We start from the raw sequence: 72089 nt of genomic DNA on the forward strand, positions 1-72089 counted from the left end.
TGGAGGGGCCTATTTATCAAACTGTGTAAAAAACCAAGATCAAATACACCACACGCTGTGTAAAAATGGTATGTAGTCATATTTGGCATAAAACAGCTTTTTCAGCATCTGAATTTACTATTTGTTGCATTGTTTAAATGGATTAGGCTATAAAAATAGGCCCTTCGTTTCACACAAAGTTTAATTTTGGGTTTACGTTTTTTTTGTCACGATAGAGGTTCAGATTTCATATATATAAAATTATATTCTATATACGGAATAATGTCATACAGAAAAAGTGATGGTTTAGGAACTATAGTGTGTCCCTCTCTCTGGATCATACAAGGCACTATGCTCACAAACAGACCAAGGGCACACAGAGTACATGCCAATGAATAGGCAGAGATCCGTCTTTTACTCCCAGATTTTCTTCCTGCTACAATGAGTGGTCAGGTGATCAAAACCCCCCATATTACTGCTAAAAATTACACGTGTTGGTTGAGGACGGGTGGAATGAATTATTTGTAATGTAAACAGTGTAATTTAGAAATAAATCTGCATCTGCCTATAAGATAGGGATGCACCAAATACACTATTTTAGGATTAGTTCAAACCCTGAATCCTTTGTGATTCGGTGGAATACCGAACGCTAATTTGCATACGCAAATTAGAAAGACAAGGGGGGAAAAAAGAACAGTGCGCAGTGCTGAATCCTGAACCAAATCCTGGATTCGGCGCATCAGGTATGGCTTTTGCACAGTGCAGACAAAATATACCATGTAAAGATAGCTAGCTGCTGGGGGAAAAACCTGTTGGGATGATAGGCCTCCCTAGTTATGTGCAAGGCATGCAGATCATTTCAATTCCAGCTTTAAAGGAGAAGGAAAGCCCCAGGGCGCAAAACCCCTCCCCCCTCCCCTGTGTTGCCCCCCCTCCCTCCTCCCCCCTGGCCTACCTGTCCCCCTGGGCAAATGCCCCTAACTTGTTACTCACCCCTCTGCGCAGGTCCTGTCCACGGAGTTCACAGTCGCCATCTTCTCCCACGCGCGTCTTCTTCCTGCTCTGACCGGCGTCTTCTGGCGCATGCGCAGTAGGAACAGGTACCGGTACAGCTCTACTGCGCATGCGCCGAATGTCACGAAGTTTTCCGATTTCACTTCGTGACATTCGGCGCATGCGCAATAGAGCTGTACCGGTACCTGTTCCTACTGCGCATGCGCCAGAAGACGCCGGTCAGAGCAGGAAGAAGACGCGCGTGGGAGAAGATGGCGACTGTGAACTCCGTGGACAGGACCTGCGCAGAGGGGTGAGTAACAAGTTAGGGGCATTTGCCCAGGGGGACAGGTAGGCCAGGGGGGAGGAGGGAGGGGGGGCAACACAGGGGAGGGGGGAGGGGTTTTGCGCCCTGGGGCTTTCCTTCTCCTTTAAGAAATTCTGTAAGGGTCTGGCCACACAAGCAGATTTGGGGAGATTAGTCGTCCCAGCAACAAAGCTCCTCTTCTTCAGGGAGACAATTTCCCAGATCTGCCTTCGCCCAGCCCTCCGCCGGCTACAATAAAAATCGCCTGCAGACGCTTCATTTTCTGAAGTAGGGCAGGGGGAAGGCAGTTCGGGGAGATTGTATCCCCGAAGAAGAGGAGATTTGTTGATGGGGCGACTAATCTCCCCGAATCTGCTCGTGTGGCCTGACCATTAAAATAAAAGTTATAGAAATGACATGATCCACTAACTTCTTTTCCCAAATCAGTTTCACGCTCACATCTTATGAAGTCCTTTAAATAAATAGTTGCTTCTCAGCTTTTGTATTCTGATTTTATTTGGAACACAGTGAAACAGAAATTGAATATATACAAATATACAGTGAAAACTGCTGGTCAATGTTTACAGGAACTGTAAAAAGTCAATGAAAAATTGACCAGATTAGTTATTCCCTAAGGAAATCGAACTATTACTGTGAACAGTGTATAAAAAGGAGGCAGTCTGACGATTCCATCCATCCTGGCGGACAGCTGTCTTCCAGTTTTGACACAGACTTCTGGTGGTAACTCACATGTGAACAGGTCTCATTAAGAGTCTTTGCGCATGTTCTTGGAGGCGGCAAGCATTGCCCTCACTTTAGCCATGAGATCCTGCAAAGCATTAAGAAAAATGTTTGCTTAACTGCATGCAGCTATGTAAAGGACAACTAGACATTTATGCCAAGGCATACAAGACAGTTTCAAAAATGTTTTTTTAGCCCACATTAACCCTGTGCCAAAGTGCCCAAAATCTCTCCTTGCCACTATCATGATGGAAGAGGCATCCACATTCTTTGGATAATTTGAGGCTGCTTGGTTGGCAAAATCCTTAAAATGCATCCACTCATGTGAGAGCAAGCACGAGTGAAGGTTCCCATCACATTCAGACATGCTAAGATTAATTTCTTCAGAGGTCAATTATCCTGTCTGTATGTCTCTTGCTTAAAGGCAGAGGTCTCTATCCATCTATACTATCCATGTATTCTATCTATGTATCTATCTATCTATCCATCCTAAGTTAGTCCTGAATAAACTGCTTTGGGATTGTGATCAGCTACAAATACTGAGATGAAAGATGTGTCTTCGCTGTCCCAGGCTATGGCCTATATGAAAATTCATTGCTCACAGTGCCCCCCCCCCCCATACTGAATTGTGAAATAACGAGCATTCTGTTGTTTCATTTAAATACACTAAATCAAAAATGTTTTAAAGTATCCTGCACAGAGGGGACAGAAGAATAATACATTTCGTTATGAACACAAGGGCAAAGCCAAATCACATGCATTAAAAGATGCTAAATTGTGGCTGGTTTGATAAAGTGTGTGTGTGGTGTGTGGTGTGTGTGTGTGTGTGTAAAGCAGCATTCTAATTCCCAGTTATGAAGATTTCTAAAGCATTAATGTCACTAGCGAAATGCCAGACTGTTGTCCTGTATTTTCATTATTGCCTTTATTAACCAATTATAAATATTCAACATTAAGCATGCACCTTATGGAAGTAAAAGTAATGCAGAAAATTATAATTTCAGACACTATGGCATAATGCTATGATAATGCCTTTCCTTATAAAATCTCTATGCAAATAAACCCCTGATCTGCCAAAGCTTAGTAGTGGCTAGTTCAGATCTAGACTGGCATCATGAGCCAAAACACAGCATTCACACATCTCTCACTAATAAAACACAAGCAATAGCGGTGTATAGATTTCCAGAGATTACAATTTTATTTACTGTATGTATTCCCTTTGTGTGTGGTTACTGCTTTGTGCTGTTTTGGGCAAACATAATGGCTATGGGCTAATACATGCAATATCACTTTGCTGGCGCACTTATGACAATTAATGCAGTTGTGTATAAGCCATCTCAGATGTCAATAATCAGTTTTTCCACACACACACTTACCTGAGTTATTTTGCTCTGCACTGAAGAAACTATTTCTGACTCTATGCGACCATCCTGAGATCCACCCCTGAAAGTACAAGTTCAGGATTTGGTTACACACACAATAGTTGGGTAAAACCGAACGCAAATTTACTACCAAACATAACAGCCTTGTGGGTAAATGTAACAAGCTGCAAATTGTAAATGCAGGTTAATAATCAAGAGCAGGTTAATAATCAAATCTCATATCCTTCTACAAGCCTGTGTGCCCTTAGTATACTTATATCTTTTACCATCTAAAGAAATTGCTGAATATTCATGCCATTATAACGCAATGGTATATACACATGAAAATGTGGGCATTCTGTATTTGGTGTTTGTCATTGATGCAGGGGTGGTTTTGTGCTATGTACACCAATTATTTTTGTAATGTGTAGCAGATAGGGTGTGTTATTATAGAGATTATAACAGGATATTAGAGAGGATTACTTGTGTGATATATGTGTGCATTACCACTGCAGCAAGGACAAACGTATAGATTCAGCATGCGAAACAATGTATAACTGAAGGATTAAGTAGACTTTTACATTCACTTTAAACAACTATAAAAGTTAATTCCAGTTTGGATGGCGCCTTATTTTCGGACTATTGGGGAGTTTTCAAAGCAGTGGGAACTGCAATAACAACTCTTCATTAACTTATTCTAAATTAAGTCCTTCAGTGGCCACATTATCAGGAAAATGGGGACAATCCATTTTGAACAAAGCACCAAAGTCATAAAACATGTACTGTTTTCAAAATCTGAGATGCGTTTGAGTGATGTGTAGTAGATCAGTGAAAGATTTGTCATCCACAGCAAAAATGTGCTAGGGCGGGAGACAAATCACACCAACATGCTTTCCCACCAGCAATGATGTAAATCGCTGGTGGAAAAAATATGTGTCACCAGAAATTTCCTTGCGAGGCAATGTGGAAAACTGAATGTTTTTTTCCACCAGCGATTCACATTACAGTGGAAAAGCATTTATGGGAGAACCATGGATGACAAATCCCCCCCCCCCAAGTGCCGTTGCACTTGAAGAATTAATGTTACAGCAGTCACACTTTTTACCCTCTTGGCAGGGTAAATATTGCTGTGAATTGTAGAAATCGATTTGTGGCTGTCACATGGCCACTACACAAAGAATTCACTATGTTATATTTATACAGATTTAGAATACCTGTAGTGCTCTTGGCTGGAACCCCTGCTCTCCATGGGAGAGATACTAGTCGAATGCACAGAACGAACGTTTGATCCTTGCATGTTGGGGGAGGTGGATCGAGACCTCGCTTTGGATCTTGAATGCCTTTTCTTTCTATTATCAGACGGGCTGCTACAGAGAAACACAAATTCATGGCAATTAAAATAATTACACAAATCGCAGAAGCAATTTTTTTTAAAGATATCATTGGAAAAATGATCAGCTGTGTGAGGGACATATAGAATAATTTTGAATTCAAAACTTCAACTTGTTATTGTGGATCATGTGGGAGACCTACAGACTCTGGCTAAAGGGGACACAAAGTGTCATTTATTACCTCCTTTTTCAAAAACAAAATTGTACAATTAAAATAAAGTCAAGTAAGGTTGCCCTCCACTGTTCACATGTTGAGGTGAGGTGGTTTCCTATAATAAAACCCTCATTCAATTCCCACAGGCTCAGAAGGTTGTTACTAATTTAATGAATATATCCATGCCACCCCAAATAACAGCCTGTGTATAGTCTATAAATATGAAACTATAACAATAGGATTCTGTGGCTTATTTGGAAAAGCATGTACATCTGAGGCTTTATTTGCAAAAGTAACCCACATCTAGGTTACTGACTTAAATTTATCATCAAACTTGAATGCTGTACAAAATCAAACAACCTTTCTTTAGATCTACACTAGTTGCAAGACTATAGGGTTTCCTTTCTTTTATCTGCCAGTATCTTGTTGTTTTTCGGATTCTAACCAATATTAAAGCTGCTTGAATTCTTGTGCTTTCTTTGCTCATTTAGTTTAATATGAACTTAGTGAAGACATTTCTGCATACACAGGGTAACCATTATTAGGGTAACAAAAATTTTGTATCATTGACTATAAAAAGAAAGCTCATTTTTTTGTGTTTGAATTTATGCCTCTATAATACACAAAAGCCATCAATAGTATACAAATGAAATTCTTATAATAACTAATGACATCACTAAGCACCATTTCTAAGTGGTGTTGAGTCACATGACTCATTAAAATAATTAACTTAGCAAGTTAGGTAGAAAAAAAACACGTCTACCAAGCTAACTTTTAACTTTTTTTAAGCTGCATAAAAAATATGAAAAATAATGCACATCCGATTGTAAAAAATTAGGATATTACAAGTCAACCTCAGAGTTCAATAACCTGTAGAATAGTACAAGCTCTTCAGTTGTATATGGTCATGGAAGTCATAAGAACTTTTCCTATATTTTACAATAGGAGATACTTTTTTGTATAATTCTGTACATTCTGATAAACAGCTTGCATTGATCTCAGAAAGTGCAGTTTATAACTTAAAGAGACAGTTCATTACGGTGTGTGTCTTTGATTCTGCGTTTCTCACCTGCCCCCATGAAATCTGAATAAACAAGATCTCGTTAAAAATAGTAAGAATAACAGAAAACACCTATGATTTATGTTTTCACGTGACAAAGGGAACTTCTTCTTGAGTTTAATATCTCTACATTTTAAAACAGGTATTTTATTTCCTAGCTTTTTCTTTAACTGTATGGATATATGTATGGGTGGTAAGCCCATACCCAGTGGGGGCCACTGATCTGTTGATCTATAAGGACTTGAGGTCTAGGTGGGAGACAGGACTTGCACACTCTAATAGTAATTCAGATCATAACATCTTCTGAGATTTAACATAATTAACATTACTTAACACAATTTTGCTGGTCAAATGGTGAAGCACACAAGTGCTTGATTGGATACATTTACGACACTATGACCCAGGCCAGTGCTCCTGTAAACTGAAAAATACTGCCCTGGGGTTTACTGCACTGGAACAAATGTAAACTCTAAAAAAGTTGTTTTCAATATTTACCGTGACCGTGTACGTTTTCTGCTGTTGCCTGGGCTGTGGCCAAAACGGTAAACACTTGGAACTCCTCTGTCTTTCTCTTCTTCTCTCCTCTTTTCCCCTGACTGAGAAGGTTTTCGTGGGGATCTTGACCTTGATCTGAAATCATAAAAAGCCATTAGTTGTAGTTAAAGGGCATGTAAAGGCATTAAAACAAAATCCCATTTTTACTTTCTTTAATGAAAAAGCAACCTATCTCCAATATACTTTAATTAAAAAATATGTACCGTTTTTATAAGAAACCTGACTGTATGCAGTGAAATTCTCTCTTCATTTTCTGCTGTGGATAGGAATTGTCAGATGGTCCCTAACTGCTGAGCAGGGAAACAATCATACTTATGAACAGCAGGGGGAGCCCCCGCCTTACTTCCCAGCCACGCAGAACTCAAGCAGCTTTGTTTATGACAATCCCTAAGCAGCCCAGACCACACTGAGCATGTGCACAGTCTTAGTCTTGCAAAGATGTTTAACAAAGTTACAAGATGGTGACCCCCTGTAGCCAACTTTGAAAGAATAAATTATTTGTTTGATTCAGCTTGTGGTGCAGTAAGTTCATTACGTTTAGTATACAAAATACAGCATTTCTAGCCTTATTCTATTTTAGAATTTACATGCCCTTTAATGGGAAGTGAGAGTGTACCACTGATGCAATTCTTAAAGGAAAACTAAACCCCCAAACAATGTAGGCCTGTATAAAAATGGATTGCATAAAACAGTTCATATGTAAAACCCTGCTTCATGTAGTGTGTGCCATTGGGTAATCATAAGTAGAAAATTGCCATTTTACAAAATAGGGGCTGTCCCATTTGATCCGAGGATTTACGGCGCACACAAACAAACTATACATATTAGGTCACATGAGCCAATTAACAGACAGAGTTCCACACTTCTTCCTATTACAGTGGGAGCTGCAGTATTTCTGGTCAGGTGATCTCTGAGGCAGCACAGAGACCATCACGAAAAGGTGGTTCAAGGCAAGAAATGTAAAAGGGCAATATTTACTTTACTTGGTAAGATTCTTTAATATGCCACTTCATTTGATATAAGCTGTTTTGCTTAAGTATTAATTTTGGGGAAAAGTAACAACAAAAAATGTAATTGTTTTAAAGGAATGACAGTATACTGTAGTGTTGCCCTGCACTGGCAAAACGGGTGTGTTTGCTTCAGAAACACTACTATTGTTTATATAAATAAGCTGCTGTGTAGCCAAGGGGGCAGCCATCCAAGCACAAGATACGCAGTAGATAACAGACGAGTTCTGAAGACTCCTATTGTACTAAAGAGCTTATCTGTTATCTGTTGTGTATCCTGTGCCCTTTATCCTTTTTCAGCTTTCAATAGCTGCCTCAGTATAGGATATTGATTTTTTTTTTGTTTACACATGCACTAAATGTACAGAATATGCTATGGTCAAAATCAGGCAAATCCCCAGACCAAATATAGTCATCTTAAATGGGTATTTCACCTTCACATGAACCTCTGGAATGTGAGACTACCCGACAATGTGCAATTAATTGTTTGTGTGTGCATTTGCTGGCCTTAAATTTAAACTGCCATCTAGTTGCTAGGACTCAGTTAGCAAAGCAACCAGGAATACATTCTTAAGACTGAATGGGAGATTTATAGAACAGGGTTGAATACTAAGCAATTAAGCATGAAGATAGATTCTAAGCCAAGCAGCTCATATATTTTGTTGAAAGGGTAATTGAACATAAAGTAAAAGGTACTTCGACTATGTCATTCAATAACATGCTAAAAATCAGGATTCACATGACATAAAACTGAAAATGATTCGCCAGACACAATTCAATTCCTCCTGCTAGTGACCAAGAAATATTTATTTAAAGACAACAGCAATTTTTTCCACACTCAAGAGTTGTAAAGTAGTAGGGCTGTATAATTGAGAGTGATCTGGGAACCAAAGAACAATGCTTACAGCTATCAATAGATAATCTTTTAGACTAGTCGTGTGTTCATGTGATCCTCCGCTTACTGTGAATCTATTATGTGAAACAGTTATGAGTAACTGCTCTAAATGCTACTAAATCTAGCAGCATCATGCACCATGCGGACTATGACTATGACTATGCTGCATTAGTCAGTAGGTGAAGTTCAAGGAACACGCTGGATAAAGATGGTCAAAAAAATATAATGTTAACTTGAAAAATAATGGCTCTGCCGATAAAAAGGCAAAGCTGACTATACATGTTAATATTTAAACAACTGCACTGGGCCTGTATGTTGTCATGAACAAATGGGATACCACAGCTGATACTGTGTGGGCTGTTGGGTAGAATTCCCCCTCTGGATCAGAACCTGCTAAGTTCTTCTGTTCCACCCTACTCTGGTGATCCTGATATGTACCCTCTTTTGACTTATAAATGGGTGCCTTTCTGTTTGCTTTTGCTGATGGCAGAGACAAGGCTTGGGTTAATAAATCATGGCAGCACTGCAAGACAGATTTAGAGAGAGTGGATTGGTGGATGGTGCCAGTCTCTTTGCACAAAACAAAACAGCAGAGATTTTAATGTAATTCTTGCCTTTCCCCAGATAGTAATACAAGCTTTTTAAATACAGTTAGGCAAATAACTATTTGGACATTGATAATGTTATTTTAGTTTTATTTTTACCAAAAAATATTGGTAATTATATAATAAACATGGGACAACTGGGACTGCCAGCTTTAACTCGAGTGTATTCATATCCAAATGAGTTTAATGGTCCAGGAATTATAGCACTTTTTATATTTCCCCTCCGTTTTTAGGGGACCAATAGTTCTGCAGCTGGATAATTGACTAACAAGCTGTTGCATGTGTAAGCAGTTATTTCATGAACAGTTAACAAGGTAAAATATCTGGAGTTGCCTTCAAGTATAGAATGTGCATTCACAACATCTAGCAAAATGAAGAATACTTTCAATGAGGCAGGTATATTAATGTCAAAATCTACAATTAAGAGAAAGAAGTAAATACAGAGGGTTTCCAGTGGCAAAGCACAAGAATAGGAAAGCCAATTAGACTTTGCCAGAAAACATCTAAAAAAGCATGTCCAGTACTTTTGACAGGTGAAACCAAGACCAAAATGATGGGAAGGGGCAAGAAGAGTATAGAGTGTTAAAGCATAGAATGTATGACTGCCAATAGAACTGAATCTACCTATTGATTGATGATATCATTGCTGACATTAACAGCAGGATGACTTCTAAAGTGTATAGATCCATTACTCTACAAAACTGATGGTGCTTCACAGTACAGACAATAACGCAAACATACTGTGAAAACAGAATTTAACATGAATTTAACTTGCGAAAGACAAAACTGAAGGCAGAATAACCCACACACAAGCTACAACTAAATACAGCTCTGAAGCATCACTAGGAAAGAAACCCAACATTTGGTGATGTCTTTAATTGCAAATATATTTAAAATGATCCCTGTATTAGAATGATGGGGGGAGCAGACATTTTGTCCAGTAGTAAGACAACTGACCAATGAGCCAATTCCAAAGCTCAAGTGACTGCAGCTCTAAGCAGAATCAGCATGTGGTGTCTGAACAACATAAAATACATTTTATCTTTAAAGTAAATATAAATGTACTTAGATTTCAGTATTTTTGCCTGCAGTCAAAGGAGGATTTTTTTAGGGCACACTCAAGAGTAAAGGTAAAAGAAATGCAGTGAAACCCAATGGCTGTTTACAGAATGCTTTTCAAAATGAACAAGCAGATTGAGAGGGACACTTCATACATACCTAGACCGTCTAACTGTTCTGTAAGCAGTGGGAAGGGAATGTTTTACTTTTCCATGTGGTCGTGACTTGGACTTTGATTCATAATGGTGTTTTGGAGAGCGAGATCTTGACCTGGAGTGTTTTTTACGTTTCTTCTTTTTTTCTCTCTCTTCCCGGGGAAATTCTCTGTACAGTGACCTTTCAGTGACAGGATACTCAGTTGTTGGTATTATTCTGTCTTCTGGTAACAGATCACAGGTCATGCTGTTAACAACCTGCAGATGGATACCAATAATGATAAGTCAACTGATAACTATATATTACAACAGAGTAATGTTCTGCAGACATAATGCAAACATATGGATTTCCAAAATAGGTGAGTCTACCAGATGTTCATCACTGGAAATATACTTCAATATAATAATTTTAACATGTTACTGTTAAAAACAGACCCCCACCACCAAAAATATAAAAAACATGTATTCACTTGGATAGCATCCACTCAGCCACTTGCATGGGGTGGATTGAGAAAATGTTGTTTCAGGGTTTGAAGCCATATGTGCATTGACAGGTGAATGCTATGCCTGTTATTGTTCCTCCAACATGATCCATATCCATGTTAGCAGAGAAAAAGTAGCATTCGCCATTACCCAAACCTCTATGTTTAACAAGTCATTAAGTAAACAGCTTACAGCAACACGTTCCTCGCGGATTATAAAACATACCAATTTTAAAGTGATCCAGTCAAGCTGTTTCACTACTTTGAGACCCTAGAAAGAATAAAGGTCAGTCTTCACTCTCATCTGCACATGGATGCACACTCAAAAAAGCGTTTTAAGGTTGTTGTATGTTTGAGTGCAATGAATTATGCCAGCACATTGGCCTCTGACAGTATTGTTATTTCAGAACCATTAACTGTTCTTCATTTAACTTTCTGAGGGTCTATATTCTCCCTTCATTGGCTTCAAATGCCATTTTGGTGGTGGATTTTAGACCTTTTAGATTACCCTTTTAGATTGTTTTCCAATATAGCCCAAGCTTTTGAAAACTCGATCAAAATTCTCCTTAAGCATGACATTACCAAATATGTATAGGTGTATGGAAATTCTTGGTTAAAAAATCCAAACCAGTAGAATACCAAATGTCTAATAGTCCCAGTCTTCTGAACAATTTTTTTTGCCAAATATGGATAGCATTAACAAGGTATTTAGCGAATAATATATAGTGCATACTAATTTTTATGGCTGATACTTTGCCTATTCCAAAATAAGCACATGTGCTGCATTTTATGTCCTAAGAGCCATTAGGTTCACCCAACAAATCTTATACACACATTCTTGTTGATACCAGATATCCGTCTTTCCACTACAAACCATCATTCTGCAAATCTGCAGAGATGACATTTATGGGGTTTTAATAAAAAGTCTTCTCAAAGCTTGCAAGTTATATTTGCATTTTATGTCACAGAACCTTAGATATAAAGATAAAACAGAATAACAAAAATAACAACCTTTCTCCCTGCATTCAGATTCATTTAATTTCTCTGTTGCAGCCAGTACAACTGCAGCTCTTTAAATTACTTATTTGTCAAGAGTGAAGCTCTGCCCCTTTTGCTTTCTGATCACTCCTCCTCACTTCATTTGTCAAGACCTCAAACATGCCTACTAGTAATGTCTGATTGATTTCCATAGGAGCTCGCAGTGGGAAAGATTTTAAAAAAGAAAAGGGGGTGGAGTCCAACTTCCGACAAGGAAGCAGCTAAAAGAGCTGCAGTTGAGTGGCTTTTAATGCAGTACCTACCTGAGACAGAATGCAGGGAGAAATGTGTATTATTCGGGGGGCTGCTTAGATTTTAAAATTAGGGGATTTTAAAATAAAAAATGTAATTATCATTTTAATAACTGTTTACAGATGGTATATTCTACAACCGGTGGGATTTAGAGCCTTAAAGTGGACCGGTCACCTAGACATAAACTGTATAATAAAAGTCCTTTACAAATTAAACATGAAACCCAAATAATTTTTTTTTATTTGAGCATTCATAGCTGTTTTAAACGGATGTAAAAATCTCAGCTGTCAATCAAATATTGCCTGCCCCTCCTCTATGCCTTAGGCATGGAGGCGGGGCAGGCAATTACTTTCACTTGCCATTTAGCACTTACTAGATGTCTCTGCACTTCCCACATTCCCCCTCTCGTTACCATATAATTGTGTAACCAATGCATGGGGTTGGACATTAGGGCTCCTGTTCTGGTGCACAAATAAGATTTTGAGATGGTGCAAGGCTTGTTTTAATAAGTGTCCACAAAATGGCTCCTGCCTGCTTGCTATAATTAATTCTCAGACGGAAGAAAACTAAGATTCAACATTTTTTTACAATTTAATTAAAGTTCATTTTGCTTGACTAACATGATAAAATAGGATTTGGAATCATTTTTTCATCATTTTGTACCACCCCCCAGGTCAGCTACTTGTTTGTTCCATTAAAATTTACATGCATATATTGCATTCCCCATTTTTAGCTCCACAACGATACCACTGTTTGGCCTTAATACTGTGTAGGAAATGAACAAACATCTGGGCATTCAGCAATAGGTATGACTTGAATGCAGTCTCTATAATAAGCTATAAGAATTGAGTGTATAAGCAGGATGATTTCCTGCTAAAAGTGGTGGTCTATGGCAGGGGTCCCCAACCTTTTTAACTTGTGAGCCACATTTAAATGTAAAAAACAGTTGGAGAGCAACACAAGCATGGAAAAGTCCATGGGGATGTCAAATAAGGGCTGTGATTGGCTGTTTGGTAGCCCCTATGTGGACTGGTAGCCTACAGGAGACTGTTTGGCAGTACATCTGGTTTTTATACAACCAAAACTTGTCTCCAAGCCTGGAATTCAAAAATAAGCACCTACTTTGGTGCCACTGGGAGCAACATCCAAGGGGTTGGTGAGCAACATGTTGCTCGCGAGCTACTGGTTGGGGACCACTGGTCTATGGGATTGATGTGACACTAAGTTGATCTGAGAGGGCACTTAACATACCTTAGCAGACAAGAATGTTGTTATATATTTTTTTTTAAAACAGGAACCTGCCAATTCCCGTAAAGTTCTACATCATATTTAAAGTACAACATTTAAAATCTGATAGAATACTGAGTTAAGTATACATTTTTAATGTGCAAATTTCTTTCTTCCTTCTCCTCTAGTGAAGCAGGTGTAGAGTGTCTTGGGAAAACACACTGTGATGGAATAAAAATAACCACTGTTTAGTTACCAAAAATATTTTATTCAAACAGCTTGTGTGTATGAATCAATTAAAGATATTTGACACATACAAAAACCCTTTTCTAAATGGATTTGATTTATCTATTCCATAAGATTTGGTTCCCAAAAGGTGGGGCTGCCACCAAGGGGGTTCAGAATAGTGGCCGGGGGTACATACTGAAGGCCATGCAGAAGCCAGTAGGATTTTCCATTTCTGCAAATATTGTGGGGGCCTCAGGGGGCATGAAAGCCGGGCCGTCCTGGCAAAAAGGCCCTAGGGAGAAGACTGGAATTGGCGTGAATACTTAAAAGTACCGCAGTGGTTTCATGTATATGTCACCTTACCAAAAAAATCTGTAAACTGCTGCTATAAGATCTGGCTTGAATCACAATAATTTAGAACTGAATTCACTATCTTTCTCCACAACTGTTATTCATGTTTCAAATTGATCATAGAGATACTAAATACCTGGCAATGCTGTTTATTAGTTAAATTCTGGGTGGATGTTTTAAAGTTAGCTTAGCAGTTCCTAAAATCTGTCTTTATAACCTTGCAAGATGATAAACTTTTACATAGTTCTAATTGGCTCAGTAAGAGGGTTACATCTATATATAAAGACAAAAGCTATTTGGATATCTAGAATCCTTAACTACAAGTAGGCAGAATAAAATATATGCCTTTCCACAATCAGAAAAAGTTCTCTTTTTAAAAATGGAAATACAGTTTTTATTACTAATCTAACCAAATATGTTTTAATAAACTCTTGGAAAATATGCCATTATTTGCAATTTTCAATTACAGAAGGAATGGGAAAAGCACATTTAGAGCTGCCCAGTGAGGTCCAATATATTCAATTTCTAGCATGTCTAATTATCACAGTATATTTTGTTCTGCTATTGTGAGCCATATATGTTAATCTCCCTCATGCCTGCACAATTATTTTTCAACTGCTCCAAAATCTTGTTTTAATCTCAAATGGCAAACATTCATAAAACTGAAAGCAATATTTTGGATACCAAAGGAAATATTTGGATATCTCATGGCAAAATGTGATCCCTAAGCACAACAAAAATGTATTTGTGGTTGATTCAGTATTGGCAAATACAATTGTTGATCAAGTGTATGCCGCTGGCATAAAACATTTAAGTTAATGTGTGCCTATTTAAACTTACAGAATGGAAATCACAGCAAAGCAAATGCAGTGTTTTAGTCTTCTATCTGGGTCTCTCTGGGTTCCAGATTAGGTTTCAAAACATAGCTTGATTATACAGGTAATTTAAGACCTGGCAATTTGATGTTTGTTGCTTTGTGCAATATAATCGGTTAGAAATAAAATTCCTAATGAATATTCCCAAGAAATGTACTTTTGCATTCAACACTTTCACTGCGCACATGTCCATGTGTTAATATTCTTTCCTGATAGTTACTAAGGTACCAAACACACCAGCCTTCTTTCATGCTAAGTATATAAGATTGATTCAGTGAATACTTGACACAACAAGATACAAATAAGACATGCCTGACAGTCTAACTGCTAAACACAATACTAAAGGAACAGCAGCAGTCATGTTCCATTAAAGAAGCTACCTTTTCTGAATAGAAAGTGAAGAAAAGGATCTCACAACATTAAATACATCTTTTTTGTCATTCAAGGAATTCTCCAGCACTACAGAGATATAAACACATTTTAAACAAAATGTTCACCTTTTGCAAAGTCCTACCAAAAGAATGCAATATTTACCAAATATATCTATTTAGCAAGTATGAATTTTTAAATCTGATTAATAGTTAATGTGGCTGCTACCAGATAAAAGGCTTTGGAAGGAAGCCACTGACTTAATCCACAGTTTCCCCGACCCTAACCCGCGAAACTTTAACCCAATACTAACTTGCAAAATGTTGGAATTGTAGGATCTGCACCCGACCTGTACCCATGTCTTCTCATTCTGTACGCGCGTCTGGTTTCAAGACATCGAATCTTCGAGAGCAGAGGAGGAGTGTACTTTCCTGCACCCAACCCTAACACGCAACTGTTGGCCAAATTTCAACCCGAAGCCACCCAACCAGTATTCATTGCACAGGTCACTGCAAATTTCAGGTCAACCTTGCACATCATGAGAATCATGACTTTTCCAAATAAAATAATATAGAAAAAAGTGTTTCTTTTGAAAAAGAACATCCCCATTGAGACAGTCCTAAAGTTACAAAATGAAGACTGGCCCACAGTGCCACAGGTTTTGAGTTTATTAAAAAAGATTGATAGATTTTCAGGTATTCAGAACTGGCACTTAGGCCACACACAGATGACCAAAAGCTATTCATTAGATTGCGTGGCCTATGGGTTAACACGCGATCACATGGGCAGTATCCATTCCAGTAAATTGTCAACACCCAGTATCGGTTAATGGGCATTATCAGTTACTATGATTTACTCTTTTGTGGACCTTCAACATATCATTTGTGAGATGGGTTTACAAGATGTCTGAAAATGAATGATACAAGTTCTACAAATGTAGAGATATACAGCCTGGTTAGAACGAACCAAGCAAACTACCTTGTTCCAGGTGTAGCCAGCTTTTATGCAGCAATGTAATGTTAGCCATACACTGAAAGATACACTTTTTGGAGAGGTTGTCAAACAAGCAGACCTTCCCATGATAAGTTCACCTGGTGGCGGGTGATAGGCTGATATTATCAAAAAGATCGGAACACATCAAATGGAAGCAAGGAGGTAATCAACGAGCCAATGCTGTCCTCGTCCCAAAGAGATTTTTAAACCTGCAGTTCAATATCTGGCCATCTTTAGAGGTATCTGTGAAAGATATGGAATGCTCTTACTCTGCTTAAAGCCGATCATATATCTGAGAAACTTATGTTTTCATAATCCATAATGCTGTCTGTACCATTTACTTTTTATTACACTAGAAGTGAAAGAATACCATTATTTCCCCTCACGGTTTTTACAGATGAAGCCTATTCAACACATACACACCTATCAAACTTGCTAACATGGCTCAGGCAAATCTGCACAACATTACATTCATTGTTGCAATAAAAATCCAATTTAAAGGGGAATTTAAAGGGGAACACCAGCTTTCAAACCAAAATTTGACAAAGAGGCCAACATAACACAGAAACCCCTAATATACCCATCACAGTTACTTTAAAAAGTATGAACAAAGGAATTTTCTATCCTGCAATCCAGCTATTTAACAGTTCTTCTCTTTCTGCTTCATTTGAAATCCTGGCAGGAAAGGAGGGACTAAACACTGATGTTACAAATTGTAACAACTACTCAACAGCTTACAGACAGCATGCAGGAATTACATAACCCACAATGCATTGCACTATGATGCTCCATTCCTTTTTTGCAATCACGTGCAGGTGTGGGGTTTGGAGGATGCAGGCGAAGGACAGGTGGCTGTTGATACAATGTAACAGTAGTCAGCCAGCTCAGCAAAGTAGTCAGAAAGATAAGCAGGAGAGCATGGGGTAGGCTTAGGGAACGGTCAGAAACCATTAAAAATCATGAAAAGTCGGCATATTTTTTAATTGATGTATATTACAAAGTTGCTTGAAATTATGTTTACTTTTCAAAAAGCTCAAGTTATGTTTTTCTGGAGTTCCCCTTTAATGACGATTATTTTGTATCAGAAGCTATAAAAACGTATCATCTTCCAAAGTGTTATTTCCACCTACTTAAATCTGAATCTTTGATCAAAGCGAATAACGTCAGTAAAGTTATTAGCAAATATTATCTAAATGTAATGCATATAAACCCTAATTTCCCTAGATCTATATTTTATATACTTTTAATAGTTTTTCTACACACTCTTGACATTTTCAAATGGTTAGAGCTAGGCGTTACAAATAAAATACTTGTTGTGGATATTTAAAATTAGCAGGAAGGGCTGAATTTAATATTAGCGTGATCTGACAGTTTTATCACCAGTACATTAATAGGAAAACATATGGCCACTTTGCTAGAAACATTTTAAAAAGCTGAAATATAATTAGCATTGTAAGGAGTGAAAGCAAGGTACATAACAAAAGATTACACAAGTGACACAAATCAGCAGAAAAGAGGAGGTGATGGCTGCTTTATAACCTTAGTTGATTCCCCATATACTGTGATTCCCCTTATACTTAAAGGGGACCTGTCACCCTAAGAAATCATTTCAAATTCTATACTATCATGTTAGTTGAGCAAAATAAGCTTTACTTACACTGTATTTATTATTTAAATTTTGTTTCCATCTGTTTTGGAATTATACAATCACATCAAGCAGGCAGCTGCCATTTTGTGGACATGGTTATTAAGGGAAATTGTGTATCACCCCAAAATTATGTGTATGAACCAGAATGAGGAACCTAATGTCCATGTGCAGTGCCCTACACAATTATAGAGCCTGAGGAGGGAAGGGGGAATGTGGGGAGAGCAGTGACATGTAGGAAGTGCTAAATGGAAAGTGAAAGTAATTACTGCCCCATCTCTATGCCACGGGCGGGGCAGGTAATATTTAATTGACAGTTTAGATATTTAAACACCTTTATAACAGGTATGGATGTTTTAATGAAAAAAAATTTTGGGGTTCCATATTTAATTTGGAAAGGACTTTCATTATGCAGTTTTGTGTGTGTAGGTGACAGGTCCACTTTAAGACTGTGATAGCTTCAGTCACCCAGAAAGAAGGGGGCGTGGTCTGTTGGGAATATGGGTTATGACATGTGTTACCTATACAGGTATGGAATCCGGATAAACCCGTTATCCGGAAAACACAGAATTACAGAACGGCCATCTCCCATAGACTCGCATTATAATTAAATAATCCAAATTTTAAAAAAATGATATCCTTTTTCTCTGTAATAATAGAACAGTACCTTGTATTACAACTGCTTGAACTGTTCAAGCATTCCAAAGCAGATCAATGCAGTCCTATCTCAGTTTATCTGCCAGACAGGATTGTGTGCTAATCCCCCCCTTACATTCTCCTTTACCATAAGTTACATGTAAAGGAAATTTTCTGCAACAAATACAAATGGTTGTATTTTAAGGTGTATAACATTATATCGCACATCTAATCAATTTGTTCTTAGCTTCTTTGTACAGGCAGAAATAAACTGCTGCCTGCAATAGCATTAGAATATACACAGGACTAATCAAAGTTAAAGGATAAGCAAGCCTTTTATTTTAAAATCCCATAAAATTACTCTAAACAGCCCCAGTATAACATACCTTTCTCCCTACACTCATTTAAAAAACCCTGGGCAAAAGTGCTTTGTCTATTGCTACAATGCTTGATCCATAGTAAGGTGTTCTAAGAATATCCTCAGGTAATATTCTGAAAAAGACCTGGTATTAAACATTAAGAACCTTCAAATTATATTTTGATCCATTTAAAAATATAACTAACCAAATTTGGAAAGTGCACTAATTATATTGAAATAAGAATTCCTGTATGCAAGCGGTTCTAAACCCAATCGGTTAAAACCCATAATTGGTTATAGTGTTGGCGTGATTTACTTAATACATATATTGAAAATATTATCCAAAAGAGAGGTATATATTAATTTGTAGACAACAGTATTTAAAGGGCTCCTGTTACCCTCAAATATTTTCTCCCACTCTGGTTGAGGGTGACTGTAGTTTTTAAATAATTGGCCCCACTAGCACTGGGAGCTCCCAAGTTGTGCAGCGCGCATGTGCATAATGAAAATCTGACATCATGTGCATGCACACAATGAGTTGCAGCATTCTCTCATTACTTGCACCACCTACCAATGGTTAAGAAACGCTGCAGGTACGTCATGCTCACATGTGTTATTTGACACTTTCAATTCAAGCACAGTTTCTAGCCTACTTTTTAACTTTCCTTGTCCTTTAATCAACTGTACTAGCAGCTTATTTTATGTTCCCTGCATTACTACAAAACCTTATTTGTGAGTTCTTTCACCCAATCAGTGAACAATACTGGTTGCTGCAACCTTGTTTCACCCTTTACAGATCTTTGCCTCCTTTTACATCAGCTCATTTTCTTCCTATATTCCATTCTACTTTGAAGCAGATCAGTCCTCATTAGGAACCAAAAGAAAAACACCAACATAGCAAGACTTTTGTAACTGGTAAAACATTTACCAAAGACAGCTTACCTCTGGACTGGAAGGGCTTCCCTCTATTCTTCCCAATTCTGCTTCAAATGGATTCTTTAATGTTTGTAAGAATAAGGCAGCTTTCCTTTTACGTTCAGCCTGTAGTTGCTTTTCTTTTGATTCTTTTGCTGCTTGTGCCAGTTTTTCTCTCGCTGCTGCTGCCAATCTGTCTTCTAGCTTTTGCTTTGCTAAATTAAAATGAACAACACTATTGAGTATTAAAGTTATCAACTATTCTGATAAATTTATGCTTCTAAAGCAAAGCTAATCTAGTGATAACACTGGTGAGTCAATAAAATTATCTTCATCTGACAATGGCTTCAGTGTGTTCTTCTGCTAGGATATGGGACCTGTTATCCAGAATGCTTGGGATCTTTAATATAAGCTGGTGCTACAGGGCTGATTATTAAATTCTGATGCTAATCTGGATAATGGGTTTCTATCTTCAATAAAACACAACACTGCATTGTAACCAGCTCTCCAGTGGAATTATTATTATTTGTACCCAGTCTGCAAACAGCTGTGTAAATGGATCAAAACGGGAGAGAATAAAGATGACATTTGTCCTGGTAAAAGTGCAAAACTATCTGTACTATACAAACCTAATCCACATTTGCTATTTTGTTATTGTCATTAATGTGTATTATGTGTAGAGCCAACATATCCTGCAAGCACTACACAATAAATGGGTGTATACACTAAACATACAGATAAAAAAAAAAAAATCAACCAGTTACAGATATAAGAGATCTTACAAATTCTTATAGTATTGCCTTTTCATTGTGTACTGCATCTACTTTCTCTGTACAGTACTTTGTTTTTCATGCATTGCACTGCTAAAAATATTCTGTCATATACTTGCTGATTTTCTGCAAAATGCTGACCATCATTAATATTGGAAAAGGAATGCCAGAACCACATTCACTTAACTTTTTGGCTCTACTAATATATATACAATTCCAACCTTGTGCTATGGTAGTTAAAGGACATTAGCTATATATCATACCTTGTTTTGCTTCAAGCTCCTCTGGAGTTAGCTGGGGTCTCTTTTCTTCTGCCATGGATAGCCCAGTACTGAGGGTTTGGCTGCTGCTTGATGAAGCACCTGCCTTGCTTTGGAGGCCATCTTTTTCTTCTTCCTCTTCGCTGTCATCATCTAATTTAACTCTGTTTTTCTCAAACGGCAGCAAGTCAGTTTCCTTTACCTTTATTGCAAAACTTATTGGTGCAAACGAGACTGAAGAAACAAAACCGAAAAAGGTAATCAAGTCAACCAAATTTTGACCCAGCAAGATTTATTTACGTTTTGTAAGGTACATGAATGAGAGCATCTGTTACAAGTCAGATACCTGACAGAACTCAAAAACTCACGACTTACAAAGCACAACCGACACTGACTTAAATCTATATATGGGATAAAATATGCAGCTTTTAAAGGAAAGGCTTTCTTTAGCCTCGCTGATGAAAAAAATTACCATTACTGCTACATTTTCCACTCTTCCCCCCCCCCCCCACACTTTTTTATACTCAAATGTGTAAGCCTGGACAGACAGTTTAGAAGAACAGTTTTAGTGCTGAGTTTAGAGAATGTAAGGACGAAGGATTTTAATCTATGGGAAAACAAAATGGGTAGCATGATATTAACTATGTAACTATAACTATGGATACACAATCTTTTCTGATTCATAAGCAAACTGCTGTGTTAGCACACAGTGTGAAATGACTATACACTTCAAATTCAACTCCCTCAGTATAACCAGAGAAATGGTTAGTGAATACAGTTCCTGCATGAACCATGGGTAAATAGATTTCACTTGTGTGATGGATCTGTTCTTAGAAAACACTATAGGGGATCCCTGTCTCCGAGTAAGCCATCTGCAAACACAGCAAATGGAATGCAATACAGACCCCATGCAAAAAATAGCATGCACTCAACCATGAAAACAAGCGTGTTCAATTTCTAAAGCAAAAGGACAGTTTCAGGGAAGATATTACCTTTCATGAGCTTCCCATCACTGACAGGTATACTGCCAGCTGAATCACCATTAGAACTTGTGCCGTATCCATCATTCACTACAGGATTACTGCATAAAAGTGATTCACTATTTACTTCGGCATGACTTTCATTTGTATCAAGCTCAGACGTAGGCTGAATAAAATAAATTAATCACAAGCATTATAATAATGACATTGAAACATTGTGACAAAGTTCCATTGAAATACTAAGTAGAGGCAAGACAAAAATAAAAAGATTTAAAGTATAATGTAGAACGGAAAATGTAATTTATATATTTTAAGATCAAGAATTTACTTTTAAGTATGCCTTTTCTTAAAGGCATACTTTAGTTTTGCACTAAAATATTTCACAGATCTTTTTAACAGTGAATGAATGCATTTTATACAAAATCTGTCCAAGCCGTTCAATTATGGATACAAGCAAAAAATAGCCATAACTACTAATAATTCATCAGACATTCCCATACTAATTAAATAGAGACAAACATTTTAAAGCACAACATAAACTTGGTAATTTTGCACCCAACGTGACAATTTAATGTACTAGTGAGGATGAAGCTAGAATTGTTCAGATACTTTTGTCAGATGAACTGGCCTGATACACAGCGTTAATGCTTCTGTTATCAGAGAACTGCAACGTCCCAGGGTATTTCTGGAGAACCACCACAGAGTGACTCTTTTCTTGCGTGGGTGCCAGGCCTGGATTTGTGGAAAGGCCACCTAGGCCCGGGCCTAGGGCGGCAGGATTTTAGGGGGGCGGCATGATACCCAACCACACCCACTTTGGTTCAAAAACACTGGGGATGCGCTGGAGATGCAATATTTTTTTAAATTTCCCCATTGATGATGAAAATTTGCACGAATAAAGGGAAGGGGACAGGGGCGCCGAACGGAAGTGGGCCTAGGGGCACCCTCTATGTAAATCCGGCCCTGGTGGGTGCGCATGCATAGTGGAGTGAAAAGACAAAAACAATTTTTTCACTAATGCAAATTCCTCCTTTTAAACAGGAAGAGTGCCGGTTATCAACCTTTACCGAAATATCTCAGTGCTCTTGTACGCAGAAAACGGCACTGGTCCATGGCATTAGACACCTCCTGTGATTGTAATCACTTAACCTAGCATTTGGCATGCACAAGTGATTGTGACTTTTCTTTAAAATAAAAATCTGACCTAGGGTAGTTTTAAGAGGAGAACTGTGCCGGGCAGCCAGTGGGGGGGGGGGGGGAATGATTTATTTAGCTGCATATCACATGGTAACATAAAAAAGACAGTACTGCATTTGAACACAAAGTAAATTCTCAATAGTGATGGGAGAATCTGTCCTGTTTCGTTTTGCCGAGAAATTTGTAAAACTCCGGAAAATTCACAAAAGTCAGCGGGTGTCCAAGTAATTTTGACAAGCAACAATTTTTTGTTGCATCGACGAAATCCAGAAATTCAATGTGGATCCATGCCTGACGAATAAATTCGTCCATCACTAGTTCTCAAGCATTAGTTAGAGACCTGTGCAGGTATACTTAGGTAGACCAGTGACTTGCTCTTTTACCCTATTGAACCCGACCAATTTCCCCGCCTAACACTTTCAGAATTCAACCTGTAATAAATAAAAAAAAAAAAAAAAACACCCCATAGCCGTCCTGGGTAGACCCCCCTCCTATCTGCCCCCCCCGGCAAATGCCCCTAATTTTTTACTCACCCCTCCGTGCAGATTCTGGCCTCTGAGTTCACGGCAGCCATCTTCTTCTCCACTAATCTTCGTGTCTTGACGGCATTTTTGGCACATGCGCAGTTTAAGTAAATCCTGGTCCCGAACCACTGAATCTGATTTTTCGGAAATTTTCGTGACTTTCAGCACATGCGCAGTGGTTTGGGATTGGAAATTTACTCCAACTGTACATGCTCCTAAACTATTGAAAAAGACCGAAGAAAGAAGATGGATGTCGTGAACTCCGAGGCCAGAATCTGCACGGAGGGGTGAGTTAAAAATTAAGGCCATTTGCCCGGGGGGGCAGGTAGGCTGGAGGGCGGGGGAAGGGTTTTTTTTTTATTTTTTTTATTACAGGTTGAATTCAGCCTACCTGCAGACCACAAGGAGGGGAGTGATTTAATTTTGATAAAACCAAACCTACCAAAAATTAAATATTAATGTTAACCCTTTACTAACTAACTACCTTAGATGCACATATTTCACTGCCATTATAGTTAAATAGAAGCTAGAGAACGTTACCCTAGTTTAAAAGCCGCAAACAACAAAATTAGAACACAGTAAGCATCAAATCCAGAGAGAGACTAGATTGAATAAGCCATTCCCTTGCACATTTGATATAGGCTGTTTATACAAAATATATGCAAACTGTAGATATTTCTTTTTGTTCTATGAATTATGCTAATCGAGTGGATTTAAGAACCACCAACTAATTCAGTTCTTTATTCTAATCAAATAATGATATTCACATTAGTTAAAAGGCTTCCTCAAGCATTGAATTCTCTTTAAAACTAAAACAATACAGATAAACATAAAATGCATTTTTTAGAAGGTGCTCACAAAAACTTTATTGCTTTGGTTTAATATCCGAACTAAGCATAGCGTAAAATAAGATTCCCCTTGACCAGCTTCAGAGAAAGGACTCAGCAGTATAACAAACCATGTGAGATCTGAACGTATGCATTCTGTTAAAACCTACTGTACTGTAAAAATTAATATCTCCTGAGAGAAAAGTGTGGCGTTTCTCAGCAAGGCAGAATGAAAGGATCGCAATGTTTTAGGGGGTTTGAAAATGATTTACTCAAGGTGAAATAAACAATTTTTTTTTTAGAAACAGATAAAACACTTAGGACATTTATGCTGCAGAAAGCAATTGGTCAGGGTTTGATTTAATACAAACTCAAGCATCCATGCTAAACTAGATCCAAAATAAAATAATATATCATTCTTATGCAACTGAAAATAATGAAACTCTACTCTTTAAATTAATGTTAAATGAAATCTGCAAGTAGTAAGAAAATTACTTTTTTTCCTTGCAACTGCAGAGTATAATTTGATTAAGAGCTATTTTAATATTAACTTTTGCAAAATTCCGAAGAAGAAGCAGGAAGGCAATCAATCTGTGGTGCTGCTGGAATAACCACGGGTCAGTGCAGTTTTCTGCTGATAGGAGCACCAGCCGGGGGTGTCAGGTAAGTAGAAACAATCACTTGGGGGTGCCTAACTTTTAGCACCCCCAAATAAAAACACCTTTCCTTCTGCTTTAAAGATTCAAATGAAACTTTTTTGAAAATAGGCTACAACTGAACAATAAGGTGGCTTCATGTGTTTAGGTATATATATTTAAGATCTACACATGGAAGGTCAGATTTCATAGATCATTTCTTTTCAACCAATTGACTGAACTACTGGATATTGGATATGAAAGTCTGAAGGAGGATTGACTGCTATCCTTTCAAAATGCAACCATGCCTATAGGATATTTCAGAAATTTTTGATCTCGAGACAATAACTGCAATAAAGTGGGATTGCAGGAAGGTCTATCAGGACACTGCCGCGCAGGTCAACTTTGGGCATCAGAATTCTGTATATTTTGTCTCCATACGATACAGATTTTATCAAAACTATCAAATTATACAGATCTAATCAAAATTAGCCAAAACAAGAGAGTCTTCAAAATACAGTTAAAAAGCTCAAGTTAAAAACACATACCTGGACACCTTCTCTCTGCATGAAAAAGTGTTTCTTAAATTCATAATATGGGTTATATTGATGCCAGGGCTGCAGGAAATCAAACCTGAAAAATTGCAGAATATTTAGCAAACTTGTAATAGAAAGTTTTACCTCAAGCATTACAGAGAATACAATGTTATTATGATCACAGTTGCACACAGACACACATTGTATACAGTTCTGTGTGTAGCAAGTTTCAGAATCAATTCCCTGGGTCATTATACAGTACAGTTACGGTCTGGCATCTTTCCTCATTTCTACCAACTATAGTAGACAATGACCTTGCTCGACCACTTCTCTATATTTTTTCGCTTTTAGATTACTGCTTGGCCATTGAAACAGATGATCACATAGGTTTCACGTAGATTATAATTTAATGGAAGCTGCAATGCCCTCTTCTGCTATTAACTGCCCTCAGACGCCATCTTCCAATAGACAGAGCAGCGGAGGGGTCTGAATATGAACATTGTACTACCAAATGCTACACTTTGTCATGGCCAGGAAAAACTTTTAACTAAGGCGGGTTGGAACTTTGATTTTAAAGGGTTGGTTCACCTTTAAGCTAATTTTAAGTATGTTTAGAATGGATTATTCTAAGCAACTTTTCAATTGGCCTTCATTTTTCCTTTTTTTCCCCTTTTCTGACCCTTTCTACCTTTCAAATGGGGGTTACTGACCCCATCTAAACCAAATGCTCTGTAAGACTACAAATTTTTTTTTATTGCTACTTTTTATTACTCATCTTTCTATTCAGATCTCCTATTCCAGTCTCTTATTCAAATCAATGCATAGTCACTAGGGTAATTTAGACCCTAGCAACCAGACTGCTGAAATTGCAACCTGGAAAGCTGCTGAATAAAAGTGAAATAATTCAAAACACAAATAAAAAACCAATTGCAAACTATCTCAGAATATCGTTCTCAACATAATTTTAAAAGTTAATTTAAAGGTGAACAAACCCTTTAATAACAGATTTGCATTTGACTTGCACATCCCACTCCTCTACAATGTGTGCTTTTTGCCCCACTTAAACTTTGTTATTCACTATAGACATTGAACATTTGTGGGGACCTTCATATATTACCCATTTTATAATGCAAATTTCAAAATGCAAAATTTTTGTGCAAATTTTTCTGAGCAAACCCTTACATACACTACGTTTTTGAACTTTCTAAACTCCTTTTAAAGGGCAACTTAAGTCTAAAATAGAATAAGGCTAGAAATGCTGTATTTTGTATACTAAACAAACTTAATCAAAAGCCTAATCAAACAAATGATTATGCTTTCAAAGTTGGCCACAGGGGGTCACCATCTTGTAACTTTGTTAAACATCTTTGCAAGACCAAGACTGTGCACATGCTCAGAGTGGTCTGGGCTGCTTAGGGATCATCATGAATTATCAAAACAGCACAAGTATAATAAATAATACCTGCCAGAAGCTGATACAGCAAGACTGATTAATAATCAGAATATGCAGACTGCACTGTGTCCTGTGTTGTCATGTAATCTAATGTGGATTTTATAGTTTTTGTATTGTTTAATACAAACTTTTTCCAACTCTGCAGATTTTTTTTTTATAAATTCAGATTTGAGTTTAGTGAGTTTTCTTTAATTAAAAAATATTTTTCAACCATCAGTCTTTGTTTATGTAGTCAACTAAATTAGTTTAGGGCAGTGATCCCCAACCAGTGGCTCTTGAGCAACATGTTGCTCTCCGATACCTTGGATGTTGCTCCCAGTGGTTTCTTTTTGAATTCCTGTCTTAAAGGCAAGCTTTAGTTGCATAAAAAAAAGTGTTCTGCCAAAGAGACCCTCCTGCTTGCTGCAAATCTAAACAGGAGCTACCACAGCTCATAATTGGCACTCCCAGGAACTTTGTGCACGCTTATGTTGCTTTCAAACTTCTTTATTTTTACATATGAATGTGGCTCATGGGTAAAAAAAATGTTGGGTACCCCGGGTTTGGGTGTAAAACAATGCAAAACAAGTTTTCTAACCTTGGATCATTCTTTGCTCGAACACTTGTTTCAAACTTAATTCCATTCCGAGCAACATACTGGGCAAGCTTGTCAATAACTGGCTGAATATCAGGTGGTGGAGGAATGATGGCAACCACAGGAGTAAGTGCACTGCAAAAACAATAATGAGAGTGTTACGATAAAAAGTATAGACACAATTCTTTTAATCTAATATTGATTTACTTTAATTTCTAAGTAAATTAAGAGACATAAAAAGCCAGGTATGGAGAAATGTAAAACACCCACTGCATAAATGAACAATAAAAGAGAAAAATATCAGTTACTGAATAAAGCAGTTCTCTACTGTCCAGTCAAATGTACATTGAGATTTTCTACGCTGCTTCCAGCCTACTCATTGATTCCATGCCTGTTGAAAGCATGGAGAAATTAACATAAAAAATACTAAATGTATGTACGGTAGTTATAATGGATATCCATTTGTAACAGAATTTCCTAAAATGGTAATATTGTCAGTGTAAAAGTACTTTACATTAATTTTTAACGTTATGATGCACTCAAGAGACAAAAAAAATTTGTGGAGGGGGAGCTGGTTTCCTCATTTACCAAAATTAATCACAATGATCTAAGAAGTTATATTACAGACAGCTAGAGATAATATTAACTAACTGCTCTTGATGAATGCCAAGAAGGCCTCTGACAGAGTTTGATGTTTTTTTTATGGTAGCATATCTATCACAGTATGGTATAGGGTCCAATATGGAAAAGAGGTTTGGATCTCGACAGGCTTTGCCAAATGGGAAAGTCAGAATAAAATACTATGGAAAAATAAAATCCCCCCCATCAAAAATAAAATATTACTGCTGTTTACACGGTTTAACATTGCACCAGATATGTCACGAAGGGTAGTCAGAAGAGGCAGATGCCTAGGGCGCAACAGTGGATGGGGCACTAGGCATGTACCTCTCCTGTCTGCCTATCCCAAGCCCACGCCCTTTGCATGCACATGGCTCTGTCTTGCACACAAACCCATTTTATTTGCACTTATTGCACGATTTAATTTCACTTTTCTTATATGCATTAAAGACCATGCAAGAAATTTCAGGAAACTTTGTGCGTAATAGGGTGAATAACTTCACTCCAAATGATGCTTGATTTTAATAATTGGCTGCCATGAATTTAACCAATCTTCTACGGAAAGGGACAGTATACTTTCTTGTTCAGCATGAGGTCATTGTGTTTTTGCCTAAGGCTAATGCCAGCCATGGGCTGAAATCAGCTTGCTGAAAGACAGAGGCCGAAAATCAGCCTCCAGTTGGGAATTAGTTTCCTCTTTTGTCTGCACCAGAAACTGATTTCAGCCCCTGTCTGACATTAAGCTGGTCATAGATGCAAAGATCAGATCGTTCGAATCCTTTGAACGATCGGACTTCCCCATCTCCCGACCTGCCACTAACCATTCAGATCAAATAAAGTAGTAAAAGAACAGATCAGACAATATTCTGCCCCTGACAGCAATCGTATGAAAGTTATGTCCGACAAAGCTGGTGACAGTCTCCCACTGAAATAGTAAGATCAGCAATACATGCAGAGATATTATCGGCAGCCAAAAGAAATCTTTTAACCTGTCCGATCGACAAAACAACCGATCTTCACCGGATGAAAAATGTCGGGACTCTCCCACACACGGTTAGAAAATTTTATGAATCCTCGATTTGTACAATCGGATCTTTGCGTCTATGGCCAGCTTTAGCCTCAAATCCTATAGTTTCTTGAGCTTAATAAGACAAACATGGAAAAAGAAGCTCCTCCATGTTTAAGTTGTTGCCAGTTGCCAGTACAGAGATAAGCAGAATTCTATTATGCATGGGGATTATCTGTGTGCTTCTTATCTAATTATGTAAAACCCAAGGAATCAAAGATTGTTTTAGATAATATTTCAGGATTTACTAAGTAATACCCTAATTCTAAACTTTATTTTTGGTCCCTCAATTACATGTCTTTTTTTAACACACTACAGGATACATGCTCATTTTAAGCCTATTATTAAACTACAAGGATGTTTTTCTACTCATCTAAGTAGACAAACATATGATTCAGAAATGTATATTTATCTTGTTACTACCATATTCCTCCTGATTGTTGAATAGAAATTAATAATTTATTTCATATAGTTTTACAAATAGCTTGGTTCAATGAATCTGCCACAAGAAGAAATACAAATGTTAGAGAATTTTGAGTAGAATCTATTTAGAGTTATTAACTATAGATGTATTGGCATTTTAAGAATGGTATTGCTAAAATAACTAACTCCAGAAAATTACAAACATTTGCAAAAAAAGTGAAGTGAAAAAAGATACATGTCTAGGAGTCACTTGCAAGCTTGCTAGGATAAGTATCACAGAAAATATACACTTCAAAAATGTTTAAAATTGATAGAACAGTTTCAAAGCCACATTTAAAATGTTTTATATTACCAACAGATATGCATTTTTAAATATGTAATTTTTAAGTAAAACACTGAATAAAGAAATGTTGTCTTCCCTGTGTTTTCCTATCCAAAAACATTTACAATACCTTGCTGAATAAGAATCTGCAGCGTCTTTAGTGTTAGTGCCACAGCTGACTTCAGAAGGTGGAGGAGTATTGCTGGACTGTGGAGTAACTATGGGTCCTGTTGCCATTTGTGCAGCCCCACCTGCTGTAACTGAACTGTAGCAATTATTAACCTCCATTCCTGGAGTTTGCGGTGCAAGACAGTATGTTCCATCCGGCAACATGTAGTAATTGTAAAATGTAGATGATACAGCTGCTAGAGGAAAAAAAAAAAGAAAAAAGCTTTCAGCCACATTTTCACAGTTAAATATTAAAAATGTTCACTAAATTAGAGCTAATTTTTCAGAGCTATAGAAATTGGCAAACAAAAACCCTGAAACTGCAGCTTTTACATTTCAATTATTAGGAACAGGGAGTGTTCAGCTTATGCCAGACAGGTGCAAATGCAACCAAAAAGCAATAACTTCCATGTACCTCAATAAGGGAAAGTTACTGGGGGCAATTCTGTATATCCTGTCAGGTGACCATATTATTTATATTTACATTTACTGTATATAGTATGCGGCTACTATACATCAGTTATAAATTGATACCTTTAAAAAAAAACAAAAAACCCATGTGAAGTAGGGGAAAGGTTATACATCATTATATAATGAGTGCAAAAAGCACATTTTCAAGAAATTAATTTTGTAATTAATAGCAAATACAAATATAGCATTCCATAACCATTTGTATATGCACAAGGTACATTTATTTTATACATATTTTATTTTCTATATAATAAAGGCTTATATAATGGGATAGTGTGACTAAAAAAAACTAACACGATCTGTAAGATTTTAATTTAAAAATAATATATTTTAAGAGATCATAAAGAATAAGCATAAATTGCACAGATTTCCTATTCTGCCATGCCTATACATAATGACGGGGGGGGGGGGCAGACACCTAGGGTTGCCACCTTTTTTGGAAAAAAATACCGCCTGCCTTTATATTTCGATTTTTTCCCTATTAATAACATTGGGGTCAAACATCATCTTTTACGAGTCAGGCCGGTAAAATACTGGCCAGGTGTCAACCCTAGGGACACCAGGGAAGCCAAACATCAGAGTTTGACACTGAATTACCAATAAGAAAGATGGCTTGAAGAGGGGTTCTTCAAATAGTACATTTTTTTTAAAAAAAAGTTACATGTTGCCACAAGTAACCATGTTATCCAACCATTTCTAGGGTCAACCAATTGGATGTAGCCAAACACATGAATGCAAAAATGGGGAAAGATCTGCTTGTTTTACTACCTCACTAAATAAGCAGAACTTCCCATGTCTGTTCAGCTTAGTGTGAAATAAGAGAACATCAACAAGTATCTAATATTTTTTTTATCTCTATGACTTTTGGGTTTCATGTAAAACTTTGGGTATAATGCTCTTGAAAGACTCCTTATTGCCACCATAACTTGAAATGAACAGAATCTGCATTCCATAGAAAAAAATAATTTTCTAGAGCTACGATCTCATACTGTTTTCTTTGCCAGTATTTCTGTGCCTTATGGTTAAAATACTCTAGAACGGCTATGCAGGCTTTTTGTTTAATTTACTGTAAGCCATGTCACTGTGCATATAGGGCAATCCAAAAATGCATTATTGAGTGTATTTGGGTCAAAATCTGTCCCATACAGTTAAAAGGATATAGAACTACCCGGCTGTTGGGAAAAATACATAAATACTGCCTTATTTTCATACTGCACTGCATTAAAATCCACCTCTCATAGCACAGCAAGCGATATCTCATAGCAAAGCCCTGTTATTTTTATATATTCCACCTACAAAGGAGTAAACAAGCTGGCCAAGGGTTGCAAGCAAGTAAAATGAGGCACAAATGAATATTCCCTTCAAAGCATTGTTGGGAAAAACAAAAAACTATAGATTTTCACAGACTACGCTAAGAAATACCATGAAACTATACCAGATTTATGGTACAGCTTGTTGCCAAAACATAAAATCTGCTGCAGAGAATCACAGTTCAAGCATATGAAAAAAATGACTGATATTTTCGAACACTTTTATAACAAAACATTGTTTAACAAAACAGTGTTTACTGCACAGTTTAAAATCACATCTCTATTATGCTGGTAACGATTTTTTCCTGGAGGGTTGTACTTGTAGCTACAATACAAAATGCAAAAAGGGTTGTACTTGTAGCTAGCCTGAATGAATATGTTGGAGTAACACAGAGGTTATTTTAGTAAAGAAAATGAAATGGAAATAGAAATAGAAGAAAAAAAAACCCCAAAAAGAATAATAGATAAAACAAACTTTTCAAACGTTTCAGTATAAACATTTTGAAAATGTAAAACAAGAAGGCTCATTGAATGCCATTCAAATATCCCCATATCCATTGGCAGCTGATCCGCATTCATTTGACAGACACTAAGAGGGTGATTTATCAAGATTCGAATTTGAATTTTTGGCACGATTAGACTTTTTTTTTTTGAACTCACAAATTTGAATTATATTTTCGAAAACTCAAATACCGGATATTTATTAAGCAAAAAAACAAAACTCCAATGTAAAAAAAAAAAAAAATCTGTTTTAAAAGCTGGGGAGTTCATTTAGAATTCAATGAGAGTCAAAATCCAAATTTTTTTAAATTTGATTTTTAATTTGTAAAGTCACACATTTTTAAGCCTATAAATTCAAATAATTTGAGGTATAAGTTTTTTCACTCAAAAAAAAACCTTCTAAAGCTCACAAATTTGAATTTTGATAAATAGGCCTCCAGCACTTAAACCCAGACAAAGGAAAATGACATAAATACACTGAAATATTTTAATGTTACCGATAGTTGTAGGTGAATTGTATGGGTTCAGAAAAAGGTAAATAAGAATTAAAGCTGAACTGAAAATACATGATTTTATCTGAATTAGTAAGCAGATTTTTTTGTGTGTTCAACTTACCCTCTGTTGTGCTTTCAGTCTGGGCAGTGAGAGGGGGTCCAATATTGTCAGTCGCCTGCTGTAAAGCCATTTTCTCATTCCGAGCTTTTCTTACAAGAGCTGCAAGTGGGTGGTCTGGATCAATCACTTTCAACGGCTGTAGAACAAATAAGTATTTTAAAAATATATTATGAGAACAGTCCGAAGTCCAAACCAATGGATGCTTTTATTCTTGAACCAGGTAAATGACAGTTTGATCAGTATAAAATAGATAGCAATTAAGATATATTATACATGTATAGTTAGACTGTTATATACACATGCTCATATAAGGAGATAACTGGATTTCATTATACCTTTGTGAGCTCTTCAAGTCTACTGCAGCGTTTGGAAGCAAAAAGGCTTGGATGAAGGTAATCACCTCCCTCATCATCATCATCGTCGTCGTCGTCCTCATCATCTTTTTCTTCTGTGCTCGGCAAGAATTTTGTAGGTAAAATAATATTAATATAGAATACGATTTAAAGATAACTAAATATTTTAATCATTCTCCAAATAACATAGCTGGCACAGACAGGGCTATTGACTAATGTGCAAGTTAAGATTTTTTAATAGAATTACAATAGAACAGTAAGCCCACCTCAATCATTCACTGTAGAGTTAATCATGTCTATATTAACTAGCTTCTTTTTTGTCTCTGTCTATTGTATGCTCTTTAGGGCAGGGGCCTCATCCAAATGGTGTATTGAAACATCTTAACTCAGATTTATCTATTTTCACTGTTGAATTTATAATTACTATACTTGGATGGTGTTTTATTTCTTGTAAAGCACTATGTACATTTGTAGTGCTATATAATATAAATATTACACACACACACACATTCATACATAAATAGATAATGCCTATTGCCAAAAGAAATGAAACTGTATTAAACTGAAATGGGGACCTATTCTAACAATCAGGGAACCCAATATTGGATCATGACCCAAAGGTTAAGTATCACTGATTTAGGAGCACTAAGACCAACTTGGGTATCTTGGGAATTCTGAATCCTATGGCTCTCTAAGCCCTACTAACTGAAATGTCTATAGATAACGGTTTGCTAACTGTGTTGCCATTGAGAAGCATATTTCAGGAGAATGCTGATTTACACATTTTTAAAGCAATGCTGCAAAAACATTGCCATAATGAGGCATAGGCGGGTTATTTCCCATTCTAACAAAATGTAAGGCTGCTGAACAAATAGGACTAAATTAGCTACACACATGTAAACTGAATATTTACTTTTTTTCTCTTCATTTGTTTTTCCTGTTTGTGGAATGTACCGTCCCTCCTTCATAGCTTTCTGTATGTGCTTGTAATAAGGGTTAAGATAGTGGTCAAATCGCAAGAAGTCAAATTGTGAGTTCCGGGCTTGCTTGGCTTTAAGCATGATTTCGAACTGAACTCCTTGCTTGCACACAAAGTTTGCTGTCCGCTCTATAATAGCATGCATTTTTGCTGTTGGTGGCTGCAAAGACAAACACAAGATCATAGATGATTAAAAGTCCTTTTTTGTACACTAGTTGTAATGCATTTTTTTTAATGAATTCTTGAACCTTCATCTAGCAGAGGATAAGGAATATCTGGTTAATTAAATATAGAGTGTATGGCTGCAAAGGGAGACTTAAAAGACAACTACAGACCTATGTTCAATATATGGCTAAACCGATCTCTCGGTTTTTTGAATGTGATGAACATATGCAAGAAACAAAGAAGGCCTCAATTATTACAACTGTTTATTTATTTGCCTAAGTCTGTTATTCCTACTTGGCAGCATAGCTTTGTTTGGGGGGAAAACGCCCTTTAACTATCTTCTCCTCTTCCTCACACAACTGCTGTGAATATTCAGAATAAACTAAACATTTTAACATTTTAACAGTTTTGTGCCACAAACAAATCATAAACAGACAACCAGCGCAACAACAGGTGGTATGCATGTCACACAAGCTTTATTTATTGGAATCAAAAAACATATGAATATAAATTTATATATATATATATATATATATATATATATATATATATATATATATATATATATATATATATATATATATATATATATATATATATAAGGATATTATAAGTTACAGAGGAGTTTCATGACCATATAAAAACACGACGCCGAAGTACGAGTGTTTTTATACAGGCCATGGAACTCCGAGGTGACTTCTAATATCCTCATATTTTGCAACTGGGGGTACTTTATTTATTATAATACACAAGTTTCAGTGAGTCATGTGACAGAAATGATATCAGAACTCTCCGTTTACATCAGAACTCAGTTTATAAGGATATAATTTACAAGATATTCATGTCTTTTGTGTGTGTGTGTGTATATATATATATATATATATATATATATATATATATATATATATATATATATATATTCGTTCTACAGTTTGGTAAAATTTGGTAGATTTGGTAAATATCCTTATAAACGGCGCGTTTCTGCATCAGAACACGCCTTTTATAAGCTTAAAGAGACAGCAATTGCAGCTGCTGCCTCTCATCTACTCGTTTCCCCCCAGTATAGCTCTCGGCTCCACATTTCCTTCCGCTGGTTTAATTCCTTCCCATTTATCGGCTTCTCTTTCCTCCCTCTCAAGTCTCGCTCTGATGTCTCCTGCAGCTGCTTCCCTGGTGTCGCTACTTTCCTCACAGGATTCCTGAAGTCTCGCTCTCCCTCTCCCTCTCCACTATCGGAAGGCTCGCTCACTCCCCCTCCCATACACTACCAAAGTAGTAGTAGAGGTACTAAGACAGAGAATCTTCAGGAGCAGAGGAGGAGTATACTTTCCCAGTCTGACACACACCTAATCCGAACACACAATTGTTGGCCAAATTTTACCAAAACCCACCAAACAGGTGGTCAACCTGTGGGTCACTGCAGGTTTTGGGTGAAGCCCCACATCGCTAGCTGGGGTCCCTAAATCCTGGACAATGCACTGCAAGCCTGCAGAGCCAGTGGCACATATTAAATTTATCCCTTGGGTAAGTTGAACAGAGATTTCCTCATTTGCCATTAGTAAGTAAGCCTGTAATTAATCAAGTTAACTGCGAGAGCTTTTGTTGGCATTTAAGTAAATCATTGTTTCAAACTATGATACAAGTTGCTCAGAAAACTTATTAAATTAGGCATGCACCAAATCTACTATTTGGGATTTCGCCGAATCCCTGATGAAAGATTTTGCTGAATACCGAACCGAATCCTAATTTGCATATGCAAATGAGGGGCAGGGAAGGAAAAAGTGATTTACCTACCTGCCCCTAATTTACATATACAAATTAGGATTCGGATTCATTTTGGCTAGGCACAAGGATTTGGCCGAATCTGAATCCTGCTGAACAAGGCTGAATCCCGAACCGAATCCTGTATTCGGTTCATCCCTATATTAAATAAACCAGAGGAAATTATAAAAATGTCTTGGGGCTGGTTGCTGCCAATACCTATTTTCTTCAAGACATCTACATTGCTGTTTGGTGTCAATGTGACTAAGGGCAATGGTTCACAAGGAGATCCATTACCAGTGATAAATCTCCTCTTCTGTGTGACTTATCCCACCTGATATAAAGTGAATTGCTGGTGTAAACCCCGTGTGTTGCTTCAATCTTATGAAGTCGCCTGAAGCCAAACTTTAAGTGATTTTAAAAGACTGAAGAGACACATTGGTTATACCTCCAGCGATTCACTTTATCACTGGTGGGAAAGCATTTAGTAGCCCACAGAAGAGGAAATTTATTGCAAGTGATTAATTTCTTGGTGTGCGATTGCAAATGCCATGGGATTTAACCCCTTTGAAACACAGATTGAACTGTGGAAGATAGAGCTTCATGATGTTGCTCTGAAATTTCTGAAAATGGCACCCAAAATGTTCTTCTCTACCAAATATTCACACAAACTCGATTTGCCCTTTTTGTGTGACTAACGAATATTTTATGAGCTCAATATTTATTTCCCTGTTGTCATGTTTATCTTAGTTTCTACAATTGCATTACTGTATCTTCTATTTTTTCAATTGTGAATGGGTGAAACAAACAGGACAGAGGGACATCTGTATGCAAAGAGATACCATTGAAGTATGTCTGGTTTAAGTATAAAGCATATCACCTTCAAATGACTAGCAGTATTGTTTTTATTATGGTTAACTGTAAAATGACATACAGAATTCTGTTGACAACCGCTTCATACATACCAGCTCAACATCTGATGGGACATTCAGTCCTTCTGGTGCAATGAATGGTTCCTCATTATCTTCATTATCACTTAATTCTTAAAGAAAAAGATTATAATTAGTTGTCACGTATAATACAGTTTAAGTATACAGTTTTATGTGACTGTTAAAGTGGACCTGTCACCTACACATAAAAAGCTGCACAATGAATGTCCTTTGCAAAATAAACATGAAACACAAATTATTTTTTTCATTAAAACATCCATACCTGTTATAAAGGTATTTAAATAGTTGAGCTCTCAATCAAATATTATATGCCTGAGGCTTTCAATTCAGCACTTCCTACATATAACTGCACTTCTGACATTACCCCTTCCTTCCTCAGGCTCTATAATTATGTAGGGCACTGTGCATGGGCATTAGATTCCCCATTCTGGTGCTTACACTTTTTGGGGTAATACAAAATTTATCTTAATAACAGTGTCCACAAAATTGCCCCTGCATGCTTGCTGTGATAGTGTAATTCTAAGACTGAAGGAAACAAAATTTAAATAATACATATAGTGTAAGTAAAGTTTATTTTGCTCAGCTAACATTATGATAAAGAATTTGGAATTAATTCTTAGGGTGACAGGTCCCCTTGAAAGTATACAATTTCTGCAAAATAACACTTTTTGGAATGTACACACCCAAATAGGGAAATTACTGGCATTTCGCATTGAAGCAATATTACTGCATCTGCATGCGCTAAAGGCGACAGAGAGCCACTGTACCAGTATTGATGGGTATGATGGTTGCATACATCTTACATGACAGATAATTACGGATTAATTAAGGACTGGGGAGAACTAGGGTGACATTGCACATATACAGGCTAGGTGCAGGTTGGTCACTGTTTAGATTTAGATTCGATTTGTTCTACACAGGTTATAGCAAGGGTGCAACCATACCAGTTATGGGGATCTTGGGCTTCTCATTTTTATTTCAATTTCACCCCCAACAAAGACAACATCTCCAAAATAAGCATAAAGCAAGACTGTTAAAATAGGAAATATACAGTAAAAGCAAAAACACACATCACTGACTCCCAAAAGTCCACTGTAACTTAAGCACTTTTACGATTATATTTTCAGTAACAGCTGTCTTCCGTGCTAAGAAATGAAAATGGTATTGTAGCCTATGTACGGTATGTTATCTACATTAGAAATGTGTTTCAAGCCAAATAATTAACTGGACAGTGATATTAGCCTGAGGCATTAACGTGTGACATTTGCAGGGAATCTAAAAAACAAAAATTGATTACTTTACTGCCTAAATGTCAAATTGAAAATAGTTTTTTGCTATAATGTACATTTGCAGCCATAAGTAAGACTGTAAAATATGATCTACTCAACAATATGAAAAACTGGTATTACTGGCATGAATGTGTTTAAATTGGAAACATGCTAAAATCTATTAAAGCACATACATCTGCTGTGGACAAACCTATTTTTATCATGCAAAACAAAAATGTCTAAATTCACCCACTGTATACAATAAAGTGCAGGATGTTTATTGACTACTATGAAGACAAAGCAAAATAATGTCAATGAATACATTGCAAAACATGTAAGACACTTAGGAATTCTGATAAAAGTAAGTAGCTGAGCAAGAAAAGGTTGAATGAAAGGAAAGTCACCATCAATCAGTGATTCCTTGGACTAATATCAGATATTCTCTACTGGAATGTTTGACAGCCAGAAATACACACAAGTGTTTTATGGGAAAAAATGAGCCCTACAGATTTTCCACTTGCATTAACCCAATGAGCCACGTATTTTTCTTTACAAATGTGAAAAACATGAAAGCACACATCAGCAGCGTTTGTCTAGCATAAGATGACTAGCAAATCACCCACATATAACATTTTATTTTGGTATTTTTAGAAGAGTGAAAATTTACTTTATTTGACCAAACAAATATAATTCAATAAGGATCGGTCAAAAGAGAGGGTGAACCAATAGAGGGCCATGTATTTAAATGTACCCCTCTCCCCCCACTGTCCTATTGACCTACGCTTATAAACATTCTGCATTTTGGTTCATAATCTCTAGTATAATCAACAGAATGAAGAACACATTTAGCTACACAACAATCATATCGGGCCCTTCCAAGCAAACTTTGTGTAGAAAAATACTAGAATACAATGGTTTTAGTGCTACTGATGTTAAAGAGGGGTCAAATGTAATTCATGGCTCACTACAAAACAGGCAAAAGAAAAAGGCTTTCATACACTGAATAAGAAATATTTTAAGATGTTAGAGAAAGACAGATTTTTTTGTTTTGTTTTACTGGACCTTTAAGGTGAACATAACAAGATTCACCATCCTATTCCATCAAGGGCAAATACCAGAACTGGTACAGGTATGGGATCTTTTAATCGGAAACCCGTTATCCAGAAAGCTTTTCTGCCCCAAATTTTAGATTTCTTTTTTTTTTTTTTTTTTTAACAGCATTCAAAAACTACAACTGTATTTCACATATTGTACTCAGGCAAGTCTCAACCAAGTTCTGTGTACATATTATTACCACAGATATATATTCCTTAAAAGGCGAGTATATTCCAATCAGTGCAACTCTACCATGTTCGGTTGATTCTCAATGGTCCTGTGCACATGTGAATTATAGTCCTGCGTCTTTCAACCTGAACCTGTAGACAAACTCCCTAGTGATTAAAGGGATCCTGTCATCGGAAAACATGTTTTTTTCAAAATGCACTAGTTAATAGTGCTACTCCAGCAGACTTCTGCACTGAAATCCATTTCTCAAAAGAGAAAACAGATTTTTTTATATTCAATTTTGAAATCTGACATGGAGCTAGACATTTTGTCAATTTCCCAGCTGTCCCTGTCATGTGACTTGTGCCTGCACTTTAGGAGAGAAATGCTTTCTGGCAGGCTGCTGTTTTTCCTTCTCAATGTAACTGAATGTGTCTCAGTGGGACATGGGTTTTTACTATTGAGTGTTGTTCTTAGATCTACCAGGCAGCTGTTATCTTGTGTTAGGGAGCTGTTATCTGGTTACCTTCCCATTGTTCTGTTGTTAGGATACTGGGGGGGGGGAGGATGGTGATATCACTCTAACTTGCAGTACAGCAGTAAAGAGTGAATGAAGTTTATCAGAGCAAAGTCACATGACTTGGGGCAGCTGGGAAATTGACAATATGTCTAGCCCCATGTCAGATTTCAAAATAGAATATAAAAAAATCTGTTTGCTCTTTTTGAGAAATGGATTTCAGTGCAGAATTCTGCTGGAGCAGCACTATTAACTGATTCCTTTCAATTTTTTTTCCCATGACAGTATCCCTTTAATGTGGCTTGTCTATACAATTGCAAAATCAAATGATAACAAAATGATAGATAAATAAAATTATCTGAAAGGACCAGTAACATCACAAAAGTAACAATACATTTTCACAATTAAAGTTTGTAACCTTTGATCAAACACCTACATATATAATATTAATTGGCTATTTTATATGAGCAAGATTTTCATGTGGTCATGCAGACCACAAAAGACATTTGACCCCTGTTTATCTTCCTGTGTAAAAACTAAACACAATGTTTTCTACATAGCTTATCTGCTACAGTATGTGCCCTATGAGAACACAGCAGCTATCTTATATAAACTGTAGTAGAGCTTCTGAAACAATCACACACAATTTACCAGTGCAGGGAAATAGAACATTATATTTAAAACAAATAAACACTTTCATTTTAACAAGAGGGGACATAATGAAAAAATAAAAATTCAAAAGCAGTTCTGCCAAAACATATTTAAAGCATAAATACCTTTGTCATCTTTATCCTTTTGTGGTTCCTCCTCTTCTGTGGGCTGCGAAGGATCATAATATTCACTATACTGAAAGCCCACAGAGTTGTAGGTACCATCTTCGGCCAAAGCTTCACTTAACCGCTTATACTCTTCCTCTTGAATAAAAATACAAACAGTTATTAAAATTATAGCAATAAAAAGAATCTAGAGAAAATAAAATTCAATGCTCTGAGTATTTGCTCAAACAGAAAACCCACAAATATACAGTATAATATGCAGTTCTTTTTTGCAATTAAAGAACAGGAAAAAAGGCAAATTACTTTTCCTAATAATTTAATGCATTGTGGCACATTGCATTTAGGGTCTTTTTTTTGTATTCCACTGCCCTGAAATGCTGGGCAAGGTCAGAGATTCTCTAAAAATAAACTATCCTGTGGTCCACATTCAGACAGCTGTTTTCCATTCCACTGGGTACTGTTAAACAGATATCAGAAAGAGTGAGTAACACAAGTAACACAAAAAAAAAAAAACATTTTTAACTGTTCGGCTTATTGCAGGGGGCAATATCGTTCTATTTTTAACTGGTGCTGTACCTTGCCTTGCTTCCTCTTCCAGCAAGTCCGTATGCAACGCTAAATACCTCTCTTCATCACAAAGTGCCTCTATACGAGCCTCCTCTTCTGACAGATTATAGTTTCTGTTCCAGGAATTGTGCTCTGCGTCATATTCGGACAGGTCATGCAAGTGACCCCGTCCATCATACCTGCAACATGAAGTAAAATGGTCAGAGAGAGGTGCTATAACTTATGACCAACAACTTACCTGCCTGCTTTGACTTTTGGTAAAATAGGAAAAAATGTTTTGGATGTAGAGGGTTTTATTTATATCAGTTCTTGTAAATCCAAATTATTTTGCATTCTCAGTAAACTGGGAATGTGATGGTTATAACAGTACTGGTTCTTGGAAGGTTTTATGTCTGTGTTTTATTAGCTGGTGACTCTAAAGCCAGGCATAGTGCTTAATAAAGTGTTTACCGTTATGCAAATCAAATAACCAGTTATTCAGTATTTAAATGTTTCTGGGGTTTGGAAACTCAAAGTTTACATTCACACGAACCCGAACACATAAATACCTATCCACAAGACTCAAACGCTCGATATTTTCTGGCTTCTTTCTGCTGGTCCGCATCTCTCAGAGATCTTCGACACAGAAACGTAGATCTCCTGGTGGTAAAATCATGGCTAGGTTCGACCCTTAGCCAAGTGGCTGGAGAAATAAGTCTGGTTATGTAGTAGAGACACACACACATACAAGGCAACAGCAACATACATGTGGCAGTGTAAGGAGGCTTCATAAAAGGAAAAAAGCAAGGAATTGCTAAATTTCGCAGGACACAATTTGCAACTGTTATTTAGGCCTGAATATTTTTGTATACATATATCTTAAGTAATTAAGGTCCAAAGTAAATTTCTTTAAAACAATCATCTGTAACACTACACTAACTCACTATAAAGATGGCCATACACAGGCAAACAGACCGATTCGGCAGCTTATCTACCCGTGTGTGGGGCTTCCAGACGGGTCCTCATGATCGATATCAGGCCAAAAATCGGGCAGATATTGATCGGTCAAGTTTTATTTATTTTTTCCATGATCCAGGACAGAATCGGCTAGTTGATGCAGTCCTGCGACCCATCGGTTCTCATTCGTAGCATTGTAATCCGATTGTTCGGCCCCTGGGCCGAACGTTTGGATTCACCCGATATCGCCCAGCCGTTAGTGGCATATCAGGTTAGAATCTGCTCGTTGGGCGTCCTCGCCAAACAAGCGGATCTAATAGTGTATGGCCACCTTTAGATCTACAAAGATACATTCTGTATGGTTTTCATAAAGTGGCTTTCATTAATACTTAATGTGTTATATACAGTTCACTTGGTAGCGTGTCTGGAACATTAAAAAAAAAATATTCTAGGATTCTTGGGACAACTGGGTATGCCAACATACACAGAAAGCTCAGGAGTACTACATAGTTCAGATTTGGTCAAACAGACTAATTAAATCATCCTTGAATTTAATGATGGACTTGAGACCCTTAAAGGGGACCCGTCACCCCAAAAAATTATTCAAAATCCTATTTTATCACATTAGTTAAGCAAAATGATCTTTAATTAAACTATATAAATTATTTGAATCTTGCTTCTGGGATTTCAAAATTATAGCAAGCAGGCAGCAGCCATTTTGTGCACACTGTTATTAAGGCAAGCCTTGTATCATCTCAAAATCTTGTTTGTGCACCAGAATGGGGGACCCGATGTCCATCCCCATGCTCTGGTACACAATTAAATGGTAAAGAGAACTGGGGGAATGTGGGGAGAGCAGTGACATCTAAAAAGTGCTGAATGGAAAGTAATTGTCTGCCCCGCCTCTATGCCCAGGGCATAGAGGAGTGGCAGACAATATTTGATTGACAGCTGAATTTTTAAATGAGCTTACAACAGCTATGAATGCTTTAATAAAAAATAGAAATTGGATTTCATGTTTGATTTGAAAAGGACTTTTATAATACAGATTTGTGTGTCTGGGTGACAGGTCCACTTTAAGTTTGACCAAAGTTGCATTATGCAGAAACAATAGTGTTAACTATTTGACTCCCATATCATTTATTAGTTGTGAGAATAATCCATTTAGTTGGAGATACAAGTCAGTCTAAATTATCAAATCACATTCCATACAACATGAAACACAACAGCTGAGCATAAAGGTGGCCATACACTGAGAGATCCGCTCGTTTGGCGATGTTGTCAAACGAGCAGATCTCTCCCCGATATGCCCACCTTGAGGTGGGCAATATCGGGCTGATCCGATCGTGGGGACTAGGGCCCAACGATCGGATCCTAACGAATCCTAACGAATCCTAACGATGGGCGGTCGGATCGCGGGACCGCATCAACGAATAGATGCGGCCGCGATCCGACGGGATTTTCTGTCACATCCGATCGAGATCCGGCCAGATCTCGATCGGTGAAGCCCGTCGGGGGGCCCCATACACAGGCCAATAAACTGCCGACGCGGTCTATCGGCAGCTTTTATCGGCCCGTGTATGGCCACCTTAAGACAAAGTATCAGTATGAATACTTTCAATAGACATGCCTTTACAAATCACTGCGGATTCTGAACCACAGTAATAATATTGTGCAATACTAAATATATTCCAAAACACTTGTGTCAAAACAAGTCAGAAAATTCTCAATTACAACTCTCATACTCTTCACAGATTACAGTCTAAAATACACACACATCTGTCTATCTATATTTATTCATTATACATATATATCATCTGTATGATATATAGTAACATTTTTAAAATTTTAAATTCATTTTTAGCCACCAAAACAATTTCTCATTGGATACGTGTCACTTAACCATGCCGTTTGGCAGCAGTGAATTGTACATTAAGTCAAAGCAGATGAAATCTGACAGTGACTCATAGCATGGCTGTGCCAGACCATTTAATTCCAGAAACTTGGATGCATTATACATTACACTTCGACTCATGGCCAAAATCAGTGGCCAGTCATTTTCTATTTATTAGTTGCATTGTATACTATGTAGACAGAAGTTTATGCACAATAATACCATGCACTGTGCAATGTTCTAAACAGAAGAAATTGTGGGCATTGGTGGAATGAGCAGAAGCTAATGCCTCCTTGAGTCACATGACTTTATCTCTAAGTCTAAGGGAGCTCAAGGTGTTCAAAAATAATAGTAGAGCAATGGAGGAAAAAAAAAAAAAAAAAAAGTTGGGCCCACAATAGATAAAATGTATAAACCTCTGTATCAACAGATGAAACCACACTCCAAAATCCTTTACATTTTCCAGATACAACATACTGATAATAAACTATGATAAGAAGAAAAACAACAAAGACCATGGAAAAACAACCACACAATTTCAAACATGTACATCCACCATAATCAAACATACCTCAAAGGCTTTTATTATCATAAAAATATAATCATTCACTATTATCCATTAAAGCACAACAAAAGTCAATGCAATTAATTAAAATTATGGCATGCTGATGAAAGCAGGAAATAACTGGCACAGATGTTCAATAATTAATCACAAAGAAATGCAATTTAATGCACTTGACCACATTTGCTAAAAAGTCAGTGGGCGAAAATTAGGGAGCTAAAATGTAATTGCACAATAACATGCTTACATTCAAAAGGCTGTTTGTTTAAAAAAAAAAAAAAGAATTAACTAGAATTCTTTGTATTATTTTATTCACCCACAGGTCACACTGGCAAATGTTTTTGCCCAATGGAACTGTAAATCACCTCCTACCTCTGACCAGAAACCATTCAGTGTTACCCTATATATGTCTCACAGATGAGGCCTGAGGAGTTAACTACTGAAATTCCAGCAGGTTCCATATGCTTACTTTCTACATGGAAATTGATCTGTGTATGTGACAAGCTTACAGATACTGTGTGCTGCCAGGTTCTTTAAAGGAGTATTCAACCGTAAACTTAAAAATCCCCCCAGTCTAAGATTCAGGTATCGGAGTTCACAGGATCCATCTTCAGCCACTTCTGAAATCTTCGGAATGAGACCAGCATGTCAGTTGGAGCAATATTCTGTTTCACGACAACTGTGCATGCGCCGAAACTCACGAAAAATGGCGAAGCGTTTGCCTCATTACAAAGACTACCGAATTCGCTGAAGATGGCGCTCTTGAACTCCGATGCCTGAATCTGCACCGAGGGGTAATTAAAATATATATAAATATAATAGGGGGTAGGGTTGTTTTAAGTTTAGGGTTGAATTCTCCTTTAAATGAGATTTAAATTAAAAAAAGAGAATTAATGTATACTTATTCAGGGTGCTTCTCTGAGCAATTTTGCAATTTACATTCATTAAATATTCCAATGTGATTTTGTTGTTTAGAGTGCAAATGCCAGGCCTTTGGCTCAACTGAGAATCAGCTTAAGGTTAACTGAATTTAGGAAGTGCTTAGAAAATACAAAGACAATCTGTGTCATTGACACGCTTGGCCTTTAAATAGAGCTGTTAAAATGGTGGTTCATCTACAAATTAACTTTTAGTATGATATAAACATTGATATCCTGAGCCAATTTGCAATTTGGTTTTCATTTGTGCTTTTTCAGTACGGCTTTTTGTTGAGCAGCTCTCCAGTCTCACCAGCTATCTGGTTGCTAGGGTCTTGCTGACATTAGCAACCAGGCAGTAATGTGAATGAGAGACTGTGATATGAATAGGAGAGGAACTGAAACAGATAAGGAATAAAAAGTATCAATAACAATAAAATTGTAAGCTCACAGAGCAATCTTTTTTTTCGACTGCCAGGTTCAGTGAACCCCAATTAAAGCAGACCTGTCACCCAGACATAAAAAGCTGTATAATAAAAATCCTTTTCAAATTGAACATGAAATCCAAATTCTTCTTTTTGTTAAAGCATTCATAGTGGTTGGAAACGCATTTAAAAATCTCAGCTGTCAATCAAATATTGCCTACCCCTCCTCTATGCCTTTGGCATAGAGGTGTGGCAAGCATTTACTTTCACTTTCCATTTAGCACTTGGTGCTACTCTCCCCACATTCCCCCCGTTCTCTTAAACATTTAATTGTGTAACCAGTGCATGGGGATGGACATTGGTTCCCCCATTCTGGTGCACAAACAAGATTCTGAGATGATGCAAGACTTGTCTTAATAACAGTGTCCACTAAATGGCTCCTGCCTGCTTGCTATAATTATTATCTCCCTGACTCTGATAATTTATACAGTGTAATTAAAGTTCATTTTGCTTGACTTACATGACAAAATAGAATTTGCAATATTTTTTTGGGGTGACTGGTCCCCTTTAAAAGATGTAAAGATGTAGATGTATTAAATGCTATAAGAAATAAATAATACAGATCAATCTCAAAGTTGCTAGGTGGACCACCTTTAAGCTAAAGCCTGTCTAGCTGCCTAAAACATCAAATGTCTCAGAAACCAATAGAAAGAGAAACTGAATGCAAACTGCAATAGAACTGCAATAAAAAACAGCCATCTGCAGGCAGTAGCATACAGTATAGAACTGTCTTGGAAAGAAAGTACTTTGAATTCTCAGAAGGTTAAAGATAGTTTTATTGTATAAGGGGTCAATACCTGTTAATCCCATCACTCTCCTGCCTATAAAAAGCAGAAATGCTATCATTTTTACAGCTGAGATTCTAGCTATGTTTACAGAGCATTCTGTCAAGGAGTCAGAACATATTGCTGAAAGACAGGGTATTACAGCATCATAAAAACCTACAGAGTAACCAAGTTGCCTAGTGTGGCCATATCTGATGTAGTTACTTTCCCATCATTATCTTAATTTGGTTGGCCATACACATGGATGAGAAAAATGCCATTAAATGAACTGGAAAATTATGGGACAGTGGGTCAGTGATTGCCGCCAAAGACAATTCTGCCTAAATGCAGTTGCCAGTTGGAGACACACTACACTACTGTCATTAGGGGGCAACTGACCTACCAATATTCAACACTGGCTACAAGTCAACAACTTGAACAGGCTAAGCCAGGGGTGCCCAAAAGGTAGATCGGGTTCTACCAGCAGACCTTTAGCTGGGGATCAGTAGATCTCAAGACAATGTCACCAAACATTCGTGTTAGATATTTATTATGTTAAAGTTACATAAGAAATAGTTGTTAAATATAACAATATAAATTCTCTCATGAATCAATATAATATTTAAGTAACAGAATGCTAACAATGCTTTTATGGATGTAGATCATAATAAGACAACATTGTTTAAAGTGGACCCAGCATTAGTCAAGTAGGGGCATTCCTGGACTAAGCTATAGAAAGGTGGCACCATGATAATTGAAAGAGCCTATAGCAAGGACACTTGCCCAGATATCAGCTGTGACATTCTGCTGGCTTACCTCTGCAATTATACCTGACCCACCCTTACCATAGATGTAGAAAACCCAGATGTATGAAACACAGCATACCAAAGCAGAATAATGCTGAAACGGAGCTGGAGCAATGCAGCTCTCAATGCAGCCTGTTTGTAGTATTGCATGTCCCTGAACTGGCAAGAAACTTTTCAAAGTTCCACCAAGTGTTTCAAGCAACATTTCATTTTCAAAACTTTAACACTTTTAAATAATATAAACTATGGTCTGTGCATTTGAAAGGAACAGTTCAGTGTAAAAATAAAAATGAGGTAAATTAGTTGTGCAAAATAAAGACTGTTAGTTCCAGTCACTCCAGCCTTTATAGATTGCATTTTTGGCTAACTATATTGGAAATATTTGTTATTTTGCATATATTTACCCAGTTTGGGTTTACACTGATTTAATATGGGTTATGCTTTCTTTCCTGGTGTTTGTTAGTTCTTTTAGACCTGAGGGAACCCAATTAATGTATAACGAGCTATTTTATCAAAACAGCCTTCTTAGAAGGGCATTAAATAAAACGATTATATATGTGTATTGCACAGACAAAAGAATGGATGCTGTGATATCACGTGTTATCACTAAATTTGGAACACCCTCCACAGACACTAGAGAAACAGAACCATAGTAAAGTAAATGTGACACACCAAGAGGTTTGACTACAGCTACTTTTATGGTGATCAAAACAACTTACTATAGAATGCTTTCCAGGACAGCAATGGGAAGTGCTGCAGTTGTCCTGCATCTCTACAATAATTCCCAGTTTTGGGAGTCACCACCTTTTGTAACTATCAATATCTGTACAACTGTAGGGAGGATGTACAAGATAGTCAACACAACCGCGTAGAATCTTTTCTCTTTTATCAGGGTGCAGGTTCCACAGTGGTCACTTAACAAGATTAAGTGGTGCTGTTCCAATTGAATTCCAACTGTAGTATGGAGACAGGCATTCCTCTCATATTCAAATGTTTGTGCACAAAAATATGCTTTTTTTTTTCTACACCCCCACATTGAAAGTGAATCCTATTGTCAACTTTACATTAAAAAAAAAAAATTAACAGCAAAATATAAAATTAGACTTGATACTTTTCTACCATCTGATGAGTCTAAGTCTAAGGGCACACAGAGGGCAGTTTCTCAACCACACATATACAATACAACCCACATGCTATTAGTACACTTTTTTTTTTATCTACATGTTGAATGTTACATTCGCTATAAACTACAAAACATGCTATACACAAAACAAATCACAAATAATTACTATCCAAAACAAATCCATTGTTTATTTATTATATAATGTTTTCACCATTGTAAGCAAGGGCACCAAGCCATCAAATGATAACTAAACAAAATAATGAATAAAGGGAACATTGATATTGCCTACAGTTTGTTAACAGAGGGGGTCACCTTATTGAAAAATTGAGAAAAATAAATCGAGAGCATGAATACAAATGATGACTATTTTTCCCATAGAATTGTCATAATTTAAAAACATACGAGGGCTGATTACAAATGTTAACTTCCTTAGCCTCCTTTACACATTTAAAATACAGAAAAAAAACTTATATATAAAACAATAAACATGTTTACAAAGATGTATAAGTACGGTCCATCGATGAAAACTTCCTTCTGGGCGTTATTTAAAAACAAAAAGGAAAGACTTTTTCAAACCAGTAAGTCTTCAACCATGTACTCTCAAGATTAATGAGGTCAAGCTGAAGTTCAGGTTTTGGACCAAGCTCCTGAAAATGTATATGTACAGTAACAGACATTCATATGCAGTGTTACAGTATCTCTAACCTTTCATCTTTAATGAGGTTGCGAGGTTGCAAAGTGTCATATCTATCCATTTACAAAAATATATTTAAACAATATTTAACTGTTTTCTTTACAAATAGTTTGGCTTGGTCAGTATAAAGGGTCAGTATAAGGGACAATTCAAACCTATATTTGAGGAGAAAAAAGGCAAATGCAACACATCAAGTGACTCATCTTTTGTAGCCTATGGAAAATATTTGCATCACAACAATACAGGTGAGAGGTGGAGCTATAATTGCAATATTCCAACTATATTAAACTTTGAAGGAAGCGCCAACCCAAAGATTAAGACCCACAGTTGGAAGACCATCACATTATCATAGGTTGAGGATACAACCGCATATCCACTATAAAAAAGTGTTTGTTACAGAACTAAACTCTAATAATAACAAGGAAAATAAATTAATACAAAGCCAAAACATGGCGCTGCCTCTGAATGCAGAGTTTATAGATTTGTTAAATAAAAAAGCTTCATGCTTTTCTGTTGCAATATATTAATATATAGTTAGTAAAGGTATGGGATCCGTTATCCAGAAAGCTTTGAATTACAGAAAGGTCATCTCCCACAGACCCCAATACAATCAAATAATCCAAGTTTTTATACATAATTTCCTTTTTCTATGTAATATTAATAAAAGCACTTCATACTTGATCCCAACTAAGATATAATTAATCTTTATTGGAAGCAAAACCATCTTATTGGGTTTATTTAATGTTTACATGATTTTCTAGTTGAATTAAAGTATGAAGATCCGTTATCCAGAAAACCCCAGGTCCCAAACATAGTCTGGATAACAGGTCCAATACCTATACAAACCATAATTAATTGTACCATTGTATTTATTAATAATATTGCAAAATGTACGTCCCATATACCTGGTCTATTAAATCATTTTAATGTGGGACCCATCACAATACCTTATGTTAAACAACTAATAAACATATTAATTTTCTTCAGTAAAACAGTAGCTTCTGGTGACCACATGGTAATGAGAAATTGTAGACAACTAACAAAGCTTTGCAATTATATTTTTATTTAACACAGCATAAGGCAGTACCCTATCATCAAAAATAACAAGCTAGTCATATTCAATAAAAGTCTATTTAAATCATTCATTTTTTTTCCCCCACAACTTCAATTGAATGCACTAATAATAAGATACATTATAGTCAGAGGACCAAAGAGATCAAAAGAAAGTAGTGTATATCCTTGTTTCTACAGCAGTATGTCTCTGATAATCCATGCAAGAAGAATTCTAGGCATCTGTTACAATCCCTTCCATTCTATAAAGATGCACAAAATAAATTGCAACTCAGTTTCAATGAAACTACCACTGACATTATCCAGATCAAGGAGATTCTCACTGAACAACATTAAATGGGATATGAATGACAACAAAGAAAATGATTTGCATGGTTGGACTAGGCTAGATTTGCTACATGTAGCAATTAGGGTTGCCATCTTTTCTTTTTTCCCTATTAATAACATTGGGATTAACCATCATTTTTACCGGCCAGGTGGCAACCCTGGTAGCAATTCTGTCTAACAGTCGTGTACAGTTGCATCGTGTGCAAGAGCACAAGCAAGCCATTTACCAACATTCTAGAATGCAAGGATGTCATGAAACCAACAAATAGTGACACTACTACTACACTACTAAAAATGTTTCCAGATTACAAAAGAGAAATCTATTTCATGTTCTTAAAATAAACTACTTTAATGTAAACACAATATAAACATGCAACATTCAGCTATGTTTACTGACACAACTGCAAATTAAACACAGCAATGTATCAAGTGACAGGAAGAAGCTCAACAGTACCAAAGTCACTAAAGAAGATTATTAAATTATTATTAAACGTCTTAAAGTGGACCCGTCACCCAAAAAAATTATTCAAAATCCTATTTTATCACATTAGTCAAGCAAAATTAACTTTAATTACACTATATAAATTATTTGAATCTTGTTTCCTTCAGTCTGGGAATTCACAATTATAGCAAGCAGGCAGGAGCCATTTTGTGGACACTGTTATTAAGGCAAGTGTTGCATCATCTCAGAATCTTGTTTGTGCACCAGAATAGGGGACCCGATGTCCATTCCCATGCCCTGGTTACACAATTAAACGGTGAATAGAACTGAGGGAAGGTGTGGAGAGCAGTTACATCTAGGAAGTGCTGAATGGAAAGTGAAAGCAGTTGTCTGCCCCGCCTCTATGCCTAGGCATAGAGGCGGGGCAGACAATATTTGATTGACAGCTGAGATTTTTAAATGAGTTTACAACAGTTATGAATGCTTTAATAAAAAATTGAAATTGGATTTCATGTTTAATTTGAAAAGGACTTTTATTATACAGATTTTTATGTCTGGGTGACGGGTCCACTTTAAAAATCAAAACAATGGGAGTAACATTACTTTTTTGCAGTTTACAACAGTTGCCAAACTGAAATTGAGTAGTTGACCCCCTAACTTATTCTTAAAAGAGGTTGTTCTGCTGTGAGAAGTATGATGTAGAGAGACAATTTTCTGAGACAATTTGCAATTTTTCCATTTTTTTTTTATTATTTTGTGTTTTTTTTTTTTTTTTTTTTTTTTTTAGTTATTTAGCTTTTAATTCAGCAGCCCTTCAATTTGCATCTTAAAAGGGGGGTTTACTTTAAGATTACCTTTTAGACAACTTTTCAATTTGTCTTCATTATTTATGAATTATTTGCCTTCTTCTCCTGACTCTATCCAGCTTTCAAAAGGGGGGGGGGTTACTGACCTCCTCTAAAAACAAATCCTCTCTAAAGCTACACATTTATTGTGATTGCTACTTTTTATTACTCCTCTTTCAGTTCCAACCCTCCCCTATTAATATTCCATATTCTCATTCAAATCAATGCATGGTTGCTAGGGCAATTTGGACCCTAGCAACCAGATTGCTGACCCTGCAAACTAGAGAGCTGCTGAATATAAAACTAAATTACTCAAAAACCACAAATAATAAAAAATGAAAACCAATTGCAAATTGTCTCCGAATATCACTCTCTATGTTATACGAAAAGTTAACTCAAAGGTGATCAAGCCCTTTTAATCAGGTAACTAGGGTCCAAATTACCCTAGCAACCATGCATTTATTTGAATAAGAGACTGGAATATGAATAGGAGAGGGCCTGAATAGAAGGATCAGTAATAAAAAGTAACAATACATTTGTAGCCTTACAGAGCATTTGTTTTTTTTTTTAGAAGGGAGTCAGTAACGTCCATTTAAAAGCTGCAAAGAGTCAGAAGAAAAAGGAAAATAACTGAAAAACTATAAAAATTTGCTTAGAATTGGCCGTTCTATAACATAATAAAAGTTACCTTAAAGGTGAACAACCCCTTTAGCCCATTTGATCTTATATTTAACCCTAAAAGCCAAGGTAGAGAGATTTGGAATACAGAAACATTATTTCTTTCTGACAATGGAAAGGGACAAGCAGGCAAACAAAAATGAATCTCCAATACACATAGAACTCAGGTAGACATGCTGCACTACAGAAATCTAGATACATATACAGATTCAGGTAACATTCACTTTGCCAGAAACATAATCTCAGGTTTATCTCATTAAAGTCGAGTACGTGGTGTTCCAGACCATGGCGTTACCTCCTTTGCTATTTAGAGGGGCCTGTAGCAAACATTTTTTTTTTAAATAATGAATCCAAGTACAAAGTCATTCCCTGAAGGAATTATACGTTAAGGGTTATGTAATTTCAGCTGTAAATAATACACGTAAGGATGCTGATTCAGGGTTATTTCGGAGAGCTGAATAGATATGAATGGGTGTCTGATTCCAAGCACGTTTCTGCCAGGAGGGGACACCTATTAAGACTCAGGCCCCTCTGCTAACAAACGGGTCACGCCAGCCACTGCAATAGAACAAAGATTAGGTCATGAGGATTTTTGCGAATTGTCATGAGAGTCCAACCGACCTATCAATCATGATCTGGGAATCTCCCATCCACGGGATAAGGTGTCTCCCCTGCTCGTGGTATAAGGCTTTCTCATCATCCCGGAAGAGTTTGCAGGCATAACCGAAAACCAAAAGCTCTGCCACGGCTGCCGACTTTCCGCTACTGCTGCTGCTCCGGCCTTTTTTCCCTTTTCCTCCGTTATACATCATAAACTTATCTCGGTACACGTAGGCAAAGGCCTCCGTCTCTTCACATAACCTCAGACAAAATGGCTTCGCGATCACTTCCGCTTGTTTTTCCCACGCTGATTCGACCAACTTCCTGTGTCTTGTCTTTCGTTATTCCAAAAATAGAATCCTAGTCTATTTCAAATATATCAGTTGTCTGTGGGTGTTTTTTGTTTTCTGTATTTTTAGCGCAATATATTTTTTTTGATATCTGTACTGAAAGTGCAGAGAGCGCGCCTGAGATAGTAACCATATACATTTGCCAGCCGCAATATGGCGGCTGCCATCCAAGTGTTAAAAGAAGGAAAGATGCCATGCTTCTATAACCCCAACTGGGTACTGGCCCAGTGTTATGTGAAGTAATATAGCAGAAATACGTATACAATGGGATTTAGGAGAGAATCCATGTAAAGGGGTGGTAAACTTTTAGTATGTTATAGACTGGCTCATTTTTAGCAACTTTTCAATTGCTCTTCATTATTTATTTTTTATAGTTTTTGAATTATTTGCCTTCTTCTTCTGACTCTTTCCAAGCTTTCAAATCGGGGGTCACTGACCCCATCTAAATACAAATGCTCTGTAAGTAGGGTTGCCACCTTTATTAAAAAAATGTACCGGCCAGTGGGGGGCGGGTACCAAAAGGGGGCGGCCCGTGCCGCTAAAAAGGGGTGGAGCTACGCAACGTGCCGCAAAAGGGGCGGAGCAACATCGCACAGCGCTGGAATAAAGGTAAGTTCTTTACGAATTGGGGGCAGGCCAAGGCCTTTTTTTAAAGGGTATTACAAATTACCGGCAATTGCATTGCCGGTAAATTTGTAATCCCGGCCTTGGCAGGTGTTTTACCGGCTAGGCCGGTAAAATAACGGCCGGGTGGCAACTCTATCTGTAAGGCTACAAATGTATTGTTATTGCTACTTGTTATTTGTTATCTTTTCAAGCATAAAAAGAATATGAATTCCATTCATATTCCAGTCTCTTATTCAAATCAATGCATGGTTGCTAGGGTAATTTGGACCATGGCAACCAGATTGCTGAAACTGCAAACTGAAGAGCTGCTGAATAAAAAGCTAAATAACTAAAAAAAACACAAATAATAAAAATGAAAACCAATTCCAATTCCAAAGTTATTTTATAGGTAAACAACCCCTTTAAAGGGTTTTTTTTTATCACAAAAATAAAATCTTACTGAAAATAAGAATATTATAAGTTAAACCATTTATGAAATAACCACGGTTCTCTCCACTGTCCCACATTTCAGAAACCTCTTTCTCTTCATTCAGTCTGTGGAGTCAGTTTTTGATTGACAGATCTAATACATGCCATCACTCTGACACATTCACTCGATTTCTGACAACATCAGATGATTTTCTGTTGGAAAATTCCGAGTGCGCAAGCACTAGGGTTGCCACCTGTCCATTTTTTTTTGACCCGGACAGCCCGGTATTTTGAAGGGCTGTTTGGGTCAAAATTTCCCCTATGATTAACATGGCAATAGGTCAATCGCTGTATCAAAGCCCCAGCCCCTGATGTCACAGTCCTGCCCCTCCACATCATGGCCCGTCCCCTCGACGTCACGGCCCCGTCCCCTGCCCCGGTCTCCACCGGTTGAAAAGGTGGCAACCCTAGCAAGCACAGAACATTGCAGTGACATCAGCTGAAGCGATGTGCGCATTTTGTTAACGTTTTTTTTATTTTTTTTACATTTTCAACAGGGTATTTAGCAAAGTCTGATGTGAAGGCTTTTTTTAATTTGACACAATCCTATGAAAAAAGGACAGGAATACTTGCATTCCTAGATTTTTAATTTCTACATAATTTACGTAATTCTTTATAAATAGAAGGTGATACCATTTACATTAACTAACCTCACATGAATCAATACTGATGTATTGTTGTTTTTAACATTTGCAAAAATTAAATGGGTAGTTTAGATTTAAATGACCTTTTAGTATGATGCAGACTGTGATTTTATTTGCAACAGGGCTTTGTGTGTAATATTTTTTAAAATTATTTAAATGGATTGTCGCCAAATGAGAGGATCTTTCCCCGATATGCCCACCAACGGCAGTGCCATATCAGGTTAAACCGAACGTTCGGCCCTAGGGCCAAACAATCGGATTGTACAAAGGAAATGGGCTCAGACGGATCGTAGGACCGCATCAACTTTCCAATGCATTCCTCGATCGTGGGAAAAATCAAACCTGTCCGATCTATATCAGGACGATTTCTTGTCAGATATCGATCGGGGAGATCCGACAAATGCCCCACACACGGGCAGATAAGCTGCCGAATCAGTCTAAAGGACACATCTCCAATGCATTTCTAGTAAAACAGCTCCCCCTGTTTATAAAGGACTCCTACTGTATGTCCTTTTTATTGAAATTCTCTAACTTCTGATGTAAATTACTTTCTTTCCTCTGGGAAGTATTGACAATGAGGAAAGAAAAATATAATCATAAATGTTCTACCTGTCAATAAATTTGTCAAACCTGTTAAAACAATGGAATTTCATTAATGTTTTACTACTTTAATGAAATGACTTGTATGCAGTAGCTAACTATTTTACTTTACCTCCAACTTCAAGGGCAACTTTTTCAGTAGGCATTTGCTACTTTAAAGGAGTGGCTCACCTTTAAGTTAACTTTTTTTTTTAATAGTTTTTTTTACAGCTTTCAAATGGGGGTCACTGACTTCATCTAAAAAAAACAAATGCTCTGTAAGGCTACAAATGTATTGTTATTGCTTCTTTTTATTACTCATTTTTATTACTCCTATTCCAGTCTTTTATTCAAATCAATGCATGGTTGCTAGGGTAATTAGGATCATAGCAACCAGACTGATGAAACTGCAAATTGGGGGGCTGCTGAATAAAAAGCTTAATAACTAAAAAAAGACACAGATAAAAAAACTGCAAATTGTCTCAGAAATGAAATCTGACATGGGGCTCGACATATTGTCAGTTTCACAGATGCCCCCAGTCGTGTGACTTGTGCTTTGATAAACTTTAGTCACTCTTTACTGCTGCACTGCAAGTTGGAGTGATATCATCCCCTTCCTTCTCCCCCCCCCCTCAGCCTATCCATAGAACAATGGAAAGGTAACCAGATAACAGCTCCCTGGTAGATATAAGAACAGCACGCAATAGTAACAATCCAGGTCCCACTGCAACTAAGTAACACCGCGTCGAAGAAACAATAGCCTGTCAGAAAGCAGTTCCATAGTGCAGCACTGGCTCTTTCTGAAAGCACATGACCAGGCAATATGACCTGAGATGACTGCCTACACACCAATATTACAACTAAAATAGGTTAGGAATTAGATTTTACATGGTAGAGTGAATTATTTGCAGTGTAAACAGTATCATTTAGAAATAAAAACTACACCATAAAAATCATGACAGAATCCCATCAAAAGTGTAAGGGGAAAGAGTCAAGCAGAAGAAAGCATAAGAGAAGCAGAAAGAGAATATAAATTGGCTTTAGAATACTCGACCCTGAGTACCACAAATGTTTGTGCAATTTGCCAGGGCTTTGCCTCCTCCCCCTTAGTGTGTGAACACCTATACAGCTTAGCAACCCCAGTACAGGTATTGGGACTTTTTATCCAGAATGCTCAGGACCAGATAATGGATCTTTCTGTAATTTGGCTTTTCATACCATAAGTCTACTTGAAAATCTTTTAAAAACTAAATAAATTCAATAGGCTGGTTTTGCTTCCAATAAGGATTAATTACAACTTAGTTTTGATCACATTCAAGATACCAAGTTTTAGTATTACAGAAAAAAAAGAAATATTTTTTCAGAATTATTTGGATAAAATGAAGTCTGTGGGAGAGAACCATCCCGTCATGTAGAGCTTTCTGGATAATGAATTTCCAGATAACGGATCCTATACCTGTGTATACAGTTTAGGACCCTAATTGGGGTAGCGGAACATAAAGATATGTATCCCTTTAAGATTCTGTATGTATTCATGATTTATAAATGCTACTCTAGAAAGAGTTAATGAAGAAACTTATTCTTTGCTATGTTTTTGCAGAAGGAAAGCATACTATTTTTCAATCTTCAGAGGATACTCTAAATTGCATTCTTTGGATGTCTGCAGATAAGCCAAAGTACTAAGTGACTAGGCTGTTATCGACTTGCGCAGAATGACATCTGTATCTTTATCATTGAGTAAAGCAGTCAGAAAGTTAGATTGACGGTATTCTTCCAGGAAAGCTTATGAACCAGATATGCACAATATTTATAAGTGCGTTCTCAAGGATTTCAGTAAAACATTCTGTTCCAAATCATCTGCTTTGGTTGGTGTGCAATAAAGGTTCTTGAAAGTAATCCCAGATATGAAGAAATTCAAAAAATTGCTGCAGGAGTTTTTTAAAAATGTTTTTAATTGCACATTAATGTAGCAGTGTCAGGGGCATAAATATGGAAGAAGCAGCAGGGGGGCCCAGGAGGTATAGGGGCCCCATTAGGTCCTAATTCATAAACAGTTTCAATACATAGTCAACCTCTAAACATTTTTGGGCCCTAAAAACTAATTTGCTGTGGGGTCCAGTAATATCTAGTTACACCAATGAGCTGTGACATTTCAAATAATGCCAAGCTTGCCCTTAAAAGTTTTGAATGCACTATTTGGGGCACATTTACTTAGCTCGAGTGAAGGATTAGAATGAAAAATACTTAGAATTTCGAAGTATTTTTTTGGCTACTTCGACCATCGAATTGGCTACTTCGACCTTCGACTACGACTTCCAATCGAACGATTCAAACTAAAAATCATTCTACTATTCGACCATTCGATAGTCGAAGTACTGTCTCTTTAAAAAAAACTTCGACTACCTATTTTGCCACCTAAAACCCACCGAACACCAATGTTAGCCAATGGGGAAGGGCCCCATAGGCTTTTTAGGCAATTTCTGATCGAAGGAAAATTGTTCGATCGATGTATTAAAATCCTTCTAAATCGATCGAACGATTTTTCCTTCGATCGTTCGATCGAACGAATTTCGGTACTTCGATATTCGAAGTCGAAGGATTTAACTTCGATGGTCGAATATCGAGGGTTAATTCTCGAAATTCGACCAATAGTAAATATGCCCCTTCGTGTGCACACCAGCAGTACAACAGAATGTATGCTAAAATGTTTAACTTTAATGAACTTGATGAAGGAATGTATGCATCATATACATTTTTACTACTAAGTTTGCTAGTCTTGCATACTTTTTAACGTAAAACTTTTATTTCAAATCTTAAAAAAGCTTTATATGACGATGGCTTAGTATACCCAATACAGAATATTTTTTTTTTAGCACTGCTCTTCAATCAATTTTGTGATTACGGTATTATGAATTTTAAGTAAAAATCACACCTTTTTAAATTAATCATGTTTGTGGTACTTAAGGGAACATGTTATATACAGGCATAGGATTGATTATCTATAATGCATGGGACCTGGGTTGTTACTGGTATGGTTTTTTTTTCAATAATGTGGTGCACCATGTCTCAAATATACAAAAACTCTAATAGGACTGTAATTTTATCAGCATGGATTCAATGCTTCCCATCCACAAGGTTATTACAGCAAAAATGCAAATCAGTCACAAAAGAAGAATTGTTTCTTTAGGTAGAACACTATGGGAAATGGCATTGCTGAGCTATAATTCAGAGCCTTCTGTTAACTGGTTGCCCAATAATACATCCCATGCATGCACTTGCGTTGTTATACATGGGGGGCCTTATTTATCAAAGTCCAAATTTATTTAAGTATTTTAATCCAAAAAGATTGGACCATATTTACTATTAAAAAAATCACAATTTAATGGGATCGAGGACAAACTCGAGAGAAAATCTGAATCCTACAATTTTTTTCCGAGTTTTTTCCAGAAGCACTTGATTTTTTCAGCCTTTTTCCCGAAAAAATTAAATTATTTGGATTTTTGCCCGAAAAGTCAGAAATAGTCGGATTTACAGCCTAATTCCAGCATAGACCCCAGAAACTTCCAAATGGTATAGGGACCTTTCCCATTGACTTATATACAACCTTGGTAGGTCTGAGATTTTTGGATTCAGACTTTTTCCATCCTAGGGGTTTAATAAATCTCAAAATATTCTATTTTTTTCCCACTAAAAATTCGGATTTTATGGTAAAAAAACTTGAATATTTTGAGTATTTGGAATTCGGACTTTAATAAATAACCCCCTTAGTCTTTCAATTACAGAACCACAAAGCTAGCACAAAACAGCTGTTTACACTATTGCCCCCCAACTGCTTTTGCTGGATTGTATTGTTAGATTCTTTTACTTTGCTGAACTTTACTAACTTTCCCATTAATAACATTGCAAAGTAAAAATCACTGTGTGGTCCAGATAGACAGCCGAGTCCCTTCTCACTGAGCATAACACAAAGACAAGGAACAGCCTAGATCAGTTTCGCAGATCAACCTCTGGTTGCTCTGGCCCCTACTTGGTGAGGGAATGAGGGGCCTACCTGCCAGTGTTCTTTTATGATAGTACTGAGCTTAGTGTGACCCCTCTGCTTACTGTATGACTTGCACATAAAATTGTTTGTGAGCAGGAACCATAGTTCCTTTCATTTCTGCATTTGGTGTTATTCAAACCCCACAGTGAGGGTGTGATCTGTAATTCCAGGATAAGCTGTCAAACCGATCCCCTCCAATGCGGTATACAAGCTCACAATTGCATTGTGTGTCATGTATTTCTTCAGTAACAACACAAAATATTGATCTTTCCATTGTCTAAAAAATAAATGGTTCTCTTAGGATACAAAAGGGCATAACAATATACTAAAATACTAGCAATGATGAAGGCAATACATCTGCTATTCTTCACGATAGCTATTCTCCTGATTTCCTTTCAACATTGGTCAGACAAAATAAAAAAACCTTTTCATCTGATAATCTAATTTCCAGTGTGTATAGGGTCATTGAACACCTGGGGCTTCATGTCAATGTGTTAAGCTGTCTGATTTGCCAACTTTGAACAATTATATTGTTCTACAATGTTTAAGAATTTATCTACTGCCCACCTTTGTTGACCCCAGATTCTCTTAAGAATAGATCTTGTATAGATACCACACACATATATCAAATACATAAATAATATGAGAATACATTGGGTTACAAAGAAAAGCTAAAAAAATTATCATTATTTAAAAATTTAGATAAAAGAGAAATGTTTTTGAGCGAGATCTGCTAGAAGAGATTGCAGGGAGTAAAGGGCTGAACAAGGAATTCTGAATAATGTCAAACCATGGTAAAAGAGTTATCAGAAATGTTAATAATCACCTGAGCAAATCTATTGGTAATTATTTCCCTATATACACAATTAGGGGCAGATCAAAGGTCGAGGTGAATTTCGAGCTATTTTTTGTGTACTTCGACTATGGAATAGTCCAAATTCGAATTGAATTTGAAAAACATTAGAAAATTGAATATCTAAATTTATCATGTACTGTCTTCGACTTCGACCATTTGCCATTTAAAACCTGCTGAATTGCTGCTTTATTTGGGGACTTTGAAAAATCAAAGGTTTTTTTTGGAAAAATTTCTAATAGAATTCGATCGAATGTACTATTCCTTCGATTTGTATGATTCAAATTCAGCCAAATATGGACCTATTCAATCGAAAACAGACCTATTCAACCAAAAAAAACTTCGTCTTAATTTTGTTTGGTCTTTTTGATTTCGAATTTCGAAGTTTTATCAATTCGAAATTCGACCCTTGATAAGTATGCCCCTTAGGGCCTTATTCATCAAAATCTAAATTTTTTCTGACTATTTAAATAAAAAAAAGTCAGACCAAACTAGAATCCACGATTGGACCTTATTTATTATTAAAAAAGCATGTTTTAATCGGATTGGGGACAAACAAGGCAAAATCGAGCGAAAATCTGAATTGTACAATTTTTACTGAGATTTTTCCTGAATCGCTCAATTTTGTTGGGCTTTTTCCCAAAAAGCCAAATTTTTGGGATTTTTGCCCAAAAAATAGTCAGATTTCCTGGCTAATTCCAGTGTAGACCACAGAAACTTTCAAATAGGGCCCTCTCCCATTGACTTATATACAACCTCGGTAGGTCTGAGATGCCGGATTTTTGGATTCAGACTTTTTCCATCCTCAGGGTATAATAAATCTCGGAAAATTTGATTTGTTTTCCAATAAAAATTCAGATTTTATAGAATTTTTTTAGTTTTTGGCATTTACACTTTATTAAATAACCCCCCACAGAGTGCTAGTTAAAAATTGGAACATATTGAAGAGTTGCTTACTTGACTAGTAATGCATTTTCCACTTAGTCTTTATTTCTAAAAAATGTTTTCTGACATTAATTATAGTCAAGAAGGCAGTGTCGGACTGGCCAACTGGGATACAGAAAAACTCCCGGTGGGCCCAAGTGTCAGTGGGCCTCTTGCTTCTAACCATTTGGCCTATTTCATGGCAATTCCCTATTTCTTTATTGCAACAAAGAGGCTTAATAATGGAAGAATAGAGAATAGTATGTAGAGAAAAGAGTCTAGGAGAATAGAAAGGTTGAATGAGGAGAGGAGGTATAATAGGTTGGAAAGTGGGCCCTCAGTCTAAGATTTTTTGGTGGGCCCCTGGCATCCCAGTCCGACTCTGCAAGTAGGTGCCTATCATGCAGATAATACCCCTGTTTTTTAGAACTAACAAGAATAACATAAGTGAGAAAATAGAACCTTTCTTTAACCTTGGGAAATAAAAGAAGTAAATAACTATAGAAAAATTGAGGTGGCAAATCTAAATACAGGTATGGGATCCTTTATCAGGAAACCCGTTATCCAGAAAGCTCAAAATAAAGGAAAGGCTGCCTCACATAGACTCCATTTTATCCAAATAATCCAAATATTTATCTTTCTTTGTAATTACATAATAGTACTGTGTACTTGAGCCAAACTAAGATATAGTTAATCTTTATTAGAATCAAAACTACCAAAGACTATTGGGTTTATTTAATATTTACATGATTTTCTAGAAGACTTAAAGTATGAATATCCAAATTAAGTAAAACCCTAGGTACAGGTATGGGACCTGTTATGCAGAAAAACCCAGGTCCCAAGCATTCTGGATAACAGGTTCCATACCTGTACCCCAAAAATCATATACCTGATAGAAATGGAGAGAAAATCTTGTATCTTTAATCTTTCCATTTTTAGGTGAAATATAAGCCTCCTGTGTGTTCTTGGTAAAAGTTTTTCCATTGTCTCTATGAAAAGAATAAATGGTCATAATGGGGCTCATTTGTCAACACAGGGCAAATTTGCCCATGAGCAGTTACCTATAGCAACCAATTGGTGATTAGTCTTTTAAAGTCAGCTGAAAGTAGAACAATGAATGAAGCAATTTGATTGTTTTCCATGGGTTACTGCCCATGGGCAAATATGCCCAGTGTTGATAAATGGCCCCCAATATTTTTAGAGATTTTATTAGTTATGTAAGGTCATTAACTTTTAAAAAAAAGACAATGTAAGTAAATGCAAATAAATAAACCAAATGACTTGTTTAGATCATCCTAAATGACACAATGTTTATTTGGGACATTTTTAAACCTATGACAAATTTTAATATATAAATCACCAATAACAAAGCCTTTGAATCAGGGTCGGGCCAAGGCGGTCAGGCGCCCTAGGCATCCTGGCCGGCCACCTCGATCCCCCCTCCACATGCATGCTTGAGCATTCGCATGCATGAGCGTGCATTACCACCAGACAAAAATAGGTAAGTGCCTAGTGCCGCCACCCCTAGCTGCGCCTTTGGCACTTGCCTTTTCTACCCCTAATTTCCAGCTTTGAAAGCTTGATAAAGGAGAACAGAATCTTTGGTTCTTTATTAAATAGCATGTAGGAAATTACAATGCAATAATAATGTTCTTTCCCTATCTATCAAGTCACACTTTGCATCCAGTATCTGCTTTGACACCACTGTTCTACTAAGACTACTGGTGACTTCACCTCCCTCTACCCCATCCTTCAAATGATACAATTACAGATACTGGCATATGCAGCAATTGATTTTAGCAGAGCTTCGCATATACACTAGAAATCACTTTCCTTGTAACTCTGCTGAAACTGAAGTGCAGCATCAAAGGAAATTATGTGATCGTAAAGTAGGGAAAATAAATATGGCAGCACAGAACAAAAACAGTTTGAAAAGAATCCAAAATCTTTGAATTTTGTATTTAGTGCTTTTCAGTTTGACCACTATTATACTACATAGCAACGGTGTTCATAAAAAAGAAGAAGAGTTGCAATATCTAAGGAACTTTTCATAAAAGTATTTGCATTAATGTCAATAACCATCTACTATATTTTAAAGGAGAGAAGGGTGAGTATATGGATTTTTTTTTATTATAATGAAATTAAAGATACAGTATGTGTGTATTGTTACATGGGGTAAATGGAATCCCTTTAAAGTGCTGTCTACAAATAGACATTTTTTGTAAAGCAGACTATGGGGGGGGGAGGAACTGTATTTTCAAGATATGAAGGCCTATGTAAATGAGGCTTTGAGGTTACTAATGGATAAAACATTTATAACGTAAATTGCCAAATAATCCATCTTGAAAATTTTATGAAGCACTAAAAGCATTTGTACATCTAGGATTTATGGATAGTTTCCTTAATATAAAGAAAAGCAAATATATTGTTTAAATTACTTTTACAGCTATCTATATTCAAAGGATTTTGGCAATTACACTTTAAAGGTAAAAATGGAGATATTAGTGCAAATACTCAGTTAATGAATAGCTAAAGGTTGCCTTAGCCGCACCGATAATATCATATGAAATGACCAATATCAGCAGAAGACTTGGATATTGGTAGTCTTATCAATTGGGCCGGCTGGAAATGTGATAAGGCACCTTTGAAGGCACCAGAACATTGGCCATTGTTAGTGCTGAATCTTCAGATAGAGGTAGAATTCTATTGTTTCTACCTGTATATCAGCTTTAAAAAAGAAACTAATAAAGGAACAATCTTTACTGTGACCAATTGTTACATCTATGGCCAAAGTTAACCAACAGTTTTGAAAGCAATAACAACTTGTCTAAAGAAACTTGAGAACATTTTTGATATGGTTTTTAGCTTAATGGGGTTGTTCACTTTTGAGATAACTTTTAGTATGATGCAGAGAGTGATATTCTGAGACCATTTGCAATTGGTTTTAATTTTTTTTTATTATTTAAGGTTTTTGAGTTATTTAGCTTTTTATTCAGCAACTCTCCAGTTTGGATTTTAAACAATCTGGTAGAAACATGAGTAATAAAAATTAGCATTAACAATACATTTGTAGCCTTACAGAGCATTTGCTTTTTAGAAGGGGTCAGCAACGCCCATTTAAAAGCTGTAAAGAGTCAGAAGAAAAAGGCAAATAATTCCAAAACTATAAAAAATAAATAATGAAAACCAATTGAAAAGTTGCTTGGAATTAGCCGTTCTATATCATACTAAAAGTTACCTTAAACGTGAATATGTTGGAGAGGACACCACAAGGTTTCCTTTAGGACAAATAAAACTATTTACAATTAAATAGCTCCAAGTAGATTATGATCTGGTGCTGGGCAGAAATGAATGCAGACAGAAATGATGTGTGTCCACATGTTATATATGAGTTCTTAAAGGGCACCCATTGGCTCCCTACCTGTGCAAATGTCCTAGCGTTAGTGGGGGGCAATTTTAAAAAACAAACAAAAAACTACTGTTAGTATTATTTGATTACAATGGGTTTCCAGATAACAGATCACATACCTGTATATATCTTTATATATAAATATATTGTTATGTTTACAGATAAAAAACATATAAAGGAGTGGTGAACCTCACTCTCACATGGATGTATTCTTTGTTTATATTACTCATAATTATTCATAAATTCATACTATTTATAATGAATGTATTGGTGCACCCATTTCTTCAGATGCAGATGCTTTGGAAATTATCTATCATCTATCTATTAATCTATCATCTATCTATCTAAATGTTGAGAGTACATATAGGTAGCACTCCTCACAAAGTAATAGTTGGCTGCCCATGCAAAAATATGTAGATATATGGAGACAATGATTGCACCCTCAGGATTTCTACCATCACCTAGTTATGAGAAAAAATAAGGTTTATTGATCTGGTGTTTTTGGTTCGACATAATAACCTATTTCTAGCAAAAATCTCTCTATTGCTATTTTTTTACACATAGATATAATAACATGAAATGTTTCATATTCTAATGCTATGTATGGTTTTATTGTCTTTTATGTTGGTGTTATTTGTTTTATGGCTAAGCCTTCTTAGTAGAACTTTTATATATTTTTTATTGGCTACTTTAGTGGTATTTGTTTCCAAGGGGTGATGATGAATAGTTGCTATGGTGTACTATTGTTAAGGAGAGATGCTCTTTTTTTGGCTGTTGAGTACTCCTATCATCCCCGAGGGTCAGACAACCCTGAGTTTGTTTTTTAAACAAAATAAAATGGCCAATATACAAATAAGCTTTACTTGGGCTTCTTATAATTCTATTCTAGTTAGGAAGTTAGCTAAAACTGTATTGTATTTATTATGGCCCCTATTCTGGCTACTCTTTTCCTGTTAATATTTATCTCTTATATTTATCTGATTAGAAGAATTTGCAGAAAATAAGCCTGTATTTTTTAATTTAATTTCCAACACTTTTTTATTGACGATGGACAAATGAAATTCACAAATGCAGTAAAAAGTTATACATATCCAATACAGCTGTGAAAGAGGTGTACAAAGTGTATACTGTACATTGAAATCAGTATTCATACAAGGTGTGAAGCAGTACAGTATCCAAAGTCATTTATAATACAGAAAAATAAAAAACTATAAAACTATCTTAGGAACTATGAGAAAAGAAAAAGGAAAAATATAAAAAGAGAGGGAGAGAGAAAAAAAAAAAAAAAAAGGGGGAGGGGAGATATTTATGCCAGAGATGTAACATCAAGAGCCATGAACAGAGATCAAATAAAATCTATCACCTAGCATATACTGACCTCAGAGATGTCTTAAAAGATCCTGTAGTTTAGAGATTCTGTTATCTCCTATATATAGCAGACTCAGCGTTATCCAAATGATCATTATTACCCCAAGGTAACCATTTATCATAATATTTGCGTAAAGATTGGTTATTCTTTGCAAAATAGTATTCCATAGTACTGGTCTCATTCATTAAAGCAAGAAATTCTTTAGAATCCGGAGGTTGTGGTGATTTCCAGTTTCTCACCAGGACTAATCTAGCTACTGACAAAATATGTGTGAGCAAAAGCTTGTGTTTCCAAGAGATAAGTTCCATGTCCATATTTAAAAGAGCAAATCTCGGTGACGATATCACCACTGTATTCAAAACAGACTTACAAATGTCCAATATATATTGCCAAAATGGAACTATTTTCGGGCAATCCCACCAGATATGAGAAAATGAACCTACAAAGCCACCTTGCCGCCAGCATAGATTTGTTGTAGTATTGGGGTAAATTTTAGTTGGGACCATATGCCACCTGTACATCACTTTAATACTTGTTTCCAGGAGTTGAACTGATTGTTAGATGTAGTGGTAGATGTAAGTAAAAGAAAAGCATTATTCCAATCTGAATACTCAATTGAGGAGTTAAGTTCTGATTCCCATTTTAATTGATGTGGATCTGATATTTGAGAATTTGCTTCAAGTAATGCCAAATAGTACTGAGAAATTTTAGCCTGTTGTAAGAGCAATTTCGTAAAGCCGGGTTTGAAGTGGAGACAGCTGTTTAATTTTGTCAATCGCAGAGGACTTCAGAAAACTGTGAAGTTGAAGGTAAGTAAAAAATGTATGTTTAGGTAGGTTATACTTCCTTTGCAATTGGGTGACTGTAAGATTGACCACTGGAAAAAATCCTCAAACTTTGTGAGGCCTGTTCTAATCAATGGAACAAAGTTGGACTGCGGAAGAGCAAATTGGAGTGTCGCTAAAGAATTCAACGGGTGTAATCCTAACTTTAAATTGTCCCCAAATATGATTGCGTCCCAGACTTTCAAATTAGATGCCGTCATTGGAAGAGATCTCCAATTTGACCAAATGAAGAGTCAAAAATGTCTGTTTCTTGCTGTACCCATTGTGGCGGATGAGTCAAGTCCAGAAATCATTGCAAGAAGTTCAGATGCGTAGCTTGAAAATATGTTTTAAGTTGAGGAAAACCTAGTCCCCCTTTCGCTTTATGTTTTGTCAGAACCTTGACTGATGTTCGTGGTTTGGATTTCTTCCAGACAAATTTCGACAAAGTAGCTTGCATAGCAGAGAAAAATTTAATGGGTAATTGTATTGGAATTGTCCTAAATATGTAAAGAATTTTTGGTAGGATATGGCTCTTAATCACTGCAATTCTACCTAACCAAGAAATATCTTTGTACATCCAGCCCTCGATAAGGTTATGAAGGTTAGTAATTAAAGGAATAAGCCTGTATTTTTTATATATATAGTATTGTAAATCAATTCCTTTCTATCCAGATTGAATCACCTTTACATTGGAGCATTTTATCTACTGTAAGCCAATCAGTCTGAGATTCCTAAAATCCAAGTGAGACCAGCTTAAAATGGTTCAATTGAAGAGGACACTCGCACACCTGTTGTGTAAATATTAGGGTTCGCTCGGTGCACAGTGATTGGAGGATACGGCAACCTCCCAGTGAACTGCATAGAAAATAACCACACTGGCATACGAGACTTGTGTCTGCAGGGCAAGCCCTTGCAAGAGTTTTACTGCGGTCATGCTTGACAAAGGGGCGGAGCCCCGAAATGTTGCAACACCGCAGTAAAACTCTTGCAAGGGCTTGCCCTGCAGACACAAGTCTCGTGTGCTAGTGTGGTTATTTTCTATGCAGCTTAAAATGGTGCCATGTTTTTTTTAAATATAATCTTTCACATTGTATAACCTTTAAGCAGAGTTTTCATGTCCAGAGAATGTGAAGGCTCACAATGTGTTAGATCTAAAACAGTGATCCCCAACCAGTAGCTCGTGAGCAACATGTTGCTCTCCAACCCCTTGGATGTTGCTCCCAGTGTCCTCAAAGTAGGCGATTATTTTTGAATTCCTGGCTTGGAAGTAAGTTTTAATTGCATAAAAACTAAGTACATTGCCAAGTAGAGCCTCCTGTAGGCTGCCAGTCCACATAGGAGCTACCAAATAGCCAATCACAGCCCTTATTTGGCACCCCAAGGGACTTTTTTATGCTTGTGTTGCTCCCCAACTCTTTTTACATTTGAATGTGGCTCGTGGGTAAAAAAGGTTGGGGATCCCTGATCTAAAATGATACATTTCAAATCTATATGGTAATAGTTTGTGCATCATCCTGTGTTAATATTTTTTTATCTCCAGCAGTTCAGACATTTTTAAATTTACTGAAATGTTTCTATTGATCCTTTTATCCCCTCATTATGCTTTCATTTGGATTAGTATATTGTTATAATTAATTATGAGAGCTTTCACCTTACAGCAAATCTAGAATGTGTTCAGAGAGGCATAAGCAGTGTCACAGTTCAAGCACAGCTGTTGGTTTGCTTGAGGGAAAGCTCACGTGGAACTTTTTTGATGAATGATGATGCCATTTTCCATTAGGATCTTATGCTAGACTAAGAGGAGTCTGGCAAACTAAGCACATTTATAAGTAAGAAATAATTGCCATTTGTTTAAAAAGCATACATACAAATATTCTCAGAAGGAATGCCATGATTTAAGTAATACTGACATTGCAGATATTGGCACTCAATGTTATTATTTGAATAAATCCATGAATCAAGAAATTCAAGGCACAGGGTTATATTTGACGTATATTAGACTTATATTAGCCATCAAGAGGGATCCATAATAAGTGTCACTACATAGTATATGGTGGACCGGGGCATTTCACCTATCTGTATTTGTTTGTGCTTATGTCTATACCTGTGCTGGGCAGGCTAGAGGGAATTTGATAGGAATAGCATTGGGGTCAACAGTTTAGCAACAGCAGAAACCATCTGTTCTTAAATATTTCTTACCCAACCGACAGCTTGTAAGCTGCCTGCTATTGAGAAAAAAAATGTAAAACAAATTTAAGTGACAAAAAAATAAACAGTGATGAAAATGACAGAGAACACAATGAATGAAAACTAGAAAGAATTTTAATGAATGAATGAATATAAAAAAGGGCAAACAGGAAGAAAAACAAATGCAAAAGTGCAAAAGCATTGGCGGAGAGCAAATAAATGCAGAAACTTTGATATGGTGCAGGATAGACAACTGCACATTTGGATGATGTTAAAGAAATAAGAATACTGTATATGGAAGAAGTTAAAAGAATTGATGAAGTGGGTGAAGATTTAATAGTGATACAGATAGAAAAAAGCAAGAAAACTGGACATAAGGAAACTGAAGGGATATAATAAGAAAATGGCCTGGAAAGGGATATTAGTTAACCTTCCACAGAAAAAGACAATGGGTCAGATTCACTAAAGAGTGGTGCAAATCACATATGTCGGTCTTGTAGAATCCATAGTTATTTACTTACAACAGGTGTAAGCAGTATATGCCTGTGCCAGTTGTACCATTAGGTATTCTTAAAGGGGAACTCCGGCTTCCAAACCAAAATTTGATAAAGAGGCCCACATAACACAGAACCCCCTACTATATCCATCACAGTTACCTGTTTCTTCAAAAAGTATGAATACATTTTTATTTTCTATGCTGCAATTCAGCTGTTTAACAGTTCTTCTCTTTCTGCATCATTTGAAATCCTGGCAGGAAAAGAAGGGACTAAACACTGATGTTACAAATTGTAACAAATTATCCACAGCTTACAGACAGCATGCAGGAACTACATAACCCACAATGCATTGCACTGTGATGTTCCATTCCGTATTGAATTGTTTGGAGGATGCAGGCTAAGGACAGCTGGCTGTTGATACAAAGTAACAGTAGTCACCCAGCTCAGCAAAGTAGTCAGAGAGATCAGCAGAAGAGCAGGGGGCTAGGCTTCGGGAACTGTCAGAAACCATTAAAAATCATGAAAAGTCTGCATATTTTTTAATTGATGTATATTGCAAAGTTGCTTGAATGTTATTATGTTACTTTTCAAAAAGCTTAAGTTATGTTTTTGTGGAGGTCCCTCTTTAAGATCCTTGTGCCCTGGGCATTATATGAACAGACATGCCAGGAAATACCCACGTGCTGCTCTACACAATACAAAAAGTGCACTTTAGCCCTCAATAAATAAGTCCAATGTTCCCCATAATTCCTTCTCAGGTATGTGTGCAAAGGTGAGATGTATGTCAGGTCAGAATTAAAGGGGACCCGTCACCCAAAAAAATTATTAAAAATCCTATTTTATCAGATTGTTCAAGCAAAATGAACTTTAATTACACTATATAAATTATTTGAATCTGGTTTCCTTCAGTCTGGGATTTCAAAATGATAGCAAGCAGGCAGGAGCCATTTTGTGGACACTGTTATTAAGGCAAGTCTTGTATCATCTCAGAATCTTGTTTGTGCACCAGAATGGGGGAGCTGATGTCCATCCCCATGTCCTGGTCACACAGTTATATGGTTAAGAGAACTGGGGAAATGTGGGAAGAGCAGTGACATCTAAGAAGTGCTGAATTGAAAGTGAAAGTAATTGTCTGCCCCGCCTCTATGCCACGGGCATAGAGGAGGGGCAGACAATATTTGATTGACAGCTGAGATGTTTAAATGAGCTTACAACAGCTACGAATGCTTAAATAAAAAATAGAAATTGGATTTCATGCTTAATTTGAAAAGGACTCTTATTATACAGATTTTTGTGTCTGGGTGACGGGTCCACTTTAATACAAAATGTTGAGTCTTCACACAAAATTTCTTTGTACACACTAAAATTTGTTGTGTGCCCTTGCTGCAATTTAGTGTGAGTAAGCACAAGCACACACCTTAAAGGGAACATTGAATAAGCCTATTTTAATGTTACTAAACTTTGATAAATGTTATTACATAGGGAGAGAGAATCTGCATTATACCTGATTCATAAAGATAAAAATACTGGCATATGGGATATGATTTCAATTAAATGACACAACCGTTTTTTTACAGACTGCATTTGTTGCATACAAGCACCACTAAGGATTCAAGTGTTGAGTTGTTAATATAAAAAGAAAAGATTAATGCAACATGTATATGTTTGGGATGCAGGGTGATCCTCAAA

At 36.7% G+C, this 72089-nt stretch overlaps 1 protein-coding gene and 1 long non-coding RNA gene across 4 annotated transcripts; both read right to left on the reverse strand.

The window, feature by feature from the left end:
- Positions 1 to 1790: 1790 nt before the first annotated feature.
- Positions 1791 to 53909, reverse strand: sfswap.S (splicing factor SWAP S homeolog). Of its 3 annotated transcripts, XM_018244173.2 has the most exons (19): positions 53646 to 53785; positions 42029 to 42162; positions 41490 to 41659; positions 40914 to 41051; positions 37105 to 37181; positions 34148 to 34373; positions 33217 to 33329; positions 32882 to 33017; positions 29947 to 30181; positions 27391 to 27522; positions 25373 to 25457; positions 21654 to 21807; positions 20665 to 20895; positions 19659 to 19846; positions 10267 to 10520; positions 6482 to 6616; positions 4596 to 4748; positions 3397 to 3463; positions 1791 to 2108 (listed from the first exon to the last, which is right to left on the reverse strand). In XM_018244173.2, the coding sequence occupies exons 2-19, from the start codon at positions 42082 to 42084 to the stop codon at positions 2046 to 2048; spliced, it is 2613 nt and encodes an 870-aa protein (XP_018099662.1). In that variant the 5' UTR covers positions 42085 to 42162; positions 53646 to 53785; the 3' UTR covers positions 1791 to 2045. The 3 variants fall into 3 exon arrangements, with proteins under 3 accessions (XP_018099662.1, XP_018099661.1, XP_018099660.1); XM_018244172.2 differs by lacking the exon at positions 42029 to 42162 and having other exon boundaries at positions 29947 to 30178; positions 53646 to 53909; XM_018244171.2 differs by lacking the exon at positions 42029 to 42162 and having other exon boundaries at positions 53646 to 53908.
- LOC108707147 lies at positions 51114 to 52489 on the reverse strand. Its single transcript, XR_001934231.2, has 2 exons — positions 52073 to 52489; positions 51114 to 51553 (listed from the first exon to the last, which is right to left on the reverse strand). It is a non-coding gene; the product is annotated as an uncharacterized LOC108707147 (long non-coding RNA).
- Positions 53910 to 72089: the final 18180 nt, after the last annotated feature.

This window comes from Xenopus laevis, chromosome 1S (assembly GCF_017654675.1).
Source record: "Xenopus laevis strain J_2021 chromosome 1S, Xenopus_laevis_v10.1, whole genome shotgun sequence".
NCBI classification, from domain to species: Eukaryota; Metazoa; Chordata; class Amphibia; order Anura; family Pipidae; genus Xenopus; species Xenopus laevis.

What these genes read in the sequence shown, in the direction of transcription:
- sfswap.S (XM_018244171.2), bottom strand. Translation starts at nt 53,836, where the DNA reads ATGATGTATAACGGAGGAAAAGGGAAAAAAGGCCGGAGCAGCAGCAGT. An exon ending in TCCCAGATCATGATTGATAG is followed by an intron (nt 41,660 to 53,645) that starts GTCGGTTGGACT and finishes TTCATGTTGCAG; the next exon opens with GTATGATGGACGGGGTCACT. An exon ending in TGCAGAGCAAAATAACTCAG is followed by an intron (nt 2,109 to 3,396) that starts GTAAGTGTGTGT and finishes AATGCTTTGCAG; the next exon opens with GATCTCATGGCTAAAGTGAG.